Source organism: Oncorhynchus keta, chromosome 1 (assembly GCF_023373465.1).
Source record: "Oncorhynchus keta strain PuntledgeMale-10-30-2019 chromosome 1, Oket_V2, whole genome shotgun sequence".
NCBI lineage: Eukaryota > Metazoa > Chordata > Actinopteri > Salmoniformes > Salmonidae > Oncorhynchus > Oncorhynchus keta.
The window spans coordinates 85,705,397-85,777,485 of NC_068421.1; positions in this window are offsets into that span (position 1 = coordinate 85,705,397).

A 72,089-nucleotide genomic window follows, 5' to 3' on the forward strand; every position below is an offset into this window, starting at 1 on the left:
TGCCGTATGAACCTGTCTTTGGTAACAGTCCATCAGGCCAGTATGAGGTCTACCTGTGTTGATTCTAGGCTTCCTGGACCAACCGGAAGTGGTTAAAATCACCCTAAAAGTGTTTTTCCATTACCTGCCTGCAGTTTGATAGACATAGTGCATTCAACCCTGTGTAAATCAGTCAATTCTTAACGTAAGGACTTAAAACTCAGGATTCTGTAAGTTTCTATGTCAATCAAGACATGGGTTTACTTATAGCTTCCTGTGCCAACCGGAAGTGCCTTTAATGATGTCACAGTGGCAGTTTCCAAGAGTTAAAAGGTCAGATCTTTCAAACTTCATATGTGTGACTAGGTAACCCTCGTGAACTGTAAATCAGTCATTTCTCCCAACAGATGTCAAAGAAAAGCTCTCACACGCACACACAGCAAGGATGGAGTGAAAAAGTGCGGTTCTCAAAGACACAGAGAGCAGGCAATGGCATAAACATAATCTCTAGGCCGTGCCGAGTTCAACGAGATATCCCGCTTGACCGTAGCTCGCTCGGTCTGAGCGCAGCGACCATTAGAAAAGTAGGCCCAAATGAAGCCTGCCCCACAACGTCATTTGCTTTTGGGTGACAGTGAGAGAACCGTTAGGTGAGAAGCACAATTCGACCTCAGGTACGTTCTAAGGTCCTTCCGATCCGTGCAAGCCTAACGTTGACCGTGTGGCATTAACCCTTAATAGTTAAAAGAAGGTGTTTACTTCAAATAGTTTGCATTGACTTCTCTCCCCATAGGAATACATTGCCTGCACCCCTAAATTCAACCTGAAGTCTATATGGGTTATGAATGCCGTATGAACCTGTCTTTGATAACAGTCCATCAGGCCAGTATGAGGTCTACCTGTGTTGATTCTAGGCTTCCTGGACCAACCGGAAGTGGTTAAAATCACCCTAAAAGTGTTTTTCCATTACCTGCCTGCAGTTTGATAGACATAGTGCATTCAACCCTGTGTAAATCAGTCAATTCTTAACGTAAGGACTTAAAACACAGGATTCTGTAAAAGCATAGCCCAGTGAGGATATGTGTTGACTTATAGCTTCCTGTGCCAACCGGAAGTGCCTTAATTGGTGTCTCAGGGCTGTTTCGAGGGGTTAAAAAGTCAGATCTGTCCAAAACTTCATATGTGTGATTAGGCAACCCCATGAACTGTAAATCAGTCATTTTTCCCATAAAATTTCAAAGGAAAACTAAATCACACAGACACACAACTTGGAAGGAGGGACGTATTGGGGGTTGTAGAGACAGACAGTGCCTCCAATAGTTAGCTTTGTTCGAGCTAAAAAGAACCGTCAGACCTAGAGTTCCGAAACTTTAGAAACCTGTTCTAGACCTCGGGTCGATAGTGCGTGGTGAGTTAGGTGGCTCTAGAAGGTTCTCGGACCGAGAAATAGCCTCGTACATTTGCAATGATTTCAATTCATTTTGACCATTACGAAAATGGCGACATTTAGAAAAGTCTCAGAGACACAAGACTAGGTGCATTGGAACCGGCTCGGCCCATAGAGACGGACCCCAACGTTTCGGTCCGATAGCTCATTCAAGGACCCCATAGCAAGGCATGGAAAAAAAGTGGATTTTCAGCACCAATTAGGGTTTTACTCGGGCACCGAAGGACCTATCGAGCCGAAACTCGATTCGGGGTCGCCTCACATAGGCCTTCACATAATGTCTGACCTGGACCCGCAGCTAGAACGTAACTATGTGTTTTACGTTTTTATTATGTTTTAAACTAAAGGCGCTGTGAATTATGGGCCTGCTCTGACATATATGATAGTTGGCTTCTAAATGAGTTGGAAAAAGTGGGTTTGGTGTCAATTGGTATCAGTTTGGTGTCAAAATGACATCTAATTGACTGATGGACACTGACTTGCTAGTTGACTTTTGTACATTAGCAATATGTTTAAACGGAGAGGGACCATCACCAAAAGTGACATTCTGAAATCAACCCTAACGAGCCATGGAGATGAACCAGAATCACTGCCCAGCTATCCCGAGTTCATCGGGCCAGTCAATTTCACATTCCTGCAGGATTTTTATAGCATGACAAATTCGTGATGGTACCTGCCCATTGAACCATATTGCAAATGCACAGTGACTTTGCAAAAGTGAGAAAACATAAACAAATGGACATGATGAAATCAACACAACGAGTGATGGAAATGTACAACTATCACTGCTCAGCCATCCTGTGTTCATCAGACCAGTCAATTTTGCATTTTTGAGCATGTCAAATTTCATATGGTAAATGCACATTGAAACATATTGCAAATGCGCGCGCACTTGCAATATGATTCTATAGTGAAAAACATCACCTAATGGACATGATGAAATCAACACAACGAGTGATGGAAATGTACAACTATCACTGCTCGGCCATCCTGTGTCCATCAGACCAGTCAATTTTGCATTTTTGAGCATGTCAAATTTCATATGGTAAATGCACATTGAAACATATTGCAAATGCGCGCGCACTTGCAATATGATTCTATAGTGTAAAAACATCACCTAATGGACATGATGAAATCAACACAACGAGTGATGGAAATGTACAACTATCACTGCCCGGCCATCCTGTGTTCCCATAGCAGCATTAATATCAGAATGACCGGTAAATGCATTTACAACCATATTTTTATTTTTGGGTTACCAGTTGCACAACAATGCACGTGCATTTGCAATATGATTCTATAGTGAAAAAACATCACCTAATGGACATGATGAAATCAACACAACGAGTGATGGAAATGTACAACTATCACTGCTCGGCCATCCTGTGTCCATCAGACCAGTCAATTTTGCATTTTTGAGCATTTCAAATTTCATATGGTAAATGCACATTGAAACATATTGCAAATGCGCGCGCACTTGCAATATGATTCTATAGTGTAAAAACATCACCTAATGGACATGATGAAATCAACACAACGAGTGATGGAAATGTACAACTATCACTGCTCGGCCATCCTGTGTCCATCAGACCAGTCAATTTTGCATTTTTGAGCATTTCAAATTTCATATGGTAAATGCACATTGAAACATATTGCAAATGCGCGCGCACTTGCAATATGATTCTATAGTGTAAAACATCACCTAATGGACATGATGAAATCAACACAACGAGTGATGGAAATGTACAACTATCACTGCTCGGCCATCCTGTGTTCCCATAGCGGGCATTAATATCAGAATGACCGGTAAATGCATTCACAACCATATTTTCATTTTTGGGTTACCAGGTGCCTATTTTCAATCACCAGTTGCACAACATGCGTATCCATCAGAATATTTTAAACAGTCCATAAAGCACTCAGGACTGCCCCCATAGATAGAGGGCCGTAGTAGGGTACTCCCATAGCGGGCATGGATAATAGGAGTCCCGGTAAATGCATTTACAACCATATTTTAATTTTTGGGTTACCAGTTGCACAACAATGCACGTGCATTTGCAATATGATTCTATAGTGAAAAACATCACCTAATGGACATGATGAAATCAACACAACAAGTGATGGAAATGTACAACTATCACTGCTCGGCCATCCTGTGTTCATCAGACCAGTCAATTTCACATTCCTGCAGGATTTTTATAGCATGACAAATTCGTGATGGTACCTGCCCATTGAACCATATTGCAAATGCACAGTGACTTTGCAAAAGTGAGAAAACATAAACAAATGGACATGATGAAATCAACACAACAGGTGATGGAAATGTACAACTATCACTGCTCAGCCATCCTGTGTTCATCAGACCAGTCAATTTTGCATTTTTGAGCATGTCAAATTTCATATGGTAAATGCACATTGAAACATATTGCAAAATGCGCGCGCACTTGCAATATGATTCTATAGTGAAAAACATCACCTAATGGACATGATGAAATCAACACAACGAGTGATGGAAATGTACAACTATCACTGCTCGGCCATCCTGTGTCCATCAGACCAGTCAATTTTGCATTTTTGAGCATGTCAAATTTCATATGGTAAATGCACATTGAAACATATTGCAAATGCGCGCGCACTTGCAATATGATTCTATAGTGTAAAAACATCACCTAATGGACATGATGAAATCAACACAACGAGTGATGGAAATGTACAACTATCACTGCCCGGCCATCCTGTGTTCCCATAGCGAGCATTAATATCAGAATGACCGGTAAATGCATTTACAACCATATTTTTATTTTTGGGTTACCAGTTGCACAACAATGCACGTGCATTTGCAATATGATTCTATAGTGTAAAAACATCACCTAACGGAGATGATGAAATCAACACAACGAGTGATGGAAATGTACAACTATCACTGCTCGGCCATCCTGTGTTCATCAGACCAGTCAATTTTGCATTTTTGAGCAAGGTCAAATTTCATATGGTAAATGCACATTGAAACATATTGCAAATGCACGTGCACTTGCAATATGATTATATAGTGAAAAACATCACAAAATGGACATGATGAAGTCAACACAACGAGTGATGGAAAGGAACAACTATCACTGCCCGGCCATCCCGAGTTCATCAGGCCAGTCAATTTTGCATTTCTGCAGGATTTTGAGCATGTCAAATTTCTTACGTCATTTGGCCCACAAAAAAATCCTTATGCACAATTTAAAAAAATATATAAAAATATGATAATAAAATTGGACAAAAGTATATTCATACAGTTCTTACACATGTGTAATTGACAAAAAAATTGAAAGAATTTCAAAAACGGTCCAGAAAGCACTTTTTTAAGGGTGTGTGAAGTTTTTACAAAATTTTGACATTTTTGACTTTTGACTTTTGACTTCCTATGAAATCATATTGGAATTGGACAAAACATATTCCTTATGCGCATGTAAAAAAAAAAAAAAAAAAACCATGATAATAAAATTGGACAAAAGTATATTCATACAGTTCTTACACATGTGTAATTGACAAAAATCGAAAGAATTTCGAAAAACGGTCCAGAAAGCACTTTTTATGGGTGTGTGAAGTTTTTACAAAATTTTGACATTTTGACTTTTGACTTTTGACTTCCTATGAAATCATATTGGAATTGGACAAAACATATTCCTTATGCGCATGTAAAAAAAAAAAAAAATTATGATAATAAAATTGGACAAAAGTATATTCATACAGTTCTTACACATGTGTAATTGACAAAAAATCGAAAGAATTTCGAAAAACGGTCCAGAAAGCACTTTTTTATGGGTGTGTGAAGTTTTTTACAAAATTTTGACATTTTTGACTTTTGACTTCCTATGAAATCATATTGGAATTGGACAAAACATATTCCTTATGCGCATATAAAAATTTTTTAAAAAATTATGATAATAAAATTGGACAAAAGTATATTCATACAGTTCTTACACATGTGTAATTGACAAAAAAATCGAAAGAATTTCGAAAAACGGTCCAGAAAGCACTTTTTTAAGGGGTGATAAGTTTTTGAAAAAAGTTCATTTTTTCAAAATTTTACTTTTGGACATTAATTTGGGTTACATATCCAATATGAAAAACCCCGGTGGAGCGCATTTGCCCCCTGTTGAATTTTAAAGTGTTACAACTGGCAATTACCATATGGCATTTGCAATACACTTTGGATGAATCAACGCCGAATTGGGTGGTATTGGCCAATGTGTATATGGTTTGTCCGATGCCAATGACATGCCATTCATTTTTGTCCAATACAGGGGGTATTCCCTTACAATACAAACAAGAGAGAGCGCTGTAGCTGTCATAGCTGTAGTATGAATTTGGAGGTAGCTAAATCTAACAAACTAGGTTCAATGTTAGCTAGCTAACATCAGGCTATAACTATAACTAGCAATACAAATTGATTTTTGATTTGAATAATATTACTACACATATCATACATGTAGCGTTAGCTATCGAGTCAGCTAACAAACCTTTGCTAACTAACAATATGCTTAAACATGCAATAAAAACTACTAAAAATGACTAAATTAGAAACTTATATCTGAAAATGTAGCTAGTCTCTTACCCATATACATTGATGAACGCTTCATGGCAGACTGGAACCGTTTTGTTTGTAGCTACATCTTGTTTGTCCAGCATTGTGTCAAGCCACTCCAGTGCACACTGACCGTGCGTGTGCAGAAAGTAGCCCATCACTTTTACCAAGTGATCTGTCGATAGCGCCTGCTAAATTCAGGGCATCAATGTCGAAAACCAGCTACCGCACGGCAAGAGGTGCCGGAGCGCCAAGTCTAGGACCAAAAGGCTCCTTAACAGCTTTTACCCACAAGCCATGAGACTGCTGAACAATTAGTCAAATGGCCACCGGACTATTTACATTGACCCCCATTTGTTTTGAACACTGCTGCTACTCGCTGTTTAATACCTATGCATAGTCACTTCACCCCTACCTACATGTACAAATGACCTCAACGAACCTGTACCCCCCACATTGTCTCGGTACTGGTACCCCCTGTAAATAACCTCAAAGTAATGACCTACACTACCGGTCAAAAGTTTTAGAACAACTACTCGTTCAAGGGTTTTCCTATTATTTTTACTACATTGCAGATTAGTAGTGAAGACATCAACACTATGAAATAACACATATGGAATCATGTAGTAACTAAAAAAGTGTTAAAAAAATCCAAATATATTTTAGATTTCAGATTCTTCAAATTGCCACCCTTTGCCTTGATGACAGCTTTGTACACTCTTGGCATTCTCTCAACCAGCTTCATGTGGTTGCACCTGGAATGCATTTCAATTAACAGGTGTGCCTTCTTTAAAATAATTTGTGGAATTTCTTTCCTTCTTTATGCCTTTGAGCCAATCAGTGGTGTTGTGACAAGGTATACAGAAGATAGCCCTATTTGGTAAAAGAGGACAATGACCCAACACTCATCCAGGCTGTGTAAGGGCTATTTTACCAAGAAGGAGAGTGAGGGCATCAGATGACCTGGCATCCACATTCCCCCGACCTCAACTAAATTGAGATGGTTTGGGATGAGTCGGACCGCAGAGTGAAGGCAAAGCATCCAACAAGTGCTCAGCATATGTGGGAACTCCTTCATGACTGTTGGAAAAGCATTCCAGGTGAAGCTGGTTGAGAGAATGCCAAGCATGTGCAAAGCTGCCATCAAGGCAAAGGGTGGCTATATGAAGAATCTCAAATATAAAATATATTTTGATTTGTTTAACACTTTTTTAGTTACTACATGATTCCGTTCGTGTTATTTCATAGTTTTGCTAATGTCAGCTACTTACGCTAATGATATCTCCTATGGGGACAGCTGAAAACCCCTTCAAGGTTCTAGATAGCACCTTTTTTTCTAATAGTGAATGCTAATGTAGGCAGCATTCCTACAAACTTTTTACTCTTGAGCGTGTGTAGAAAGCATATAGGGTGTGTGGTGGAGGCCGTGGTGAGAGAGCGAGCAGGGAACAGTGGATTGGCTGGTGTGTTCTGTGGTGTGACCAGGGCCTCACCTCTCGGCTGACATTTAACAAGGTCTTTACTCTTGTGTGTGTGTGTGTGTGTGTGTGTGTGTGTGTGTGTGTGTGTGTGTGTGTGTGTGTGTGTGTGTGTGTGTGTGTGTGTGTGTGTGTGTGTGTGTGCGTGCGTGCGTGCGTGCATGCGTGCGTGCGTGCGTGTGTATGCGTGTGTGGCTAGTGCATTTGTCACACGGAGCAGAAGAGCGGAATTTAAATGATGCTCCTGAAAGAACCAGAGATGCACAGAGGAGGCAGTGCAGGTCAAACACTTACGCATCCACATCTCTCTCTTTATTTTCTCTCTCTCTATTCTCTCTCTCTATTCTCTCTCTATCTTTATTTTCTCTCTCTCTATTCTCTCTCTCTATTCTCTTTCTATCTTTATTTTATCTCTCTATTCTCTCTCTTTATTTTCTCTCTCTCTATTCTCTCTCTCTTTATTTTCTCTCTCTCTATTCTCTCTCTATCTTTATTTTCTCTCTCTCTATTCTCTCTCTCTTTATTTTCTCTCTCTCTATTCTCTCTATCTTTATTCTCTCTCTATCTGTATTCTCTCTCTATCTTTATTTTCTCTCTCTCTATTCTCTCTCTTTATTTTCTCTCTCTATTCTCTCTCTCTTTATTTTCTCTCTCTCTCTATTCTCTCTCTATCTTTATTTTCTCTCTCTTTATTTTCTCTCTCTCTATCTTTATTTTATCTATCTATATTCTCTCTCTCTTTATTATTCTCTCTCTCTTTATTTTCTCTCTCTCTATTCTCTCTCTATCTTTATTTTCTCTCTCTCTATTCTCTCTCTCTTTATTTTCTCTCTCTCTATTCTCTCTCTATTTTTATTCTCTCTCTATCTTTATTCTCTCTCTATCTTTATTTTCTCTCTCTCTATTCTCTCTCTTTATTTTCTCTCTCTCTATTCTCTCTCTCTTTATTTTCTCTCTCTCTATTCTCTCTCTATCTTTATTTTCCCTCTCTCTATTCTCTCTCTATTCTATCTCTCTATCTTTATTCTCTCTCTTTATTATCTCTCTATTCTATTTCTCTTTATTCTCTCTCTATTTATTCTCTCTCTCTTTATTTTCTCTCGCTCTCTCTCTTTTGCTCTCTCACACACACATTCATGTTTGGGTCTGTGGTTGAGTGTGGATCAGTAAGGGAAGCACTAAGGAAATGTGGTTGACTTCTCTTATTTCACGCATGTGTGCATTGTCTATGTGTGTAACATCCCTGATCAATGTTCTCCCTCTCTTTCTCTCGCTCAGTTGGGGGGCCAAGGGAAGCCCCAGAGGTGTGTGCTCTGCCTGACCAGGTTCCTGTGGCACTACACAGGCTGATAGAAGCTCTGGAGAGACAAGGTAAACACTTCCAGAATTTAGAGGAAATATCATGTTGGTAATTTATATTGTACACAATTCTGGAATTATCACACCACACTATTTCAGTAATTTCTGTCCCCTGCTCGTCTAGGGTTGGAGAGTGAGCCTCTGTACCGGACCACCCCAGCCTCTACCGGACCCCCAGAACTGAGACAGGTTCTAGACACAGGTACACAAACCCTACACAACCCTACATAACACAGGTACATAAACCCTATTTAACCGTATATAACACAGGTACATAACCCCTATATAACCCTATATAACACAGGTACATAATCCCTATACAACCCTACATAACACAGGTACATAAACCCTACTTAACCGTATATAACACAGGTACACAAACCCTACACAACCCTACATAACACAGGTACATAAACCCTACTTAACCGTATATAACACAGGTACATAAACCCTATATAACCCTACATAACACAGGTACATAATCCCTATACAACCCTACATAACACAGGTACATAAACCCTATATAACCCTATATAACACAGGTACCTAACCCCTATATAACCCTATATAACACAGGTACACAAACCCTACACAACCCTACATAACACAGGTACATAAACCCTACATAACCCTACATAACACAGGTACATAATCCCTACATAACCCTACATAACACAGGTACATACACCCTACATAACCCTACATAACACAGGTACATAACCCCTATATAACCCTACATAACACAGGTACATACACCCTATATAACCCTAAATAACACAGGTACATACACCCTACATAACTCTACATAACACAGGTACATAACCCCTATATAACCCTACATACCACAGGTACATACACCCTATATAACCCTACATAACACAGGTACATAACCCCTATATAACCCTACATAACACAGGTACATAACCCCTATATAACCCTACATAACACAGGTACATAACCCCTATATAACCCTACATAACACAGGTACATAAAACCTACAAAATCGTTCATAAAACAGGAACATATACCCTATATAACCCTACATAACACAGGTACATAACCCCTATATAACCCTACATAACACAGGTACATAACCCCTATATAACCCTACATAACACAGGTACATAACCCCTATATAACCCTACATAACACAGGTACATAAAACCTACAAAATCGTTCATAAAACAGGAACATATACCCTGAATAACACAGGTACATAAACCCTACTTGACTGTATATAAGAGAGGTACATAATCCCTATATAACCCTATATAACACAGGTACATAAACCCTACTTGACTGTATATAAGAGAGGTACATAATCCCTATATAACCCTATATAACACAGGTACATAAACCCTACTTGACTGTATATAAGAGAGGTACATAATCCCTATATAACCCTACATAACACAGGTACATAAACCCTACTTGACTGTATACAAGAGAGGTACATAATCCCTATATAACCCTACATAACACAGGTACATAATCCCTATATAACCCTACATAACACAGGTACATAACCCCTATATAACCCTACATAACACATGTACATAATCCCTGTATAACCCTACATAACACAAGTACATAATCCCTATACAACCCTACATAACACAGGTACATAAACCCTACTTAACCGTATATAACACAGGTACACAAACCCTACACAACCCTACATAACACAGGTACATAAACCCTACTTAACCGTATATAACACAGGTACATAAACCCTATATAACCCTACATAACACAGGTACATAATCCCTATACAACCCTACATAACACAGGTACATAAACCCTATATAACCCTATATAACACAGGTACCTAACCCCTATATAACCCTATATAACACAGGTACACAAACCCTACACAACCCTACATAACACAGGTACATAAACCCTACATAACCCTACATAACACAGGTACATAATCCCTACATAACCCTACATAACACAGGTACATACACCCTATATAACCCTACATAACACAGGTACATAACCCCTATATAACCCTACATAACACAGGTACCTAACCCCTATATAACCCTATATAACACAGGTACACAAACCCTACACAACCCTACATAACACAGGTACATAATCCCTACATAACCCTACATAACACAGGTACATAACCCCTATATAACCCTACATAACACAGGTACATACACCCTATATAACCCTACATAACACAGGTACATACACCCTACATAACTCTACATAACACAGGTACATAACCCCTATATAACCCTACATAACACAGGTACATAACCCCTATATAACCCTACATAACACAGGTACATAATCCCTGTATAACCCTACATAACACATGTACATAACCCCTATATAACCCTACATAACACAGGTACATACACCCTATATAACTCTACATAACACAGGTACATAACCCCTATATAACCCTACATAACACAGGTACATACACCCTATATAACCCTACATAACACAGGTACATAACCCCTATATAACCCTACATAACACAGGTACATAACCCCTATATAACCCTACATAACACAGGTACATAACCCCTATATAACCCTACATAACACAGGTACGTAAAACCTACAAAATCGTTCATAAAACAGGAACATATACCCTGAATAACACAGGTACATAAACCCTACTTGACTGTATATAAGAGAGGTACATAATCCCTATATAACCCTATATAACACAGGTACATAAACCCTACTTGACTGTATATAAGAGAGGTACATAATCCCTATATAACCCTATATAACACAGGTACATAAACCCTACTTGACTGTATATAAGAGAGGTACATAATCCCTATATAACCCTATATAACACAGGTACATAAACCCTACTTGACTGTATATAAGAGAGGTACATAATCCCTATATAACCCTATATAACACAGGTACATAAACCCTACTTGACTGTATATAAGAGAGGTACATAATCCCTATATAACCCTATATAACACAGGTACATAAACCCTACTTGACTGTATATAAGAGAGGTACATAATCCCTATATAACCCTACATAACACAGGTACATAAACCCTACGTGACTGTATATAAGAGAGGTACATAATCCCTATATAACCCTACATAACACAGGTACATAATCCCTATATAACCCTACATAACACAGGTACATAACCCCTATATAACCCTACATAACACATGTACATAATCCCTGTATAACCCTACATAACACATGTACATAATCCCTATATAACCCTACATAACACAGGCACATAATCCCTATACAACCCTACATAACACAGGTACATAAACACTATATAACCCTACATAACACAGGTACATAAACCCTATATAACCCTACATAACACAGGTACATAATCCCTATACAACCCTACATAACACAGGTACATAAACCCTATATAACCCTACATAACACAGGTACATAAATCCTATATAACCCTACATAACACAGGTACATAACCCCTATATAACCCTACATAACACAGTTCTGGAAACAGGTACATGAACCCTGTGTTCATGCTGTCTGTGTAACTCCAATCTGAACAGTGTTTTGTCATGTCAGGACACAACTCCAATCTGAACGGTGTTTTGTCATGTCAGGACACAACTCCAATCTGAATAGTGTTTTGTCATGTCAGGACACAACTCCAATCTGAACAGTGTTTTATCATGTCAGGACACAACTCCAATCTGAACAGTGTTTTGTCATGTCAGGACACAACTCCAATCTGAACAGTGTTTTGTCATGTCAGGACACAAGTTGAGGAGCTACGGTATTTGTAAACTGAAATTGCAGCATGTCAGCTCAACAGGTGTGAGCCTGTCAGGTCTTTACAGCCAGACTGGGCAATAATACATCTTGCATATAGAATCACTCACAACAGCTTCTCTCAGGTGTGCTAAGACTCATACAGAACTGCTGAAAGCCGGAGATCTTAGTCTATTGGGGCAGAAGGAAAGTTGGGAAAGTTTGTGTTGAAGTACAGGCTGGCTCCACAAGGGAGTGCTCTGCCTCTGCACTATTCAGCAGACAGAATAGAACCCGCCTGGGCTTCCCAAAAGCATCGAAGCACTAAGTTCATCTTAATTCTATTGAAACTAAATGGACTGAAGATGATCTTAGTGCTACGATGCTTTTGGGAAACCCCAGCCTTGAACTCTAACTGGGACTTTCTCAGTCTTGAACTCTAATTGGGACTGTCTCAGCCCTGAACTCTAACTGGGACTGTCTCAGCCTTGAACTCTAACTGGGACTGTCTCAGCCTTGAACTCTAACTGGGACTGTCTCAGCCTTGAACTCCAACTGGGACTGTCTCAGCACTGAACTCTAACTGGGACTGTCTCAGCCTTGAACTCTAACTGGGACTGTCTCAGCCTTGAACTCCAACTGGGACTGTCTCAGCCCTGAACTCTAACTGGGACTGTCTCAGCCTTGAACTCTAACTGGGACTGTCTCAGCCTTGAACTCCAACTGGGACTGTCTCAGCACTGAACTCTAACTGGGACTGTCTCAGCCTTGAACTCTAACTGGGACTGTCTCAGCCTTGAACTCCAACTGGGACTAGCTCAGCACTGAACTTTAACTGGGACTGTCTCAGCCTTGAACTCCAACTCAGACTGGCTCAGCCCTGAACTCTAACTGGGACTGTCTCAGCCCTGAACTGTAACTGGGACTGTCTCATCCTTGAACTCTAACTGGGACTGTCTCAGCCTTGAACTCTAACTGGGACTGTCTCATCCTTGAACTCTAACTGGGACTGTCTGAGCCTTGAACTCTAACTGGGACTGTCTCATCCTTGAACTCTAACTGGGACTGTCTCAGCACTGAACTCTAATTGGGACTGTCTCAGCCCTGAACTCTAACTGGGACTGTCTCAGCCTTGAACTCTAACTGGGACTGTCTCAGCCCTGAACTCTAACTGGGACTGTCTCAGCACTGAACTCTAATTGGGACTGTCTCAGCACTGAACTCTAATTGGGACTGTCTCAGCCCTGAACTCTAACTGGGACTGTCTCAGCCTTGAACTCTAACTGGGACTGGCTCAGCCCTGAACTGTCACAGCATTACACAGTATTACACAGTATAACACAGTATAAAACAGTATAACATTACACATTGTTATAACATTATTGGGGCGGCAGGGTAGCCTAGTGGTTATAGCGTTGGACTAGTATAACAGTATAACATTACACAGTTTAACACAGTATAACATAACACACAGCATTACACAGCAGGTTTTATATATATGTTTACCTCAACATTCCATGATGAACACTAAGGCATAGTTGGCAGAATAGATTGATGCAGTTCAATGCATGATTAATATAATTCACCAATACATTTCTTGTTAATCCAAAACATATTGCTATCAGGTTGTAAATCACAGCTGGCCTGGTACATTGTATGCTGCCTCCATTCAGGATGCACTGTTTCAGTTTCAATTATATTTTGGACAAAAAACGAACGAATGTAACTAAGGTTGGGAATGACATTACAATCAAACTAGCAAGGGCAATGATCACAAGTCAGTCATAACGTAGCTAATAGGCTAGCGTATCAATTTATGTAGCAAGCTAAAAACAGTTTTTAAACGTTAGCTAGATAGCTAGCTAGCTAGGAGGATCTCATGGCATGTTATTGGAAGAGTGACCAACTTTGGTGACTATACACAGCTAGAGATGCAGGTGTCATTTGGTTAGCTAGCATGAACTGGAACAACTGTTACCCAGTAAGCATATCTCTTGCGTTCGCAAATTCACTCTGGCTACTCTATCTACTCCGATGCCAGAGCACAGAATAACTGATGAATTTACGAACGCGCAACATCCTCTGAATTGACCATGTCAGTAAACGTAGGCAAAGAAAGTAATAGTTAGTCACAAACGCTCTGGATAACATGTAAACAGCCTAACCAGCTTTGCTAGAGCAAGTAAAAGGGTCAGAGTAAGCTGTTCTCTCCTTAGGGTCTGGAAGTAGCTAGCTAGCAAGCTAGCCAACTTTAGCCAATTTGCTTTGGGTGCTTGGTTGGGACAAGCATTGTTGGCAGGCAAGCTGCAGAAGGACGAGGAGGCTACATTTCCCCATCGTTTATCAGTGCAATGTTGACGGCCAACTAGCTGAAAAAGTTTGAGAGGGTTTATCTAATGTTCCTTCGTTAGATGTTAGCTCATCTTTCTCTAGCTAGCATCAGTTGTTGATCTTTTTGTTGTTGATGTGGGGGAGAGAGAGTCTACATTTTCATGGTTGTTTGATCAATAGGACTGTAAAATTACTAAATGTAAGGGAACTCCCAAGTGGTATTGGCATATTTGCAGAAATTAATTCAGGTGTATTTTGTGGCTTTTGGCGAATGCGTTCTAAGTGAATGATGGCAGGCCTGTTTGCAAATGGATTGTTTGCATAAAGGTCTACTGTAGCTCTGATTGGCAATGGCACATCCGTCAACGTAGACTCTGGTCCTGGACGAGACAGATGTTTTTATTAGGTTTTATTTACTGCAGTGTCTATTCATTGTCCAAACGCACGGCCGCTTTCCCCACTCTATTGCTTTAGAATTTCCACAAATGCCTTTTTGGAATTTATGAAAATGTGACAATGTCAGAACATGTTTTTTTAAAGGTGTAGTATTCTTCCTGGGGGTGTATATGAACAGATTTTAATAGGATGTCATGTTGCTAAAATGCTGTCAGTTCCATTCCACTTTACAGTATAACACACTGTATCTACACAGTTCCAGAGCTATATCGGTTTGATTATTTATCAATGAGCCCATATGAATCTTCCCTGAAAGAAAGTCATGTTTTTCTATTGAATTCTACTGATTATTTATGAATCCTTGAAGAACCACAATTGTTCAGCGTGTTATAGGTGCTCACACAAGCACAGACACAGACACAGACACAGACACACACTTACACAGTGGACCCTAGGACCTAGCGAATTCAACACACATGTACAGTACACATACAAATGCACACATAAACTCAGCAAAAAGAAACATCCTCTCACTTTCAACTGCGTTTCTTTTCAGCAAACTGAACTTGTGTAAATATTTGAATGAACATATCAAGATTCAACAACAGTTCAACAAAAGTAACAGTCATTATCTGGTGTGGCCACCAGCTGCATTACGTTCTGCAGTGCATCTCCTCATCATGGACTGCAACAGATTTGCCAGTTCTTGCTGTAAGATGTTACCCCACTCTTCCACCAAAGCACCTGCAAGTTCCCGGACATTTCTGGGGGGAATGGCCCTAGGCCTCACCCTCCTGACGTGCTCAATGGGATTGAGATCCGGGCTCTTCGCTGGCCAAGGCTGACCAAGAACACTGACATTCCTGTCTTGCAGAAAATCACGCACAGAACAAGCGGTATGGCTGGTGTCTTTGTCATACTGGAGGGTCATGTCAGGATGAGCCTGCAGGAAGGGCACCACGGGAGGAGGATGTCTTCCCTTAACATATAGTGTTGAGATTGCCTTCAATGACAACAAGATCTGTCCGATGAAGCTGTGACACACCACCCCAGACCATGACGGACCCTCTCCCTCCAAATTGATCCCGCTCCAGAGTAGAGGCCTCAGTGTAACACTCATTCCTTCAACGATAAACTCAAATCCGACCATCACCCCCTGTTGAGACAAAACCGCGACTTGTCAGTGAAGAACACTTTTTGCCAGTCCTGTCTGATCCAGCGACGGTGGGTTTGTGCCCATAGACAGCATTGTTGCCGGTGATGTCTGGTGAGGACCTACCTTACAACAGCCCTACAAGCCCTCAGTCCAGCCCCTCTAGAGCCTATTGCGGACAGTCGGAGCACTGATGAAGGGAATGTGCGTTCCTGGTGTAACTCGGGCAATTGTTGTTGCCATCCTGTACCTGTCCCGCAGGTGTGATGTTCGGATGTACCGATCCTGTGCAGGTGTTGTTACACATGGTCTGCCACTGCGAGGACGATCAGCTGTCCATCCTGTCTCCCTGTAGCGCAGTCTTAGGCATCTCACAGTACGGACATTGCAATTTATTGCCCTGGCCACATCTGCAGTCCTCATGCCTCCTTGCAGCATGCCTTAGGCACGTTAACGCAGATGAGCAGGGACCCTGGGCATCTTTCTTTTGGTGTTTTTCAGAGTCAGTAGAAAGGCCTCTTTAGTGTCCTAAGTTTTCATAACTGTGACCTTAATTGCCTACCGTCTGTAAGCTGTTAGTGTCTTAATGACCGTTCCACAGGTGCATGTTCATTAATTGTTTATGGTTAATTGAACAAGCATGGGAAACAGTGTTTAAACTCTTTACAATGAAGAGCTGGGAAGATATTTGGATTTTTACTAATTCTCTCTGAAAGACAGGGTCCTGAAAACAGGACGTTTCTTTTTTTGCTGAGTTTATGTACATGCAAGTAACTGCCGAAATAAAGGAAACACCAACATAAAGTCCCTTAATAGGACTTTGAGGCACCAGCTTCAATGCGCCTGGCATAGATTCTGCAAATGGAATTGGAACTCTATTGGAGGGTTGTGGCCCCATTATTCCACAAGAAATTCCATAATTTGGTGTTTTGTTGATGGTGGTGGAAAATGCTCACCGGCGCTGACTGAGATGGCCATGGCATATGATTAACATTTTCATGCTCATCAAACCATTCAGTGACCACTCGTGCCCTGTGGATGTGGGCACTGTCATCCACTCTCATCAGGGTATAAATGATTCACCATAGGTTGAAGGTGATCATTCAGAAGGGCTGTGTATTTACTGGCGTTTACCTTGCCCTCTAAGGGGTTGAGTGGACCTGAACCATGCCAGAAAAATGCACCCCACACCAGAACCCGTATTAACTCAAGTGTTTCCATTATTTTGGCAGTTACGTGTACATTACGTGCATGGAAAGAGCAAGGCGAGCTAGCATACACGGACTGGTCATATGTCCCCATAGGAGTAGACCTGGGAGAGGAAAGACATGTACAGAAATGGGTTGACACACGGCTCTTATACATGAATACATACATGGACAGTTCAGGGCTGCCTGTCACAACGCGAAGGACGCACACCTCTGATGATCCCAGTAGGGAGAGGAAGACAGAACAAATTAAACCGATAAAACATAGAGAATAGCAGAAAATAGGTGTGTGTGTGTGTGTGTGTGTGTGTGTGTGTGTGTGTGTGTGTGTGTGTGTGTGTGTGTGTGTGTGTGTGTGTGTGTGTGTGTGTGTGTGTGTGTGTGTGTGTGTGTGTGTGTGTGTGTGTGTGTGTGTGTGTGTGTGTGTGTGTGTGTGTGTGTGTGTGTGTGTGTGTGTGTGTCGGAAGGCTCACCCAGTCAAGCAGCCACAGAAACCTGTCTAGAACCATTACCTCATCGAGCAGACTGCAGATTGGTAAATGGCACGGGAGTTGCCATGGTGACAGCTAGCCTTTTTTAGCTGTTGCTTCAGTGATGCCCACACGGGTCGTTGTTTTAGCTGCACCGTACGGTAACAGCACTGGTATATGAACCACACTGATTACATGCATGATGTAGTCATCCAGCCGCCAACTTCACTGGCATAGAGTGGGAACACAGTTTTGGAGAGGATGACTCATATACACACACACACACACACACACACACACACACACACACACACACACACACACACACACACACACACACACACACACACACACACACACACACACACACACAAACATACACACACACACACATACATACACTAATCATACTTGCACACACAGCCACCTGTTGTTGTTCAGAATGAACCCAGGTACTGGGATCTGTAGTTTTACCAAATCTCCCGAACCTCCACATCTAGACCCTGCCCTGCCTGGATGATGCCTAGGAACAGAGTCACACCCTGTATGCCCAATGAAGACACAGAGAGACTGCACACTTCACCCCTTCTCCCCACCTTCTCTGCCTCTTCATCCACTCTCTCTCTCTTTTTCATTCACTCATTCATCACCATCCCTTTTCCCCTCCCTGACAAGAGCCGCTGAGATCAGCAAAGCACAAATTAAAAAACGCTCCTCTCTTCCTCTCCTTCCTCCCCTCTCATTGGCTCTGGGTGATGTCACCGTGTGCCGTATGCACTCGTCGATAACCTATTAGAGCCCAGCATTGGTTTTACAGTCAGCTGGGGAGTGCTCGCCCATGGGCTCTTCTGCTGTCTAAGCTCATTCACTGACCACTGTACCGCCATATTAACTAGCTACCTACCTAGCTAACTCTCTACCGAGCTACCTAACTAGCTACCTACCTAACTACCGGGCTAACTCTCTACCTAGCTAACTCTCTACCTAGCTACCTAACTAGCTACCTACCTAGCTAACTCTCTACCTAGCTACCTAACTAGCTACCTACCTAACTACCTAGCTAACTACCTAGCTAACTACCTAAATATCTACCTATCTACCTAGCTACCTAACTAGCTACCTACCTAACTACCTAGCTACCTAGCTACCTAACTAGCTACCTACCTAACTACCTAGCTAACTACCTAGCTAACTACCTACCTATCTACCTAGCTAACTACCTAGCTAACTACCTACCTATCTACCTGGCTAGCTAACTACTTAGCTAACAACCTACCTACCTAGCTATCTACCTACCTACCTACCTACCTAACTAGCTAGCTAACTACCTACCTAACTACCTAACTAGCTACCAACCTAGCTACCTCCCTAGATACCTATCTACCTAGCTAACAACCTAACTACCTCCCTAGATACCTATCTACCTAGCTAACAACCTAACTACCATACACCTTTGGTTTTATGACAGTCATTTAACTTAAGCTGTGTGATTAATAAACAGACAAGGGAACAGTGGTTTGTCACCAAGCGAGCTACGACTTCTTTCCTTCCTTCTAAGGAAGGAACGCCATTAAAGCCTACCCACCCCAGGAAGGGAATGATGCGATGCCTGGTCTCTCGGTGGCATTGTCGGTTTGTTTGTCTATTTGTTCAGCGGTATAATGCCTCAGTCATCCTGGACAGAGACGTGAGAGGCTCTTCTAGTCACTCCCTCTCTCCCTCAACTCCTATTAGCGCTATTACATTGTCATTAGACTGGAAAGCTGGGTTCACACTCCTAGTGCTCATCTTCGTCTCATGTGTTGCTGCCTGGTGAAACAGTGGGCGGACTAGGTACTGTACTGGGATGATATTGTATTGTATCAGTAGACTAGTACTGTACTGGGGTGATATTGTATTGTATCAGTAGACGAGTACTGTACTGGGATGATATTGTATTGTATCAGTAGACTAATACTGTACTGGGGTGATATTGTATTGTATCAGTAGACTAGTACTGTACTGGGATGATATTGTATTGTATCAGTAGACTAGTACTGTACTGGGATGATATTGTGTTGTATCAGTAGGTAGACTAATACTGTACTGGGGTGATATTTTGTCAGTAGGTAGAGTAACACTACTGGGGTGATATTGTGTCAGTAGGTAGAGTAAAGTAACACTACTGGGGTAATATTGTGTCAGTAGGTAGAGTAACACTACTGGGGTGATATTGTGTCAGTGGGTAGAGTAACACTACTGGGGTGATATTGTGTCAGTGGGTAGAGTGACACTACTGGGGTGATATTGTGTCAGGAGATAGAGTAACACGACTGGGGTGATATTGTGTCAGGAGATAGAGTAACACTACTGGGGTGATATTGTGTCAGTAGGTAGAGTAACACTACTGGGGTGATATTGTGTCAGTAGGTAGAGTAACACTACTGGGGTAATGTTGTGTCAGTAGGTAGAGTAACACTACTGGGGTGATATTGTGTCAGTAGATAGAGTAACACTACTGGGGTGATATTGTGTTGTATCAGTAGGTAGACTAATACTGTACTGGGTTGATATTGTGTCAGTAGGTAGAGTAACACTACTGGGGTGATATTGTGTCAGTGGGTAGAGTAACACTACTGGGGTGATATTGATATACACAGAAACATAAACATGCCATCAGCTCCTTGCCCTCAATGATGACATAATTATGTGCCAGGTAGACTAGTTCTTCCCCAAATCCACACTTGTCTTCGTAACGCTGTTATAATCTGTTCCATTCCAGTCTGCTGCAGTTTGTATGTTTACCCTCTGTCCCCTCCACTTCCTGTCGTCCTCTCCACCTGCTCTCTTCCACTCAGTGGAGGTAAAGCATCCCTCCCTCCCTTTCTCCAGCGATGATGTCACCTCCTAGCAGAGCAGCAGCAGTCCTGTGTTGTTGGAGTCAGGCCTCTTATGACAGAGCAGAGAAACACTCTCTCTCTATCTGCCCCTCCAGCTCCCCATGTCTCATACCCTCTGTTGCTATCTCCCTTGGTTTCTCGTTATTTCTCGCGTCTCCTTCTTTATTTCCCTCTTTATCTTCCTCCCTTTATCTCTCCATCTCCCTTCTTCCTTTCTCTCTTGCCAGTTGACACTGTGTGGCTGTCCAATGTTATTTTGGCAGTTTATTGTCCTGGTACTGGGCTGGGGTGGTACTAGGCTTGGGATGGTACTGGGCTGGTACTGGGGTTAGCTGGTACTGGGCTGGGCTGATACTGGGCTGGGGATGGTACTGGGCTGGTACTGAGATGGTGCTGGGGTGGGCTGGTACTGGGCTAGGCTGGTACTGGGCTAGAGTGGGTTGGTACTGGGCTGGGGTGGGCTAGTACTGGGCTGGTGTGGGCTGGTAATGGGCTGGTGTGGGCTGGTACTGGGCTGGGATGGACTGCTACTGGGCTGGGCTGGTAATGGGCTGGTACTGGGCAGGGCTGGTCTGTGGTGTGTTGTGTGTTCCTACCCTGTCCAGTCCTGCAATGTTCTGCTCTGTTCAGTCCTTTTCTATGCTATCCTGTCCTGCCCTGTGCTGTCCTGCCTTGTCCAGTCTTGTGCTGTCCTGCCTTGTCCAGTCTTGTGCTGTCCTGCCTTGTCCAGACTTGTGCTGTCCTGCTCTGTCCTGCCTTGTCCAGTCTTGTCCAGTCTTGCCCTGTCCAGTTCTGTGCTGTCCTGCCCAGTACTATGCTGTCCTGCCCTGTCCAGTACTGTGCTGTCCCGCCCTGTCCAGTACTGTGCTCTTCTGCCCTTTCCAGTACTGTGCTGTCCTGCCCTGTCCAGTACTGTGCTGTCCTGCCCTGTCCAGTACTGTGCTGTCCTGCCCTGTCCAGTACTATGCTCTTCTGCCCTGTCCAGTACTATGCTGTCCTGCCCTGTCCAGTACTATGCTCTTCTGCCCTGTCCAGTACTGTGCTCTTCTGCCCTGTCCAGTACTGTGCTCTTCTGCCCTGTCCAGTACTATGCTGTCCTGCCCTGTCCAGTACTATGCTGTCCTGCCCTGTCCAGTACTGTGCTGTCCTTCCCTGTCCAGTACTGTGCTCTTCTGTCCTGTCCAGTACTGTGCTGTCCCGCCCTGTCCAGTACTGTGCTCTTCTGCCCTGTCCAGTACTGTGCTGTCCTGCCCTGTCCAGTACTGTGCTGTCCTGCCCTGTCCAGTACTGTGCTGTCCTGTCCTGTCCAGTACTGTGCTGTCCTGCCCTGTCCAGTACTGTGCTGTCCCGCCCTGTCCAGTACTGTGCTGTCCTGCCCTGTCCAGTACTGTGCTCTTCTGCCCTGTCCAGTACTGTGCTGTCCTGCCCTGTTCTGTACTGTGCTGTGCTGTCTTGCCCTGTCCAGTACTGTGCTGTCCTGCCCTATTCAGTACTATGCTGTCTTGCCCTGTCCAGTACTGTGCTGTCCGGCCCTGTCCAGTACTGTGCTGTCCTGTCCTGTCCAGTACTGTGCTGTCCTGCCCTGTCCAGTACTATGCTGTCCTGCCCTGTCCAGTACTGTGATGTCCTGTCCTGTCCAGTACAGTGCTGTCCTGCCCTGTCCTGTCCAGTCCTGCCCGGTCCTGGCTCCAGTACTGTGCTGTCCTGCCCTGTCCAGTACTGTGCTGTCCTGCCCTGTCCTGTCCAGTCCTGCCCTGTCCAGTACTGTGCTGTCCTGCCCTGTCCAGTACTGTGCTGTCCTGCCCTGTCCAGTACTGTGCTGTCCTGCCCTGTCCAGTACTGTGCTGTCCTGTCCTGTCCAGTACTGTGCTGTCCTGCCCTGTCCAGTACTGTGCTGTCCTGCCCTGTCCTGTCCAGTCCTGCCCTGTCCAGTACTGTGCTGTCCTGCCCTGTCCAGTACTGTGCTGTCCTGCCCTGTCCAGTACTGTGCTGTCCTGCCCTGCCCTGTCCTGTCCAGTCCTGCCCTGTCCAGTACTGTGCTGTCCTGCCCTGTCCTGTCCAGTCCTCCCCTGTCCTGGCTCCAGTACTGTGCTGTCCTGCCCTGTCCTCCCCTGTCCTGGCTCCAGTACTGTGCTGTCCTGCCCTGTCCTCCCCTGTCCTGGCTCCAGTACTGTGCTGTCCTGCCCTGTCCTCCCCTGTCCTGGCTCCAGTACTGTGCTGTCCCTCCCTGTCCTGGCTCCAGTACTGTGCTGTCCCTCCCTGTCCTGGCTCCAGTACTGTGCTGTCCTCCCCTGTCCTGGCTCCAGTACTGTGCTGTCCTGTCCAGTCCTCCCCTGTCCTGTCTCCAGTACTGTGCTGTCCCTCCCTGTCCTGGCTCCAGTACTGTGCTGTCCTGTCCAGTCCTCCCCTGTCCTGTCTCCAGTACTGTGCTGTCCCTCCCTGTCCTGGCTCCAGTACTGTGATGTCCCTCCCTGTCCTGGCTCCAGTACTGTGCTGTCCTGCCCTGTCCTCCCTTGTCCTGGCTCCAGTACTGTGCTGTCCCTCCCTATCCTGGCTCCAGTACTGTGCTGTCCTCCCCTGTCCTGGCTCCAGTACTGTGCTGTCCTCCCCTGTCCTGGCTCCAGTACTGTGCTGTCCTCCCCTGTCCTGGCTCCAGTACTGTGTTGTCCCTCCCTGTCCTGTCCAGTCCTCCCCTGTCCTGTCTCCAGTACTGTGCTGTCCCTCCCTGTCCTGTCTCCAGTACTGTGCTGTCCCTCCCTGTCCTGGCTCCAGTACTGTGCTGTCCCTCCCTGTCCTGGCTCCAGTACTGTGCTGTCCTGTCCAGTCCTCCCCTGTCCTGGCTCCAGTACTGTGCTGTCCTGTCCAGTCCTCCCCTGTCCTGGCTCCAGTACTGTGCTGTCCTGTCCAGTCCCCCCCTGTCCTGTCTCCAGTACTGTGCTGTCCCTCCCTGTCCTGGCTCCAGTAATGTGCTGTCCTGTCCAGTCCTCCCCTGTCCTGGCTCCAGTACTGTGCTGTCCCTCCCTGTCCTCCCTGTCCTGTCCAGTCCTCCCCTGTCCTGTCTCCAGTACTGTGCTGTCCCTCCCTGTCCTGTCCAGTCTTCCCCTGTGCTGGCTCCAGTACTGTGCTGTCCCTCCCTGTCCTGTCCAGTCCTCCCCTGTCCTGGCTCCAGTACTGTGCTGTCCTGCCCTGTCCTCCCTGTCCTGTCTCCAGTACTGTGCTGTCCCTCCCTGTCCTGTCCAGTCCTGCCCTGTCCAGTACTGTGCTGTCCTGTCCAGTCCTCCCCTGTCCTGGCTCCAGTACTGTGCTGTCCTGCCCTTTCCTCCCCTGTCCTGGCTCCAGTACTGTGCTGTCCCTCCCTGTCCTGTCCAGTCCTCCCCTGTCCTGGCTCCAGTACTGTGCTGTCCCTCCCTGTCCTGGCTCCAGTTCTGTGCTGTCCTGCCCTGTCCTCCCCTGTCCTGGCTCCAGTACTGTGCTGTCCCTCCCTGTCCTGTCCAGTACTGTGCTGTCCTGTCCAGTCCTCCCCTGTCCTGGCTCCAGTACTGTGCTGTCCCTCCCTGTCCTGGCTCCAGTACTGTGCTGTCCCTCCCTGTCCTGTCTCCAGTACTGTGCTGTCCCTCCCTGTCCTGGCTCCAGTACTGTGCTGTCCTGTCCAGTCCTCCCCTGTCCTGGCTCCAGTACTGTGCTGTCCTGTCCAGTCCTCCCCTGTCCTGGCTCCAGTACTGTGCTGTCCTGTCCAGTCCCCCCCTGTCCTGTCTCCAGTACTGTGCTGTCCCTCCCTGTCCTGGCTCCAGTAATGTGCTGTCCTGTCCAGTCCTCCCCTGTCCTGGCTCCAGTACTGTGCTGTCCCTCCCTGTCCTCCCCTGTCCTGTCCAGTCCTCCCCTGTCCTGTCTCCAGTACTGTGCTGTCCCTCCCTGTCCTGTCCAGTCTTCCCCTGTCCTGGCTCCAGTACTGTGCTGTCCCTCCCTGTCCTGTCCAGTCCTCCCCTGTCCTGGCTCCAGTACTGTGCTGTCCTGCCCTGTCCTCCCCTGTCCTGTCTCCAGTACTGTGCTGTCCCTCCCTGTCCTGTCCAGTCCTCCCCTGTCCTGGCTCCAGTACTGTGCTGTCCCTCCCTGTCCTGTCCAGTCCTCCCCTGTCCTGGCTCCAGTACTGTGCTGTCCTGCCCTGTCCTCCCCTGTCCTGGCTCCAGTACTGTGCTGTCCCTCCCTGTCCTGTCCTGTCCTCCCCTGTCCTGGCTCCAGTACTGTGCTGTCCAGTCCTCCCCTGTCCAGTACTGTGCTGTCCCTCCCTGTCCTGTCCAGTACTGTCCTGTCCTCCCCTGTCCAGTACTGTGCTGTCCCTCCCTGTCCTGGCTCCAGTCCTCCTCACCCTCAGACCTCACTGGTTCCTCTAAACCTCAGCACCTCATTCCTCACACACATCATCTCTGGCCTAGTGCATGCGTGCCTGTGTGTGTCACTCATATTCACCCACTCGCACATTATCGTACTCCGCCAGGCCTATTGGCACACAGTGGTATGTCCCCATTCAACCCCAGTGTCTCAACATCACACAGAGAGAGTCATTCACAGTTTATATTATGATACGTTCAGGTTACAGTTTATACCATCTATCCCTTTGTATACTGGCTAGCTGTTCTGGCTAAGTATAAGTAGTGGAGAGATATGAGTATACTTGAGCAGCATGTCAAGGACAGATGGGTTAACACAGATGTTGATGGTCAGAGTGGTGGTGTTGATAGTACAGCTCCTTCCATGGCATCTGATTAGGACACTGGGCCATTAGGTAGGAGTGAGTGAGTTCAGCTGTACTATAGGCTTCATCTACAAGCCTAGTGGACAGAGACCCAAAGAGCTGAGCTCGGTGGCCCTGTGGTCAGGTAGGAATGAGACGTGTCTATTTTCCTCTCTGTCCGCGAGGCGAGGGCGTTGATTTACTCGAAGTGTCCTGTTTCACAGCCAACAGCCTCAGAGTGCTGCTTGGACAACATACAGTACTGTCAGTGACACTACAGTGCCGGGAACTTATGGACAGTCAATAGAAACAACAAACCGGAACCAGAGTTGTGGGGAAAAACTCAGCCAACATTATCAAGCACGGGGAATAACTGTGTTGTGTGGCTAGTTTTTTGTGAAGTGACTCAAGCACAATTAAGACAGTAAGACATACTTGAATCCTTCTACAGAACATTCAGACAGTCTCTGCCCACACCTTTAAATAACAGACAAAGGAGACCCCTGCCCACCGTGGCCTGGTGTGTTTAAGATCTGTTGAGGCCCTGGTATACAGTGATGACAGAGGAGGGAGGGGGAGTAGTACCAGCTAACGCTGACTCACTAGGTTTCTCTACCAGTGCTATTTCTAACGCTGACTAACTAATCACTAGGTATCTCTACTAGTGCTGTTTCTAACTCTGACTCACCAGGTATCTCTACTAGTGCTGTTTCTATCTCTGACTCACTAGTCACTAGGTTTCTCTACTAGTGCTGTTTCTAACGCTGACTCACTAGTCACTAGGTATCTCTCCTAGGGCTGTTCCTAATGCTGACTCACTAGGTATCTCTCCTAGGGCTGTTTCTAACTCTGACTCACCAGGTATCTCTCCTAGGGCTGTTCCTAACGCTGACTCACTAGGTATCTCTCCTAGGGCTGTTTCTAACTCTGACTCACTAGGTATCTCTACTAGTGCTGTTCCTAACGCTGACTCACTAGGTATCTCTCCTAGGGCTGTTCCTAACTCTGACTCACTAGGTATCTCTCCTAGGGCTGTTCCTAACTCTGACTCACTAGGTATCTCTACTAGGGCTGTTCCTAACGCTGACTCACTAGGTATCTCTACTAGTGCTGTTTCTAACACTGACTCACTAGGTATCTCTCCTAGGGCTGTTTCTAACTCTGACTCACTAGGTATCTCTCCTAGGGCTGTTCCTAAAGCTGACTCACTAGGTATCTCTCCTAGGGCTGTTCCTAACTCTGACTCACTAGGTATCTCTCCTTGGGCTGTTCCTAATGCTGACTCACTAGGTATCTCTCCTAGGGCTGTTCCTACTGCTGACTCACTAGGTATCTCTACTAGTGCTGTTTCTAACGCTGACTCGCTAGGTTTCTCTACTAGTGCTGTTTCTAACGCTGACTCATTAGTCACTAGGTATGTCTCCTAGGGCTGTTTCTAACGCTGACTCGCTAGGTTTCTCTACTAGTGCTGTTTCTAACGCTGACTCATTAGTCACTAGGTATGTCTCCTAGGGCTGTTCCTAACGCTGACTCGCTAGGTTTCTCGACTCGTGTTGTTTCTAATGCTGACTCACTAGGTATGTCTCCTAGGGCTGTTCCTAACGCTGACTCGCTAGGTTTCTCTACTAGTGCTGTTTCTAATGCTGACTCACTAGGTATGTCTCCTAGGGCTGTTCCTAACGCTGACTCGCTAGGTTTCTCTACTAGTGCTGTTTCTAATGCTGACTCACCAGGTATCTCTACTAGGGCTGTTCCTAACGCTGACTCACTAGGTATCTCTACTAGTGATGTTTCTAACTCTGACTCACTAGGTATCTCTACTAGGGCTGTTCCTAACGCTGACTCACAAGGTATCTACTCGTGCTGTTTCTAATGCTGACTCACTAAGTATCTATACTAGTGCTGTTTCTAACGCTGACTCGCTAGGTTTCTCTACTAGTGCTGTTTCTAATGCTGACTCACCAGGTATCTCTACTAGTGCTGTTCCTAACGCTGACTCACTAGGCATCTCTACTAGTGATGTTTCTAACTCTGACTCACTAGGTATCTCTACTAGGGCTGTTCCTAACGCTGACTCACAAGGTATCTACTCGTGCTGTTTCTAATGCTGACTCACTAAGTATCTATACTAGTGCTGTTTCTAACACTGACTCGCTAGGTTTCTCTACTAGTGCTGTTTCTAACGCTGACTCACTAGTCACTAGGTATCTCTACTAGGGCTGTTCCTAACGCTGACTCACAAGGTATCTACTCGTGCTGTTTCTAATGCTGACTCACTAAGTATCTATACTAGTGCTGTTTCTAACACTGACTCGCTAGGTTTCTCTACTAGTGCTGTTTCTAACGCTGACTCACTAGTCACTAGGTATCTCTACTAGTGCTGTTTCTAACTCTGACTCACCAGGTATCTCTACTAGTGCTGTTTCTAACGCTGACTCACCAGGTATCTCTACTAGTGCTGTTTCTAACGCTGACTCACCAGGTATCTCTACTAGTGCTGTTTCTAATGCTGACTCACTAGGTATCTCTACTAGTGCTGTTTCTAACGCTGACTCACCAGGTATCTCTACTAGGGCTGTTCCTAACGCTGACTCACCAGGTATCTCTACTAGTGCTGTTTCTAACGCTGACTCACTAGGTATCTCTACTAGTGCTGTTTCTAACGCTGACTCACCAGGTATCTCTACTAGTGCTGTTTCTAATGCTGACTCACTAGGTATCTCTACTAGTGCTGTTTCTAACGCTGACTCGCTAGGTTTCTCTACTAGTGCTGTTTCTAACGCTGACTCACCAGGTATCTCTACTTGTGCTGTTCCTAACGCTGACTAACTAGGTATCTATACTAGTGCTGTTTCTAACGCTGACTCACTAGGTATCTACTCGTGCTGTTTCTAATGCTGACTCACTAGGTATCTCTACTAGTGCTGTTCTCGCTGACTCACTAGGTATCTACTCGTGCTGTTTCTAATGCTGACTCACTAGGTATCTATACTAGTGCTGTTTCTAACGCTGACTCACCAGGTATCTCTACTTGTGCTGTTCCTAACGCTGACTCACTAGGTATCTATACTAGTGCTGTTTCTAACTCTGACTCACCAGATATCTACTAGTGCTGTTTCTAACTCTGACTCACCAGGTATCTCTACTATTGATGACTCACCAGGTATCTCTGTTTGTGGTGCCTCACCAGGTATCTTTGCTAGTGCTGACTCACCAGGTATCTCTACTATTGATGACAAATAAGGTTTCACTACTGTTGTTGACTCACCAGGTATCTCTATTGATGACTCACCAGGTATCTCTACTATTGATGACACACAGTGTTTCACTACTGTTGTTGACTCACCAGGTATCTCTACTATTGATGACTCGCCAGGTTTCTCTACTAGTGCTGACTCACCAGGTATCTCTACTATTGATGACAAATAAGGTTTCACTACTGTTGTTGACTCACCAGGTATCTCTATTGATGACTCACCAGGTATCTCTACTATTGATGACACACAGTGTTTCACTACTGTTGTTGACTCACCAGGTATCTCTACTATTGATGACTCGCCAGGTTTCTCTACTAGTGATGACTCACCAGGTATCTCTACTATTGATGACTCACAAGGTTTCTCTACTATTGATGACTCACCAGGTGTCTCTACTATTGATGACTCACCAGGTATCTCTACTATTGATGACTCACAAGGTTTCTCTACTATTGGTGACTCACCAGGTTTCTCTACTATTGATGACTCACCAGGTTTCTCTACTATTGATGACACACAAGGTTTCACTACTGTTGTTGACTCACCAGGTATCTCTACTATTGATGACTCACCAGGTATCTCTACTATTGATGACTCACCAGGTATCTCTACTATTGATGACTCATCGGGTATCTCTACTAGCGCTGCCTCACCAGGTATCTCTACTATTGATGACTCACAAGGTTTCACTACTGTTGTTGACTCACAAGATATCTCTACTGTTGGACTCACCAGGTTTGGAACCTGGTAGTGAGTGTTGTAACTGAGGACAAACGGTTTTTACACGCTACGCGTTTCAGCACTCGGCGGTCACGTTCTGTGAGCTTGTGTGGCCTACCACTTCACCGCTGAGCCGTTGTTACTCCTACACATTTCCACTTCATAATAACAGCACTTACAGTTGACAGGCGCACCACTAGCAGGGCAGAAATTTGACGAACTGGAAAGGTGGCATCCTATGATGGTGCCACGTTGAAAGTCACTGAGCTCTTCAGTAAGGCCATTCTACTGCCAATGTTTGTCTATGGAGATTGCATGGCGGTGTGCTCGATTTTATACACCCGTCAGCAACGGGTGTGGCTGAAACAGCCGGATCCACTAATTTGAAGGGGTGTCCACATGCTTTTGTGTGTAGGGAACATAGAGCAGCGAGAGGAATTCAGTTTGAGTCGTCAGGCAACATCTCCCCAGCGCCCTAGGATTGATTCAGAGCACAGATCAGCAGTGAGGAGAGGATAGGAGAGGACAGCCAAGCTGGAACAGAACAGGCAGACAGAAGGCATCCAACACTTTGATCTGCAAATGGAAAAAGGGGCAAAGCAAGCTTAAAAAATGCAAAATCCAAATCCATCTTCTGCCAAAAAGTGGGGAGAGCTGCAAATGTGTGAAATCTGCTGCGGATCTATTCCCCACTCAGTCACGCACAGTGCACACACGCAAACACACACACACACGCACGCACGCAAACACACACGCACACGCACACACACGCACACACAAATGGAGGCTCAGAGACACACATAGATGGATCCCAGGCTTTCACAGCAACACGTCCCAGCTGACTGGAACACATGATAAGGCACCATATTCCAGAAGATAAACACACGACGCTCGGCGGCTTTTGATTCATATTCCACCCAATATTCCAATATCACACCCATCTCACTGAAACAACAAGTGTGAACAAATCACACTCAACATCTGGATTCAATGTATTATGTTATTGCATACAATTCCATTTGTGCAAAAAGCTAGTAGTACATGGTAGCCTTATAAGGAAAATACAAACAAAACGTTTAAATATGGCCCATATTTATAATATGTACTGTTTCAATAGATCGTTATCTCTCTGTGTTCTATTCTGTGGGCTTATCGCGCACAGCAGGGTGTGTTGTTTGTTGTTGTCTTTGTACAGCACCGATGAAGGAACAAGACCGAAATGTATGCTTTCAAAAATAAATAATTGTTGCACCTTGCACTGTCACTTTTTGTATTCTTTTGAGCATGAATTAAATTAAATGAATAACCCTGCCTGGATTATTCATTTTCGTGGTTTGAGTACGAGTACCTTCTGAACCCTCGAAGTCAACTCTGGACCTCGAAGCCACTGCTCTTTTTCCTTGTTCCCATCTAGTCTGGGACTGATTCAGACCTGGGACACCAGGTGGGTGCAGTTCATTATCAGGTAGAACAGAAAACCAACCTTTTCTATGCGTTGACACAGAACCTAATACTTGGTTGAGATAGTTGTGGAATTGATAAATGCATCATTACTATTGCATAGTCTGTCACCTTTGATATATATTTAAAGTGTAGAAGAGGCACGACAGGCAGCATCATATAAAGCTGGAAAGAGATGGGGCGGGGAGCACCATCTACTGTGATTAGCTGAGAGAGGTTGGTTATGTCAGAAGCATACATCCCACTGCTGTCTTGCTTCTGAAGCTAAGCAGGGCTGGTCCTGTTTGCTCCTTGGATGGGAGACCAGATGCTGCTGGAAGTGGTGTTGGAGGGCCAGTAGGAGGCACTCTTTCCTCAGGTCTATTTTTTTTTATCCCAGTACCCCAGGGCTGTGATTGGGGACATTGCTCTATGTAGGGTGCTGTCTTTCAGATGGGATGTTAAATGGGTGTCCTGACTCTCTGTGTTCACTAAATATCCCATGGCACTTATTGTAACAGCAGGGATGTTAACCCTGGTGTTCTGGCTAAATTCCCAATCTGTCTCTCATGGAACCTAATCATCCCCAGCTTGGCTCATTCATCCCCCCTGTAACTATTCCCCAGGTTGTTGCTGTAAATGAGAATGTCTTCTCAGTAAAATAACAGTACTTTTTTGTTGTCTGGAATAACCCTCTCACATAACCTCCTGTCTCTCCCTCTCTGTTGAACTGTCTCTCTCTCTCTCTCTGTGGAGAACACTGGGGTGTCCTTCACCCACTGGCTCTCTGTTTAGGATACCTTATATCGCTGGTACCTTCATTCTCCATGGCTGAATCATCAGTAAGGCAGTGTTGTTGTCCTGAATCTACAGTAAGACAGTGCTGTTGCCCTGAATCTACAGTAAGACAGTGCTGTTGTCCTGAATCTACAGTAAGACATTGCTGTTGTCCTGAATCTACAGTAAGACAGTGCTGTTGCCCTGAATCTACAGTAAGACAGTGCTGTTGTCCTGAATCTACAGTAAGACATTGCTGTTGTCCTGAATCTACAGTAAGACAGTGCTGTTGCCCTGAATCTACAGTAAGACAGTGCTGTTGCCCTGAATCTACAGTAAGACAGTGCTGTTGTCCTGAATCTACAGTAAGACAGCGCTGTTGTCCTGAATCTACAGTAAGACAGTGTTGTGGTCCTGACTACAGTAAGACAGTGCTGTTGCCCTGAATCTACAGTAAGACAGTGTTGTGGTCCTGAATCTACAGTAAGACAGTGCTGTTGTCCTGAATCTACAGTAAGACATTGCTGTTGCCCTGAATCTACAGTAAGACAGTGCTGTTGCCCTGAATCTACAGTAAGACAGTGCTGTTGTCCTGAATCTACAGTAAGACAGCGCTGTTGTCCTGAATCTACAGTAAGACAGTGTTGTGGTCCTGACTACAGTAAGACAGTGCTGTTGCCCTGAATCTACAGTAAGACAGTGTTGTGGTCCTGAATCTACAGTAAGACAGTGCTGTTGCCCTGAATCTACAGTAAGACAGTGTTGTGGTCCTGAATCTACAGTAAGACAGTGCTGTTGCCCTGAATCTACAGTAAGACAGTGTTGTGGTCCTGAATCTACAGTAAGACAGTGTTGTGGTCCTGAATCTACAGTAAGACAGTGCTGTTGCCCTGAATCTACAGTAAGACAGTGTTGTGGTCCTGACTACAGTAAGACTGTGTTTTTGATCCTGGCTCTCTCTGCTTGTTGTGGTAACTATCTAGGAGGAGAAAATACAATGGTGGCTTTAGCAGTGGAAAGTATCTCTCACTATCTCTGTGTGTTTGTATGTGTATGTGTATGTGTATGTGTGCGTGTGCGTGTGTGGCATTTGCAACAGGGATAAAGATTAGCTTATTCAATAAGGCAGATAATGAAACTCTGTAGCTGATGGACTTAGAGTTAGACAATGATAAAACAACTGTCCTTCTCATCTGCTGTGTTGTCTCAGCTTGGTGAACCCTTTCAATCAGCTTCAATCAACCTTATTGGATTAGCTGGGATAATGTTTTCAATAATCAATTATTTGGTTGCACGCATCACATTTCTATTCTGTCTTTGTTTAAAATCTATCTAATCTATTTTCTATGAACTGCTTGCTCAACTCAATTAGAATGTAGTAATGCTGTGGTTGATCAACTCAATTAGAATGTAGTAATGTTGTGGTTGATCAACTCAATTAGAATGTAGTAATGCTGTGGTTGATCAACTCAATTAAAATGTAGTAATGCTGTGGTTGATCAACTCAATTAGAATGTAGGAATGCTGTGGTTGATCAACTCAATTAGAATGTAGTAATGCTGTGGTGGATCAACTCAATTAGAATGTAGTAATGCTGTGGTGGATCAACTCAATTAGAATGTAGTAATGCTGTGGTTGATCAACTCAATTAGAATATAGTAATGTTGTGGTTGATCAACTCAATTAGAATGCAGTAATGCTGTGGTTGATCAACTCAATTAGAATGAAGTAATGCTGTGGTGGATCAACTCAATTAGAATGTAGTAACTCTGTGGTTGATCAACTCAATTAGAATGTAGTAATGTTGTGGTTGATCAACTCAATTAGAATGCAGTAATGCTGTGGTTGATCAACTCAATTAGAATGTAGTAATGTTGTGGTTGATCAACTCAATTAGAATGCAGTAATGCTGTGGTTGATCAACTCAATTAGAATGTAGTAATGCTGTGGTGGATCAACTCAATTAGAATGTAGTAACTCTGTGGTTGATCAACTCAATTAGAATGTAGTAATGCTGTGGTTGATCAACTCAATTAGAATGTAGTAATGTTGTGGTTGATCAACTCAATTAGAATGCAGTAATGCTGTGGTTGATCAACTCAATTAGAATGTAGTAATGCTGTGGTTGATCAACTCAATTAGAATGTAGTAATGCTGTGGTTGATCAACTCAATTACAATGTAGTAATGCTGTGGTTGATCAACTCAATTAGAATGTAGTAATGCTGTGGTTGATCAACTCAATTAGAATGTAGTAATGCTGTGGTGGATCAACTCAATTAGAATGTAGTAATGCTGTGGTTGATCAACTCAATTAGAATGTAGTAATGTTGTGGTTGATCAACTCAATTAGAATGTAGTAATGCTGTGGTTGATCAACTCAATTAAAATGTAGTAATGCTGTCGTTGATCAACTCAATTAGAATGTAGTAATGCTGTGGTTGATCAACTCACTTAAAATGTAGTAATGCTGTGGTTGATCAACTCAATTAGAATGTAGTAATGCTGTGGTTGATCAACTCAATTAGAATGTAGTAATGCTGTGGTTGATCAACTCAATTAGAATGTAGTAATGCTGTGGTTGAAATGATCATGTAGCTTTGATAGAGTAATGGTACATTTACTGGTACTGCACTCCATATTATAAACACACAGCACTGTTGCAGTAGCCACCCTGAACATATAGTTTACCAAGCTACCAATGTCTTCAAACTGAAAGAAATGAAGCTACGCTACAGCTTTCCTTAACAAAAATATACTTTACTGAACTAAAGTTACTGTGAAAAGGTTGTCCACTACATCCAAAATGATCATACAATATGTACAATAAATCTGAAATGTCATAGATTACAAATGGCAAGAACAGGTCACTTTGAGGTCATATGTTAACAGAATGTGATTTAACCTATTAAACACAAAAACAATGTTTAAAGTGAGAATTAAGCAGGTCTGATGCTAATTATTGCCTACTTCACCCATATTTTTGTTTTTGCAGAAAAAAGTTGTGTAATTTCAGTAGTTGAAAAAGGAATGAAGTACTGAAAATGCGACCTAGATTTGAATTGAGTTCAACTACCACCAAGCTACTGCAGAATGTAGTTAACCCTTAGCCTACAATATTTGCGCCCCCTCGGAAATGTATTTACAATATTATAACATTATTCAATGCGTTTATATTAGTTAATTGTGGTAATGCCACATTTTCTATCCCAAAAACATTTTATATATAGTGCATTCGGAAAGTATCCAGACCCCTTGACATATTCCACATTTTGTTACGTTACAGCCTTCCTTATTCTAAAATGGATAAAATCATTTTTTCCCTCAACAATCCACACACCCATAACAATACCCCATAATGACGAAGCAAAAACAGGTTTTTAGACATTTTTGCAAATGTACAATAAAAAAATGTCAAAAGGAAGTATCACATTTACACAAGTATTCAGACACTTTACTCAGTACTTTGTTGAAGCATCTTATAGCCTCGAGTCTTCTTGGGTACGACGCTACAAGCTTGGCCCACCTGTATTTGGGGAGTTTCTCCCATTCTTCTCTGCAGATCCTCTCAAGTTCTGTCAGGTTTGGATGGGGAGTGTCGCTGCACAGCTATTTTCAGGCTTTCCAAAGATGTTCGATCGGGTTCAAGTCCGGGCTCTGGCTGGGCCAATCAAGGTCATTTAGAGAATTGTCCCGAAGCCACTCCTGCGTTGTCTTCGCTGTGTGCTTAGGGTTGTTGTCCTGTTGGAAGGTGAACTTTCACCCCAGTCTGAGGTCCTGAGAGCTCTGAAGATTTTCATCAAGGATCTCTCTGTACTTTGCTCTGTTCATCTTTCCCTCGAACCTGACTAGTCTCCCAGTCCCTGCCACAGAAAAACATCCCCACAGCATGATGCTGCCACCACCGTGCTTCACCTTAGGGATGGTACCAGGTTTCCTCCAGACATTACGCTTGGCATTCAGGCCAAGTAGTTCAATCTTGGTTTCATCATACAGTAGAATCTTGTTTGTCTTGGTCTGAGAGTTCTTTAGGTGCCTTTGGGCAAACTCCAAGCGCCTTTTACTGAGGAATGGCTTCCTGTCTGCAGCATCAAGCTATTTGATGCAGATGATGATCTGGGGAAGGTTACCAAAACATGTCTGCAGCATCAAGCTATTTGATGCAGATGATGATGTCTTTCTACTACTTGCACATCATCATCTGCATCAAATAATTTGATGCTGCAGACATGTTTTGGTACCCTTCGCCAGATCATCATCTGCACATCATCATCTGCATCAAATAGCTTGATGCTGCAGACATGTTTTGGTACCCTTCGCCAGATCATCATCTGCACATCATCATCTGCATCAAATAGCTTGATGCTGCAGACATGTTTTGGTACCCTTCCCCAGATCATCATCTGCACATCATCATCTGCATCAAATAGCTTGATGCTGCAGACATGTTTTGGTACCCTTCGCCAGATCATCATCTGCACATCATCATCTGCATCAAATAGCTTGATGCTGCAGACATGTTTTGGTACCCTTCGCCAGATCATCATCTGCATCAAATAGTTTGATGCTGCAGACATGTTTTGGTACCCTTCGCCAGATCATCATCTGCATCAAATAGTTTGATGCTGCAGACATGTTTTGGTACCCTTCGCCAGATCATCATCTGCATCAAATAGTTTGATGCTGCAGACATGTTTTGGTACCCTTCGCCAGATCATCATCTGCATCAAATAGTTTGATGCTGCAGACATGTTTTGGTACCCCTCGCCAGATCATCATCTGCATCAAATAGCTGGATGCTGCAGACATGTTTTGGTACCCTTGGCCAGATCATCATCTGCATCAAATAGCTTGATGCTGCAGACATGTTTTGGTACCCTTCACCAGATCATCATCTGCACATCATCATCTGCATCAAATAGCTGGATGCTGCAGACATGTTTTGGTACCCTTGGCCAGATCATCATCTGCATCAAATAGCTTGATGCTGCAGACATGTTTTGGTACCCTTCACCAGATCATCATCTGCACATCATCATCTGCATCAAATAGCTTGATGCTGCAGACATGTTTTGGTACCCTTCGCCAGATCATCATCTGCACATCATCATCTGCATCAAATAGCTTGATGCTGCAGACATGTTTTGGTACCCTTCCCCAGATCATCATCTGCACATCATCATCTGCATCAAATAGCTTGATGCTGCAGACATGTTTTGGTACCCTTCCCCAGATCTGTGCCTCAACCCAATCCTATCTCGGAGCTCTACGGACAGTTCCTTTGACCTCATGGCTCGGTTTTTGCTCTGACATGCACTGTAAACTTTGGGACCTAATATAGACAGGTGTGTGCCTTTCCAAATCATGTCCAATTAATTGAATTCACTACAGGTGAACTCCAATAAAGTTGTAGAACCATCTCAAGGATGATCAAAGGAAACACGATGCACCTGAGCTCAATTTCGAGTCTCATAGCAAAGGGTCTGAATACTTATGTAAATAAGGTATTTCTGTTTCTCTAAAAACCTGTTTTTGCTTTGTCATTATGGGGTATTGTGTTTACATTCATCAGGATTTTTTTATTTGATCCATTTTAGAATAAGGCTGAAATGTTACAAAATGTGGAAAAGGGAAGGGGTCTGAATACTTTCCTCTAGAGAATTAAATTACGGGCCTATTTATGTCATGTATATGAATTAGGAGGGCAGACATTATTAAATATTAAAGCATTAGACCACTCACTAAAGGCTTCAGTCATGCAAAACCTATACTTATATCCAAACTGGTTCACTAGCAGACGAGTAAGAATGGCTCACCCCGTGTTCAAGATTGGCCTTTCCCCTTTATTCAAATTCCAACCTCTCACTTTCGTTTTTTTGACAATGAAATCATCTCCAATCTATCGCTATTTTTAAAACAAGCCATAGAAACTTGGTTGCAATTTCAGTTTAATCCACTTGAAAATACAAGTTGACAGCTGTGCCATACAGATTGCAAAATAATTGGGAAGAGATTTTCAATGTACTGATTCCATGGCACATGGTTTATGAACTGATAAACAAAACGACACCGGATTCAAAACGTATGGCAGGATAAACCATGGCAGGATAAACCATGGCAGGATAAACCATGGCAGGATATACCATGGCAGGATAAACCATGGCAGGGTAAATGGCAGGATATACCATGGCAGGATAAACCATGGCAGGATAAACCATGGAAGAATAAACCATGGCAGGGTAAATGGCAGGATAAACCATGGCAGGGTAAATGGCTGGATAAACCATGGCAGGATAAACCATGGCAGGGTAAATGGCAGGATATACCATGGCAGGATAAACCATGGCAGGATAAACCATGGAAGAATAAACCATGGCAGGGTAAATGGCAGGATAAACCATGGCAGGGTAAATGGCTGGATAAACCATGGCTGGATAAACCATGGCAGGGTAAATGGCAGGATAAACCATGGCAGGATAAACCATGGCAGAATAAACCATGGCAGGGTAAATGGCAGGATATACCATGGCAGGATAAACCATGGCAGGATAAACCATGGCAGGGTAAATGGCTGGATAAACCATGGCAGGGTAAATGGCTGGATAAACCATGGCAGGATAAACCATGGCAGGGTAAATGGCAGGATATACCATGGCAGGATAAACCATGGCAGGGTAAATGGCAGGATAAACCATGTCAGGATAAACCATGGCAGGGTAAATGGCAGGATATACCATGGCAGGGTAAATCGCTGGATAAACCATGGCAGGATAAACCATGGCAGGATAAACTATGTCAGGATAAACCATGGCAGGGTAAATGGCAGGATATACCATGGCAGGGTAAATGGCTGGATAAACCATGGCAGGATAAACCATGGCAGGGTAAATGGCTGGATAAACCATGGCGGGATAAACCATGGCAGGGTAAATGGTAGGATAAACCATGGCAGGGTAAATGGCAGGATAAACCATGGCAGGGTAAATGGCTGGATAAACCATGGCAGGATAAACCATGGCAGGATAAACCATGTCAGGATAAACTATGTCAGGATAAACCATGGCAGGGTAAATCGCTGGATAAACCATGGCAGGGTAAATGGCTGGATAAACCATGGCAGGGTAAATCGCTGGATAAACCATGGCAGGATAAACCATGGCAGGATAAACCATGTCAGGATAAACTATGTCAGGATAAACCATGGCAGGGTAAATGGCAGGATATACCATGGCAGGGTAAATGGCTGGATAAACCATGGCAGGATAAACCATGGCAGGGTAAATGGCTGGATAAACCATGGCAGGGTAAATGGTAGGATAAACCATGGCAGGGTAAATGGCAGGATAAACCATGGCAGGGTAAATGGTAGGATAAACCATGGCAGGGTAAATGGCAGGATAAACCATGGCAGGGTAAATGGCTGGATAAACCATGGCAGGATAAACGATGGCAGGGTAAATGGCTGGATAAACCATGGCAGGATAAACCATGGCACGGTAATTGGCTGGATAAACCATGGCAGGATAAACCATGGCAGGGTAAGTGGTAGGATAAACCATGGCAGAGTAAATGGCTGGATAAACCATGGCAGGATAAACCATGGCAGGATAAACCATGGCAGGGTAAATGGCAGGATAAACCATGGCAGGATAAACCATGGCAGGATAAACCATGGCAGGGTAAACCATGGCAGGATAAACCATGGCAGGATAAACCATGGCAGGGTAAATGTCAGGATAAACCATGGCAGGATAAACCATGGCAGGATAAACCATGGCAGGGTAAATGGCTGGATAAACCATGGCAGGATAAACCATGGCAGGATATACCATGGCAGGATAAACCATGGCAGGATAAACCATGGCAGGGTAAATGTCAGGATAAACCATGGCAGGGTAAATGTCAGGATAAACCATGGCAGGATAAACCATGGCAGGGTAAACCATGGCAGGGTAAATGGCTGGATAAACCATGGCAGGATAAACCATGGCAGGATATACCATGGCAGGATAAACCATGGCAGGATAAACCATGGCAGGATATACCATGGCAGGATAAACCATGGCAGGATAAACCATGGCAGGGTAAATGTCAGGATAAACCATGGCAGGATAAACCATGGCAGGATAAACCATGGCAGGGTAAACCATGGCAGGGTAAATGGCTGGATAAACCATGGCAGGGTAAATGGCTGGATAAACCATGGCAGGATAAACCATGGCAGGGTAAATGGCTGGATAAACCATGGCAGGGTAAATGGCTGGATAAACCATGGCAGGATAAATGGCTGGATAAACCATGGCAGGGTAAATGGCTGGATAAACCATGGCAGGATAAACCATGGCAGGGTAAATGGCTGGATAAACCATGGCAGGATAAACCATGGCAGGATAAACCATGGCAGGATAAACCATGGCAGGGTAAATGGCAGGATAAACCATGGCAGGGTAAATGGCAGGATATACCATGGCAGGGTAAATGGCAGGATAAACCATGGCAGGATAAACCATGGCAGGGTAAATGGCTGGATAAACCATGGCAGGGTAAATGGCTGGATAAACCATGGCAGGATAAACCATGGCAGGGTAAATGGCAGGATATACCATGGCAGGATAAACCATGGCAGGGTAAATGGCAGGATAAACCATGTCAGGATAAACCATGGCAGGGTAAATGGCAGGATATACCATGGCAGGGTAAATCGCTGGATAAACCATGGCAGGATAAACCATGGCAGGATAAACCATGGCAGGGTAAACTATGTCAGGATAAACCATGGCAGGGTAAATGGCAGGATATACCATGGCAGGGTAAATGGCTGGATAAACCATGGCAGGATAAACCATGGCAGGGTAAATGGCTGGATAAACCATGGCGGGATAAACCATGGCAGGGTAAATGGCTAGGATAAACCATGGCAGGAAATGGCAGGAAAACCATGGCAGGGTAAATGGCTGGATAAACCATGGCAGGATAAATGGCAGGATAACCCATGGGATAAACTATGGGATAAACCATGGCAGGGTAAATATAAACCATGGCAGGGTAAATGGCTGGATAAACCATGGCAGGGTATAAAACATGGCAGGATAAACCATGTCAGGATAAACTGGTCAGGATAAACCATGGCAGGGTAAATGGCTGGATAAACCATGGCAGGATAAACCATGGCAGGGTAAATGGCTGGATAAACCATGGCAGGATAAACCATGGCAGGGTAAATGGCTGGATAAACCATGGCAGGATAAACCATGGCAGGGTAAATGGCTGGATAAACCATGGCAGGATAAACCATGGCAGGGTAAATGGCTGGATAAACCATGGCAGGATAAACCATGGCAGGATAAATGGCAGGATAAATGGCAGGAGAGAGTAGCGAGAGATGATGGAACAGAGAAACAAAGGGAGGTAACGAGAGATGATGGAACAGAGAAACAAAGGGAGGTAACGAGAGATGATGGAACAGAAAAACAAAGGGAGGTAACGAGAGATGATGGAACAGAGAAACAAAGGAAGGTAGCGAGAGATGATGGAACAGAGAAACAAAGGGAGGTAACGAGAGATGATGGAACAGAGAAACAAAGGGAGGTAACGAGAGATGATGGAACAGAGAAACAAAGGGAGGTAGCGAGAGATGATGGAACAGAGAAACAAAGGGAGGTAGCGAGAGATGATGGAACAGAGAAACAAAGGGAGGTAACGAGAGATGATGGAACAGAGAAACAAAGGGAGGTAACGAGAGATGATGGAATATAACAAGAGATGATGGACCAGAGAAACAAAGGGAGGTAACGAGATGATGGAATAGAGAAACAAAGGGAGAAACAGAGAAACAAAGGGAGGTAACGAGAGATGATGGAACAGAGAAACAAAGGGAGGTAACGAGAGATGATGGAACAGAGAAACAAAGGGAGGTAACGAGAGATGATGGAACAGAGAAACAAAGGGAGGTAGCGAGAGATGATGGAACAGAGAAACAAAGGGAGGTAGCGAGAGATGATGGAACAGAGAAACAAAGGGAGGTAACGAGAGATGATGGAACAGAGAAACAAAGGGAGGTAACGAGAGATGATGGAACAGAGAAATAAAGGGAGGTAGCGAGAGATGATGGAACAGAGAAACAAAGGGAGGTAGCGAGAGATGATGGAACAGAGAAACAAAGGTAGGTAACGAGAGATGATGGAACAGAGAAACAAAGGGAGGTAGCGAAAGATGATGGAACAGAGAAACAAAGGGAGGTAGCGAGAGATGATGGAACAGAGAAACAAAGGGAGGTAACGAGAGATGATGGAACAGAGAAACAAAGGGAGGTAACGAGAGATGATGGAACAGAGAAACAAAGGGAGGTAACGAGAGATGATGGAACAGAGAAACAAAGGGAGGTACCGAGAGATGATGGAACAGAGAAACAAAGGGAGGTAACGAGAGATGATGGAACAGAGAAACAAAGGGAGGTAGCGAGAGATGATGGAACAGAGAAACAAAGGGAGGTAGCGAGAGATGATGGAACAGAGAAACAAAGGGAGGTAACGAGAGATGATGGAACAGAGAAACAAAGGGAGGTAACGAGAGATGATGGAACAGAGAAACAAAGGGAGGTAGCGAGAGATGATGGAACAGAGAAACAAAGGGAGGTAACGAGAGATGATGGAACAGAGAAACAAAGGGAGGTAACGAGAGATGATGGAACAGAGAAACAAAGGGAGGTAACGAGAGATGATGGAACAGAGAAACAAAGGGAGGTAACGAGAGATGATGGAACAGAGAAACAAAGGGAGGTAGCGAGAGATGATGGAACAGAGAAACAAAGGGAGTTGCGAGAGATGATGGAACAGAGAAACAAAGGGAGGTAGATGATGGAACAGAGAAACATAGGGAGGTAACGAGAGATGATGGAACAGAGAAACAAAGGGAGGTAGGTGATGGAACAGAGAAACAAAGGGAGGTAACGAGAGATGATGGAACAGAGAAACAAAGGGAGGTAACGAGAGATGATGGAACAGAGAAACAAAGGGAGGTAAGAGATGATGGAACAGAGAAACAAAGGGGTAACGAGAGATGATGGAACAGAGAAACAAAGGGAGGTAGCGAGAGATGATGGAATAGAGAAACAAAGGGAGGTATAGAGATGATGGAACAGAGAAACAAAGGGGCATTAACGAGAGATGATGGAACAGAGAAATAAAGGGAGGTAACTGAGATGATGGAACAGAGAAACAAAGGGAGGTAACGCTGATGGAACAGAGAAACAAAGGGAGGTAACAAGAGATGATGGAACAGAGAAATAAAGGGAGGTAGAGATGGAACAGAGAAACAAAGGGAGGTCCTGATGGAACAGAGAAACAAAGGGAGGTAACTTTGATGGAACAGAGAAACAAAGGGAGGTAACGAGAGATGATGGAACAGAGAAACAAAGGGAGGTAACGAGAGATGATGGAACAGAGAAACAAAGGGAGGTAGCAGAGATGATGGAACAGAGAAACAAAGGGAGTAGATGGAACAGAGAAACAAAGGGAGGTAACTACTATGATGGAACAGAGAAACATAGGGAGGTACTGAGATGATGGAACAGAGAAACAAAGGGAGCCAACAGAGATGATGGAACAGAGAAACAAAGGGAGGTAACTGAGAGATGATGGAACAGAGAAACTGGGAGGTAACGAGAGATGATGGAACAGAGAAACAAAGGGAGGTACTGATGGAACAGAGAAACAAAGGGAGGTAACGAGAGTGATGGAACAGAGAAACAAAGGGAGGTAGCAGAGATGATGGAATAGGAAACAAAGGGAGGTAACTGATGGAACAGAGAAACAAAGGGAGGTAACGAGAGATGATGGAACAGAGAAACAAAGGGAGGTAACGAGAGATGATGGAACAGAGAAACAAAGGGAGGTAGCGAGAGATGATGGAATAGAGAAACAAAGGGAGGTAACGAGAGATGATGGAACAGAGAAACAAAGGGAATGAGAAAGGTATGGAATTTGTCTTCAGGCTCTCAAAGAGATAGCAGAATTATAGAGAGAGAGAGAGACAGGGGGGATTAATGTGGGCATTTCTCTGTCCCAATCCCCTGTGGTCTGACTGTGCAGTGCTGTAACGCTGCTGGCTGAGGTCCCTGTGAGAGGACTGTCCTCATCCTGACCTCGTTCCTCATCCTCTCCTCATCCTCAAACACTACTGATGCCATAGAGGACTGTCCTCAGCAAACCACACTGTGAGAGGGACTGTCCTCACAAAGCCATGAGAGGACTGTCCTGACAAACACACTGAGAGGACTGTCCTCACAAACACTTGTTAGGACTGTCCTTACAGTAGAGCCATGAGAGGACTGTCCTCACAGTAGAGCCATGAGAGGACTGTCTTCACAGTAGAGCCATGAGAGGACTGTCCTCACAGTAGAGCCTTGAGAGGACTGTCCTCACAGTAGAGCCATGAGAGGACTGTTAACACTGTTAACCCCAGCAAACACACTGTTAACCCCAGCAAACACACTGTTAACCCCATCAAACACACTGTTAACCCCAGCAAACACACTGTTAACCCCAGCAAACACACTGTTAACCCCAGCAAACACACTGTTAACTCCAGCAAACACACTGTTAACCCCGGTAAACACACTGTTAACCCCAGCAAACACACTGTTAACTCCAGCAAACACACTGTTAACCCCAGCAAACACACTGTTAACCCCAGCAAACACACTGTTAACCCCAGCAAACACACTGTTAACTCCAGCAAACACACTGTTAACTCCAGCAAACACACTGTTAACCCCAGCAAACACACTGTTAACTCCAGCAAACACACTGTTAACCCCAGCAAACACACTGTTAACTCCAGCAAACACACTGTTAACCCCAGCAAACACACTGTTAACCCCACTGTAAACACACTGTTAACCCCAGCAAACACACTGTTAACTCCAGCAAACACACTGTTAACCCCAGCAAACACACTGTTAACCCCGGTAAACACACTGTTAACCCCAGCAAACACACTGTTAACTCCAGCAAACACACTGTTAACCCCAGCAAACACACTGTTAACTCCAGCAAACACACTGTTATCCCCAGCAAAAATAAACTGTCAGACCCAGCACAGGCCCACTGTCACTAGTGTGACATGACACATGTAGGATCAAATAATATAATTCCTCTGCCCTCTGTGTGACTGAACACAGTGTAAATGATATACGTCCTCTGCCCTCTGTGTGACTGAACACAGTGTAAATGATATACTTCCTCTGCCCTCTGTGTGACTGACACAGTGTAAATGATATACTTCCTCTGCCCTCTGTGTGACTGAACACAGTGTAAATTATATACTTCCTCTGCCCTCTGTGTGACTGAACACAGTGTAAATGATATACTTCCTCTGCCCTCTGTGTGACTGAACACAGTGTAAATGATATACTTCCTCTGCCCTCTGTGTGACTGAACACAGTGTAAATGATATACTTCCTCTGCCCTCTGTGTGACTGAACACAGTGTAAATGATATACTTCCTCTGCCCTCTGTGTGACTGACACAGTGTAAATGATATACTTCCTCTGCCCTCTGTGTGACTGAACACAGTGTAAATTATATACTTCCTCTGCCCTCTGTGTGACTGAACACAGTGTAAATGATATACTTCCTCTGCCCTCTGTGTGACTGAACACAGTGTAAATGATATACTTCCTCTGCCCTCTGTGTGACTGAACACAGTGTAAATTAGTATAATTCCTCTGCCCTCTGTGTGACTGAACACAGTGTAAATTAGTATAATTCCTCTGCCCTCTGTGTGACTGAACACAGTGTAAATGAATATCATTCCTCTGCCCTCTGCGTGACTTTTCCACATGGAGGGGCCGGATCAGTGACTCCACAACACACACAGAGACGCTGCAGGACTGTACTCTAATCATGTTTGTACGGGGTCAGAAAGAGGGCACAGTGATATAAATAGACCTCTGGCTTAGTGGACCGTCATGATTGGAACGTTTATTTGACTATTAGTTATAGAAAAATCCTCTTAACAACAGATAACAGTCTAGAAGATGTCACATACATGTATTTGACTGATGAGGAGGAGGATGAGGAAGAGGGGGTGGAAGAAGGGAATGCTAGAGTCATGTCCTCTATTAATGCAATGAACCTAATCACCCAGGTCACACAGACACACACCACACACACACACCACACACACACACACACACACACACACACACACACACACACACACACACACACACACACACACACACCACACACACCACAGACACACACCACACACACACACCACACACACACACTCCACACACACACACCACACACCATACACCACACACCACACACACACACCACACACACACACACACACAAACACAATATATCTGTTTTGTTCGCATCCATTTACATTTACATTTAAGATCTGTTTCTAACTGACAATGTTCCTGTTTCCAGAGATTAAAATGCCCCTGCATTCCCTTGACAACCAGTGGAACAGCCACTTGCATCTAAATCTTGTTGGGGGTGACTCAGTTCATTGAGCTCAGGATTACTTACCCTTACTTACCCTTACAGCCTAGGTATTCCTTGAAGAGCTGGGGTTTCAGGTGTCTCCGGAAGGTGGTGATTGACTCAGTTCTTACAGCATGGCGTCGCGGTTAGGGAGTTTGTTCCACCATTGGCTCAGTTCATTACAGCATGTAGCCTAGTTTTGACTGGGCTGGTCCAGTTGAACTCAGTTCTTCAGCTCAGTGGTAGGGTTAGGCGTTGGCCACTGCATCCCTTCATATGCAGTACATGGGAAGATCTGTTTCTAACTGACAATGTTCATTTCCCCAGATTAAAATGCCCCTGAGATTCCCTTGACTCAGTTATAATATAATAATATATGCCATTTAGCAGACGTTTATCCAAAGCGACTTACAGTCATGTGTGCATACATTCTAGCGTATGGGTGGTCCAGTCGAACCCACTTGGCGTTACAGCATGCGCCTGCGGTTAGAACTGAGCTACAGAACCAGTTCATTACAGCATGTAGCCTAGCGGTTAGAGCGTTGGTCCAGTTGACTCAGTTCATTACAGCTCAGGGGCAAATGTAGCCTAGCGGTTAGAGCGTTGGTCCAGTTGACTCAGTTCATTACAGCTCAGGGGCATGTAGCCTAGCGGTTAGAGCATTGGTCCAGTTGACTCAGTTCATTACAGCATGTAGCCTAGCGGTTAGAGCGTTGGTCCAGTTGACTCAGTTCATTACAGCATGTAGCCTAGCGGTTAGAGCATTGGTCCAGTTGACTCAGTTCATTACAGCATGTAGCCTAGCGGTTAGAGCGTTGGTCCAGTTGACTCAGTTCATTACAGCATGTAGCCTAGCGGTTAGAGCGTTGGTCCAGTTGACTCAGTTCATTACAGCATGTAGTCTAGCGGTTAGAGCGTTGGTCCAGTTGACTCAGTTCATTACAGCATGTAGCCTAGCGGTTAGAGCGTTGGTCCAGTTGACTCAGTTCATTACAGCATGTAGCCTAGCGGTTAGAGCGTTGGTCCAGTTGACTCAGTTCATTACAGCATGTAGCCTAGCGGTTAGAGCGTTGGTCCAGTTGACTCAGTTCATTACAGCATGTAGCCTAGCGGTTAGAGCGTTGGTCCAGTTGACTCAGTTCATTACAGCATGTAAGAGCGTCTGCTAAATGACTTAAATGTAAATGTAAATGTAGTCTAGCGGTTAGAGCGTTGGTCCAGTTGACTCAGTTCATTACAGCATGTAGCCTAGCGGTTAGAGCGTTGGTCCAGTTGACTCAGTTCATTACAGCATGTAGCCTAGCGGTTAGAGCATTGGTCCAGTTGACTCAGTTCATTACAGCATGTAGCCTAGCGGTTAGAGCGTTGGTCCAGTTGACTCAGTTCATTACAGCATGTAGCCTAGCGGTTAGAGCGTTGGTCCAGTTGACTCAGTTCATTACAGCTCAGGGGCATGTAGCCTAGCGGTTAGAGCGTTGGTCCAGTTGACTCAGTTCATTACAGCATGTAGCCTAGCGGTTAGAGCATTGGTCCAGTTGACTCAGTTCATTACAGCATGTAGCCTAGCGGTTAGAGCGTTGGTCCAGTTGACTCAGTTCATTACAGCATGTAGCCTAGCGGTTAGAGTGTTGGTCCAGTTGACCCAGTTCATTACAGCATGTAGCCTAGCGGTTAGAGCGTTGGTCCAGTTGACTCAGTTCATTACAGCTCAGGGGCATGTAGCCTAGCGGTTAGAGCGTTGGTCCAGTTGACTCAGTTCATTACAGCATGTAGCCTAGCGGTTAGAGTGTTGGTCCAGTTGACTCAGTTCATTACAGCTCAGGGGCATGTAGCCTAGCGGTTAGAGCGTTGGTCCAGTTGACTCAGTTCATTACAGCATGTAGCCTAGCGGTTAGAGCATTGGTCCAGTTGACTCAGTTCATTACAGCTCAGGGGCATGTAGCCTAGCGGTTAGAGTGTTGGTCCAGTACAAGTCTGAAAGGTCACTAGTTCAAATCCCCAAGCAGACAAGACGAAAAATCTGTCGATGCACTCTTGAGCAAAGCACTTAACCCTAATTGTTCCAGGGCCACCGATAATAATGTCAGACCCTGGCCGTGATCCTACTCTCAGAGGGAATCTCAGGGAGAGTTTGGATATGCAAAACAATAAAGTGTATTATGAGTATAATACACATTTGTGAATTAGGACAAATAGAGGCATCTACCTAATTGAATTATAATTATAAATTGGGTGGTTCGAGCCCTCAATGCTGATTGGCTGGCAGCCGTGGTACCACGGGCATGACCACCCAAAAATATTACGTTGATAACTAGTTTATAATAACAATAATAATACATTCCAGTGTCAGACTGCTGCTGTACTAGAACGTCTCTGTCTGTCTGTCTGTCTGTCTGTCTGTCTGTCTGTCTGTCTGTCTGTCTGTCTCCTGTCTGTCTGCCTCCCTCCCTCCCTCCCTCCCTCCCTCCACTGGTACTGGTGAGAGACGAGCTGCCAAAGTCACATTTCATTAATTGTGTTCTCTTGTAAATGAAGAATATGGGATTTTGAACACGTCTGTCTCTCTCTCTCTGTCTCTACCCACTTCCTCCCTCCTTCACTCCCACCTTCCACCCCCCAACCCCTCCACACACTCCCCCCTCTCTCTCAGACCCAGCGTCAGCGGATGTGGACGAGTATGAGTTGGTGGTGTTGCCTGATAGTCTGAGGGGTTTCCTTCAGGACCTGCCCTCCCCCATCATTCCAGCCGTGGTCTACAGTGAACTGATCTACACCGCCCAAGGTACAGTAACAGTACTCACATTGGTCATCAAACATCACAGTCAGCCAGGCCATATCTAGAGACGGTTTGCACAGACTTCTTGGGGCTAGCCAATCACAGAGTTCTGCTGTCACTTGTATGAAATGAGTTATTTCATACAAGTTATTTAAAATGTTAACCCAGGGTTAAGGATAGGAAAATGCAGTATGAAAAGCCATGTTAAATATAGTTGCTAAGCGTAGTTGCTGAACATCAGTCAGATCCAGCCAACCCTCTAGCTAGCTCCTGCCCCCAGGGTCATGGATGGGACACCCTGCTTTAACCTCTGGGACTAAAGTGCAGTATATATCCCATGGCTAAACTTCAGTGTCACCGCTTACCACTCTGCCAGCCTGCCTGACCCTTCAACCCATGAGAGAGAGAGAGAGAGAGAGAGAGAGAGAGAGAGAGAGAGAGAGAGAGAGAGAGAGAGAGAGAGAGAGAGATGTTCCTTCTCTGAGCTCAGTTGTCTGTTGGCCCAGCTCCAGGTTAATATATCTTATCCCTCTCTCCAACGTCTGCACTGTCCTCACATCTCTCTCTTTTACAGACACGCTGTAGCACCTGATCTATTTTTCATGACCCTTTCCCTTGAACATAAGGAGAGTCGTGCTTTCTGTGGGCGGTGTGTGTGTAGGTGTTTGCATTGGTGTGTGTGTGTGTGAAAACTTTTGTGTATGCGAGTGTGTGTGTGGGAACACCTTAGGGTAGACTGGGGCCGTGGCAACCCTCGGGCCGAGTTCACACTCTCTCCCCCCTGACCTCCCCCCAAATTATTCAGCCTCTCCCTTCCTCCTCCAACAACAGCAGCTTCAGTCAATGATGTAAGTGCTTGTCTCTCCCACCTCCTACCTGTTTCATCACACTCCCAGCACAAGCTTCTCTCTTTTATTTATGGGAACATTTTAAGTCAGGATAAATCACTTGAAAAGACGCATGGTGGAAATTTGAGGGTTCTGTGAGGTTAAGCTGACTAAAATGGAACTTGTTTTTGACTTTGGACAGTGGTCTGCTGTAAAACAGTAATACATCAAATCAAATCAAATACAACAACCTTATAGTGAAATGCTTAATGTACTTACAAGCCCTTAACCAACAATGCTTTAAAAAGTTTTAAGAAAAATAAGTGTCAAGTAAAAAATGTGATAAATAAAAAATAGATAAGTAAAAAATTAGATAAGTAAAAAATAGATAAGTAAAAAATAGAAAATAAAAGTAAATAATAATTAAACGGCAGCACAGTGTTCTTCAGCTTGCAAGCCTCCCCCTTTTTCCTCCAATCATAACGATGGTCATTATGGCCAAACAGTTCTATTTTTGTTTCATCAGACCAGAGGACATTTCTCCAAAAAGTACGATCTTTGTCCCCATGTGCAGTTGCAAACCGTAGTCTGGCTTTTTATGGCTGTTTTGGAGCAGTGGCTTCTTCCTTGCTGAGCGGCCTTTCAGGTTATGTCGACATAGGACTTGTTTTACTGTGGATATAGATACTTTTGTACCTGTTTCCTTCAGCATCTTCACACGGTCCTTTGCTGTTGTTCTGGGATTGATTTGCACTTTTCACACCAAAGTACGTTCATCTCTAGGAGACAGAACGCGTCTCCTCCCTGAGCGGTATGACGGCTATGTGGTCCCATGGTGTTTATACTTGCGTACTATTGTTTGTACAGATGAATGTGGTACCTTCAGGCATTTGGAAATTGCTCCCAATGATGAACCAGACTTGTGGAGGTCTACAATTGTTTTCCTGAGGTCGTGGCTGATTTCTTTTGATTTTCCCATGATGTCAAGCAAAGAGGCCTTGAAATACATCCACAGGTACACCTCTAATTGACTCAAATGATGTCAATTATCTTATCAGAAGCTTTTAAAGCCATGACATAATTTTGGGGATTTTCCAAGCTGTTTAAAGGCACAGTCAACTTAGTATATGTAAACTTCAGATCCACTGGAATTGTGATACACAGTGAATGACTTGTGTCATACACAAAGTAGATGTCCTAACCGACTTGTCAAAACTAAAGTCTGTTAACAAGACATTTGTGGAGTGGTTGAAAACGAGTTTTAATGACTCCAACCTATGTGTATGTAAACGAGTTTTAATGACTCCAACCTATGTGTATGTAAACTAGTTTTAATGACTCCAACCTATGTGTATGTAAACTTCCGACATCAACTGTATTTAAACGCTACTCTCCAGGAGTGAGACAGACCAACCGACCGTCCGGTGCTCAAGGTCACGGTCAGGCTGACCGACCATGCGACTGGCAGTGTAACAGCAATCCCAGCAGACTTCGTCCAGGTGTCTCAGTCCCATCTCTTTGTGTCTGTCTCAGACAATAGAAGTGGTCAGTCATCCTATTGGCCTAATCCAGACTCAGAGTGACATCTCTAAGAACCCAGGGTACGGGGCAAGCTTTACAGCCAGACCATGCCCATCTGGACCGGACAAAGGGGGCACCCCAGCTCTAACCCTCCCTTACTACCACCTCCCTAGTCAGCCCAGCTCTAACCCTCCCTTACTCTCTCCTCCCTAGTCAGCCCAGCTCTAACCCTCCCTTACTTCCTCCTCCCTAGGCTGTCCAGTGTCCTTATGGACAGATGGAAATCCAGTCAACCGGTTAGTGGCACCAAAAGTTCTACCCCCCTTCCTCCCTGTCCAGTTCTAGTCTCAGTGTCCAGTAGATCCTCAGGGACAGATGGACAGGTCAAGTTCCCAGCCTTGGCCTCTATTGAGCCAGGATCAGACCGTATTGATAAGGTTCTGGGGGGGTGATAACACCTCCAGACGGGATGTGGGTGGGAGGGCAGGGGGTCTGGGGGGGGTCTAGAGTGGGTAGCGGTCATTGGCTGTGTCTGTGGTCCAAGGAGGCGAGACAAGAGGAGGTCAACACAGCTGCCCTCTATCAGACCAGACAGATTGTCAACTATATATCATCCAACAACTCTGACCGACACACACCCAACCACCCACACATATACACACACTCCCCCTCAACACACACAACCTCCTCCCTCCCCAAGCCCTCCTAACCCTCTCACAATGTGTCCCTAACCTCTAACCCCTGACCCTAAGACACTTATCTCATATAATCACCCCGGGCCAGCCTTAACCAGGCCATCCCTATTGGCCCCAGGCGTGGGTGGAAGTCATTAAGAGAAAAGCCTGTCTCAGCCATGCTACTATAGCAGCTAACAGGAGAGTAGTCCTCCTCATCAGCAGACATGAGGCTCTCCACGAATGAGCACTTCTGCAGCTAACATACAATCACACTCACACACATACACACAATCACACACATACACACAAACACACACACACACTCACACTCAAACACACACACACACACACACACACTCACACATACACATACACATAATCACACACACTCACATATTCACACACATACACACAAGCACACACACACACACACACACACACACACACACACACACACACACACACACACACACACACACACACACACACACACACACACACACACACACACACACACACACACACACACACACACACACACACACACACACACACACACACACACACTAAGGCTCAACACAAACACTCTTCCACTCTTAGCTTCAGAACACACCATTAGTCAGGATTGACAGATTTACTGAGACTATCCTCCTGCTGGTTGTTTAAGTCCAGCGCACTTTGACTTAGGATCGATCACAAACACGGGTAAAAAAATAAAATACAAAATCTTTGCAAAGTCCAAATGCACCACTATAATAGGTCAATATGGATCACATTCTGCTTCTTTCGTGTACAGTATGTGAATGAAGAAACTAGCTGCATTATATTTTAGTACCTATACTAAATATAAAAAGGCCATTTCCAATAGAAGACAGGGTTGCTTCTCCTTAGTAGCAGAATCAAATCAAAGGCTGGACACAAAACACAGTACACTCTGTACACTACAGTACACTTCAGTACACTCAGTACACTACAGTACAGCACATTCACTCCAGTACACTGCAGTACACTACAGTGCACTCAGTACAGTACACTCACTCTAGTACACTCCAGGGCACTACAGTACAGTACACTCCAGTACACTACAGTACACTCCAGTACACTCCAGGGCACTACAGTACAGTACACTCCAGTACACTCCAGTATACTCATCGTTAAGCAGAGTGCAGAAGTGCATGAGCAATACGTAGTGGCTATGTGATCTTCCACAGAGAGAACCCCCAGCTGCCTAGACAGCAGAGTATTGCAGAGGTACATATGTCTGGTCTTTTGGTGAGAGCATCATTATGCCTTCTCCTCTCTAAACAACAACATCGTCTGAGCTGTGAGAACACACATCTGATCCCATCCAGAGACACAGAGACACAGCTTTATAACTGTTATCCCATATATGTGCTGTCCCATCAAAGCTAACAGCATGGATGGGTGACTACAACAGATTGCCATTCGAGACAGCAGTGCTGCTGTTAGGGAGGCTATAATTCTGAATTCAAATCTCCCTGTATATCTGTCAAATATTCAAATGACTGATTAGACCTTCAGAAAGTGTTTACACCCCTTGACTTCTTCCACATTTTGTTGTGTTAGAGCCTGAATCGAAAATGTATTAAATTTAGATGTTGTGTCACTGGCCTCCACACAATACCCAATCATTTTTTACAAATTAATAAAAAATGTAATGCTGAAATGTCTTGAGTCAATAATTATTCAATCCCTTTGTTATAGCAAACCTAAATAAGTTCAGGAGTAAAAATGTGTTCAACCAAGTCACATAATAAGTTGCATGGACATTTCCAAAAGCCTGTTTTCATTTTGTCATTATGGGGTATTGGGTATAGATTGATGAGGACTTTTATTTATTTCATCCATTTTAGAAAAAGGCTGTAACGTAACAAAATGTGGAAAAGGGGAAGGGGTCTGAAAAGTTTCCAAATGCCGTGTATATGTAAGGTCCCTCAGTCGAGCAGTGAATTTCAAACACAGATTCAACAACAATGACCAGGGAGGTTTCCTAATGACTCACAAAGAAGGACACCTATTGGTAGATAGGGTAAAAAAAAGCAGACATTGAGTATCCCTTTGAGCCTGGTGAAGTTATTAATTACACTTTGGATGGTGTATCAATACAGCCAGTCACTACAAAGATACAGGTGTCCATCTTAACTCAGTAGCCGGAGAGGAAGGAAACCACTCAGGGATTTCATCATGAGGCCAATGGTGCCTTTAAAACAGTTACAGAATTGAATGGCCGTGATAGGAGAAAACTGAGGATGGAGCAACAACATTGCAGTTATTCCACAATACTCACCTTAATGACAGAGTGGAAAGAAGTACAGAATACAAATATTCCAAAACATGAATCCTGTTTGCAGTAAGCCACTAAAGTAGAACTGCAAAAACTGTGGGAAAGAAATTAACTTTATTTCCTGAAAACAAAGTGTTGTGTTAGAATCACTGATACTTACATTCGGAAATTATTCAGACCCCTTGACTTTTTCCACATTTTGTTACATTACAACCTTATTTTAAAATGGATTAAAAAATATATTAGTCTCATCAATATACATAAAATACCCCATAATGACAAACCGTAAACAGCTTTTCAGAATTACAGCTAATTTATATTAAAAATAAAAAACAAAAATACCTTATTTAAATAGTATTCAGACCCTTTGCTCTGGGACTTGAAATTTAGCTCATGTGCATTCTGTTTCCATTGATCGTCCTTGAGATGTTTCCACAACTTGATTGGAATCCAACTGTGGTAAATCCATTTGATTGGACATGATTTGGAAAGGCACACACCTGTCTATATAAGGTTCCACAGTTGACAGTGCATGTCAGAGCAAAAACCAAGTCGTGAGCTTGACGGAATTGTCGGGTACCAAAAAATGTCTGCAGCATTGAAGGTCCCCAACAGAGTGGCCTCAATCATTCTTAAATGGAAGAAGTTTGGAACCACCAAGACTCTTCCTAGAGCTGGCCGCCCAGCCAAACTGAGCAGTCTGAGTGCTCAAGACCTCAGACTGGGATGAAGGTTCACCTTCCAACAGGATAACGACCCTAAGCACACAGCCAAGACAAAGCAGGAGTGGCTTCGGGACAAGTCTCTGAATGTCCTTGAGTGACCCTGCAGAGTAGAATGGGACAAACTCCCCAAATACAGGTGTGCCAAACTTGTAGTGTCCCAAGAAGACTTGAGGCTGTAATCGCTGATGCTTCAACAACGTTTACTGAGTAAAGGGTCTGAATAATTGTGTAATTGTGATATTTCAGTTTTTCTGTTTTTTAAATTTATACATTTGCAAAAAAACAAAAAAAAATGATGTTTTCTTCGTCATTATTGACATTGTGTTGAGATCAATGAGGGCTGAAATACAGCAGTAACGTAACAAAATGTGGAAAAAGTCAAGGGGTCTGAATATTTTCCAAATGCACTCTATGTAAATTAGATATTTCTGTATTTCATTTTCAATACATTTGCAAATGTCGTAAAACATGTTTCCACTTTATGGGTTATTGTGTGTAGATGGGTGAGAAAATACATGTATTTAATCCATTTTGAATTCAGACTGTAACACAACATATGGAGAAAGTCAAGGAGTGTGAAAACCTTCTGAAGGTACTGTAGGTGTGTTCTGTTATTAGTGCCTGGCTTTGTGTCCCAGCGCACACACACACACACACACACACACACACACACACACACACACACACACACACACACACACACACACACACACACACACACACACACACACACACACACACACACACACACACTCACACACACACACACACACAAATACAATTCACACTTGTACTCATTCCCCCTCTCTCTGTCTTGCTATTCCAGAGACTCAGAGCGTGGAGGAGTGTGGCGAGAAGCTGAAGAAGATCCTAGAGTCCCCCAGTGTCCCCCAGGCCAACCACCAGCTCCTGGTGCACCTCACCAGACACTTGGTCAGGGTGGCCCAGAGTGGGGCTCAGAACCAGGCCAGCCCCAGGCTTCTAGGCCAGACCTTCAGTGAGGCCATCTTCAAACACTCCCACTTCTGGTAAGACTGATTGGTGCATTGGTGAAGTGGTTTGGTGCTGGAAAAAAGGTGCTATCAAGAACCTAAAAGGGTTATTCGGCTGTCCCCATAGGAGAACCCTTTTAAAATCTTTTTTGGGTTCCAGGTATATCCAACAGGTATAGGAAACATATCAAGCATGGGTCTTATGCATGCTATATTCTCAGATATATACTGTGTACTGACAATCTCAGACATACTGTATACTGACATTCACAAATATATATACTGACATTCTCAGAAATATACTGACATTCACAGATATATATACTGACATTCTCAGATATATATACTGACATTCTCAGAAATATACTGACATTCACAGATATATATACTGGCATTCTCAGATATATATTGACATTCTCAGATATATATACTGACATTCTCAGATATATACTGACATTCTCAGATATATATACTGGCATTCTCAGATATATATTGACATTCTCAGATATATATACTGACATTCTCAGATATATACTGACATTCTCAGATATATATACTGACATTCTCAGATATATACTGACATTCTCAGATATATATACTGACATTCTCAGATATATATACTGACATTCTCAGATATATATAATGATATTCTCAGATATATATACTGACATTCTCAGATATATATACAGTGGGGAGTACAAGTATTTGAAACACTGTCGAGGTAACGAGTTCAAACAGGTGCAGTTAATACAGGTAATGAGTGGAGAACAGGACGGCTTCTTAAAGAAAAACTAACAGGTCTGTGAGAGCCGGAATTCTTACTGGTTGGTAGGTGATCAAATACTTATGTCATGCAATAAAAGGCAAATTAATTATTTAAAATCATACAATGTGATTTTCTGGATTTTTGTTTTAGATTCCGTCTCTCACAGTTGAAGTGAACAAATGATAAAAATTACAGACCTCTACATGCTTTGTAAGTGGGAAAGTAGTGTATCAAATACTGGTTCTCCCCACTGTATACTGACATTCTCAGAAACGTTTAGTTTGGATTTACATTTGATTGAGTTGTCAACTAAAGTTAATTCAACTTGAAATCAACAAAAAATGTCACCATGTCTTTTGATTTAGGTTAAAAGTTGGGTGAAAAAAAGACTAAATTACTTTTTTCCACGTTGATTCAACGTCATCACGCATATTGTTTTGGTTGTAATGATGTGGAAACAACGTTAATTCAAAGTGTTTTTTTTCCAGTGGGAAAGCATTAGCATGTTGAGTATGCTGTTTGGTCACACACTGCCAAAGCTCACCGGGAGAATTGCTCTGTATCACGCAGGAATGTCCGTTTCTGGCTTCTGTTTACAAAGAAATCTGGAATAGGAGATTACAGTCAATGAGTCAGAACTCGTGATATTTGCGTAGCCTCTTCCACTCGCTCTGTCGCTCGCCTCTGACGTCACCAGAAGGAGTGAGCGTGCTGGGCTGTCCCAGAATGCATTGCTCATTCTGGCCCGTCGCTCTGTCAGGTTTTTTATGAAAACTTGACCCATGGTGCTCCAGCCCCCCAGCCATAACCACCAGAGAAACAGATGGAGGGAGGCCAACCTGAGTCTGGTTGTCTGACCTTTCTAACATAGGATGTAACCCAAATGGCACAATAATCCCTATGTAGTGCACTACTTTTTACCAGGGCCCATAGGACTCAAAAGTAATGCACTACGTACTCTCATTTGGGACTCAGACGTAAGCTCAGTGGATTAGACCAAAGAGAGAAACGGCAGGGCAGGGAGAAGGGTCTTCTTAACCATTTAGCGCCATGCCAGGCAGGGAACTCTGCCAAGTACTTCCAAAACCAAACAACGCAGATCATGGAGTGTATAGTAGTGTATCATATAGTAATAGATCACATACTAATAGTAGATCATATAGTACTATATCATAGAGTAGTAGATCATAAAGTAGATCATATAGTAGTAGATCATAAAGTAGTAGATCATATAGTAGATCATATCTACTACTAGATCATATAGTAGTAGATCATATACTAATAGTATATCATATAGTAGTAGATCATAAAGTAGATCATATAGTAGTAGATCATATAGTAGTAGATCATATAGTACTAGATCATATAGTAGTAGATCATATAGTAGTAGATCATATAGTAGTAGATCATAAAGTAGATCATATAGTACTAGATCATATAGTAGTAGATCATATAGTAGTAGATAATATAGTAGTAGATCATAAAGTAGATCATATCTACTACTAGATCATTTAGTAGTAGATCATATACTATAGTATATCATATAGTAGTAGATCATAAAGTAGATCATATAGTAGTAGATCATATAGTAGTAGATCATATAGTAGTAGATCATAAAGTAGATCATATAGTACTAGATCATATAGTAGTAGATCATATAGTAGTAGATAATATAGTAGTAGATCATAAAGTAGATCATAAAGTAGTAGATCGTATAGTAGTAGATCATATAGTAGTAGATCATATAGTAGTAGATCATATAGTAGTAGATCATAAAGTAGATCATATAGTAGTAGATCATAAAGTAGTAGATCATATAGTAGTAGATCATATAGTACTAGATCATAAAGTAGTAGATCATATAGTAGTAGATCATATAGTAGTAGATCATAAAGTAGATCATATAGTAGTAGATCATATAGTAGTAGATCATATAGTAGTAGATCATATAGTAGTAGATCATAAAGTAGATCATATAGTAGTAGATCATATATTAGTAGAACATATATTAGTAGATCATAAAGTATTAGATCATATAGTAGTAGATCAAAAAGTAGTAGATCATATAGTAGTAGATCATATAGTAGTAGATCATATAGTAGATCATATAGTAGTAGATCATATAGTAGTAGATCATAAAGTAGTAGATCATATAGTAGTAGATCATATAGTAGTAGATCATAAAGTAGATCATATAGTAGTAGATCATAAAGTAGTAGATCATATAGTAGATCATATCTACTACTAGATCATATAGTAGTAGATCATATACTAATAGTATATCATATAGTAGTAGATCATAAAGTAGATCATATAGTACTAGATCATATAGTAGTAGATCATATAGTAGTAGATCATAAAGTAGATCATAAAGTAGTAGATCATATAGTAGTAGATCATATAGTAGTAGATCATATAGTAGTAGATCATATAGTAGTAGATCATAAAGTAGATCATATAGTAGTAGATCATAAAGTAGTAGATCATATAGTAGTAGATCATATAGTACTAGATCATAAAGTAGTAGATCATATAGTAGTAGATCATATAGTAGTAGATCATAAAGTAGATCATATAGTACTAGATCATATAGTAGTAGATCATATAGTAGTAGATCATAAGTAGTAGATCATATAGTAGTAGATCATAAAGTAGATCATATAGTAGTAGATCATATAGTAGTAGATCATATAGTAGTAGATCATATAGTAGTAGATCATAAAGTAGATCATATAGTAGTAGATCATATATTAGTAGAACATATATTAGTAGATCATAAAGTATTAGATCATATAGTAGTAGATCAAAAAGTAGTAGATCATATAGTAGTAGATCATATAGTAGTAGATCATAAAGTAGTAGATCATATAGTAGTAGATCATATAGTAGTAGATCATATAGTATTAGATCATATAGTAATAGATCATATAGTAGGAGATCATAAAGTAGATCATATTGTAGTAGATCATAAAGTAGTAGATCATAAAGTAGTAGATCATATAGTAGTAGATCATATAGTAGTAGATCATATAGTAGTAGATCATAAAGTAGATCATATTGTAGTAGATCATAAAGTAGTAGTCATAAAGTAGTAGATCATATAGTAGTAGATCATATAGTAGTAGATCATAAAGTAGTAGATCATATAGTAGTAGAGAGAAACGGCAGGGCAGGGAGAAGGGTCTTCTTAACCATTTAGCGCCATGCCAGGCAGGGAACTCTGCCAAGTACTTCCAAAACCAAACAACGCAGATCATGGAGTGTATAGTAGTGTATCATATAGTAATAGATCACATACTAATAGTAGATCATATAGTAGTATATCATAGAGTAGTAGATCATAAAGTAGATCATATAGTAGTAGATCATATAGTAGTAGATCATATAGTAGATCATATAGAAGTAGATCATATAGTAGTAGATCATAAAGTAGATCATATAGTAGTAGATCATAAAGTAGTAGATCATATAGTAGTAGATCATATCGTAGTAGTTCATGAAGTAGATCATATAGTACTAGATCATATAGTAGTAGATCATAAAGTAGTAGATCATATAGTAGTAGATCATAAAGTAGATCATATAGTACTAGATCATAAAGTAGATCATATAGTACTAGATCATATAGTAGTAGATCATATAGTAGTAGATCATATATTAGTAGATCATAAAGTAGATCATATAGTAGTAGATCATAAAGTAGATCATATAGTAGTAGATCATATAGTAGTACAGATCATAAAGTAGATCATATAGTAGTAGATCATATAGTAGTAGATCATAAAGTAGATCATAATATATATTAGTAGATCATAAAGTAGATCATATAGTAGTAGATCATAAAGTAGATCATATAGTAGTAGATCTAGATCATATAGTAGTAGATCATATAGTACTAGATCATATAGTAGTAGATCATAAAGTAGATCATAAAGTAGTAGATCATATAGTAGTAGAACATACAGTAGATATAGTAGTCATATAGTCATATAGATCAGTAGATCATATAGTAGTAGATCATATAGTAGTAGATCATATAGTAGTAGATCATATGGTAGTAGATCATAAAGTAGATCATATAGTAGTAGATCATATAGTAGTAGATCATATAGTAGTAGATCATAAAGTAGTAGATCATATAGTAGGAGATCATAAAGTAGATCATATTGTAGTAGATCATAAAGTAGTAGATCATATAGTAGTAGATCATATAGTATTAGATCATATAGTAATAGATCATATAGTAGGAGATCATAAAGTAGATCATATTGTAGTAGATCATAAAGTAGTAGATCATAAAGTAGATCATATAGTAGTAGATCATATAGTAGTAGAACATATAGTAGTAGATCATATAGTAGTAGATCATATAGTAGTAGATCATATAGTAGTAGATCATAAAGTAGATCATATAGTAGTAGATCATATAGTAGTAGAACATATAGTAGTAGATCATAAAGTAGATCATATAGTAGTAGATCATATAGTAGATCATAAAGTAGTAGATCATATAGTAGTAGATCATATAGTACTAGATCATATAGTAGTAGATCATATAGTAGTAGATCATATAGTACTAGATCATATAGTAGTAGATCATATAGTAGTAGATCATATAGTAGATCATATAGTACTAGATCATATAGTAGTAGATCATATAGTAGTAGATCATATAGTAGTAGATCATAAGTAGTAGATCATATAGTAGTAGATCATATAGTAGTAGATCATATAGTAGTAGATCATATAGTAGTAGATAGATCATAAAGTAGATCATATAGTAGTAGATCATATAGTAGTAGAACATATAGTAGGAGATCATAAAGTAGATCATATTGTAGATCATAAAGTAGATCATAAAGTAGTAGATCATATAGTAGTAGATCATATAGTACTAGATCATATAGTAGTAGATCATATAGTACTAGATCATATAGTAGTAGATCATAAAGTAGTAGATCATATAGTAGTAGAACATATAGTAGTAGATCATATAGTAATAGATCATATAGTAGGAGATCATAAAGTAGATCATATTGTAGTAGATCATATAGTAGATCATAAAGTAGATCATAAAGTAGTAGATCATATAGTAATAGATCATATAGTAGGAGATCATAAAGTAGATCATATTGTAGTAGATCATATAGTAGATCATAAAGTAGATCATAAAGTAGTAGATCATACAGTTCACTAATTGAATGTTCAGCAATTATTTACAGCATGTTCATTGATTGTTTATGGTTCATTGAACAAGCATGTGAATCAGTGTTAAAACCCTTTACAATGAAGATCGGTGAAGTTATTTGGATTTTTACGAATGATCTTTGAAAGACAGTTTCTTTATATACTTTATTCTACACCATCTACTGCATCTTGCCTATGCCTCTCGGTCATCGCTCATCCATATATCTATATGTATATATTCTTATTCCATCCCTTTTCTTAGATTTGTGTGTATAAGGTAGTTGTTGTGAAATTGTTATATTACTTGTTAGATATTACTGCACTGTCGGAACTAGAAGCACAAGCATTTCGCTATACTCACAATAACATCTGCTAACCATGTGTATGTGACCAATACCATTTGATTTGATTTGATTTGAAAGTGTATCATGCCTCAAAAAGTAATTTTGTTTAGTCATCTTCCTCTGAGAGAGGTCCGTCACACAGCCACCACAGGACTTGAATTATAGGGAAAAAGTACCTAAGTTAATCAACAGTTTCTCTGACCCAGCAGCAGGCAAAATTCAATAGAGGAGAGCGGAAGGGAGGGAAGGAGGGAACGGGTTCATACCCCAGAAACTATCACTAGAACTTGTACTAGTTTTACAATACCTTCAAAGAAGCCATTTTGTTTAATGTTCTAATGCAGTTCAACCATACAAATAGCTTGTGTTGTGATCTGATGGATAGCATGCTCTCTCTCTTTTTCACCCCTCCCCTCTTTCTCGCTCTGTTCAAGTGACGTTGTAACTCTTGACTCCCCAACCACACGATGTTATGTTTATGTCAATATTTACATCAATGAATTCTTGACCTCTCTGTCCCTTCCTTTGACCTCTGACCTATCTCCCTGCCTGTCCATCTGCCTGCAGTGCGGACGTAAACCCAGAACACCACGTGAAGATCATGGAGGCCCTGATTGCAGCCGGGGGACTGGTGGAGATACAGGCAGCCCCAGGTAGGACACTCCCCCTTTGGATCCGACCTGCAGCACATCCCCCCCTCTCTCTGTGCCAACATGGTGGAGGGTCATGGACTTATACAAGTACTGTGTCACAAATGGGTTCAGATGTTCTACACAGTGCACTGCTTCTGAACAGGGTCCACAGGAAGGCCTTGGTCTTTACTTCAATAGAGAATACAGAGGTCCTCATTTTGGTTCCTGGATTTACTATTATTCGATGTGTCTCACAATTCAGCTTCATCATGTTTCATAATATGACAGACACACCTACATATGACTGTGCAGTTTGTTGTTCCACTACGACAACAGACCTGCCTGAGGAGGACTCTGTGGGGAGAGGGAGGAAGGGGTGATGAGTGGAGAGGAAGGGTGAGAAGGGGAGAGCAAGGGTGAGGTAGTGGTGATGAGGGGAGAGGAAAGGTGAGAAGGAATCTGTGGGGATGAGGGGAGAGGAAGGGTGAGGTGAGGAGAGGAGAGGTGGGGAGGGTTGAGAAGGACTCTGGGGAGGAGGGGAGAGGGGAGAGGGGGGAGGAGAGAGGATGGGGAGGAGGGGTAAGGAGGGGAGGGGAGAGGAGGAGTGAAGGATGAGGTCATGCAGAACTAAATATAGACGAGTCACTTTGTGGTCACCACTGTTTTATCAGTACGATGTCTGTCAGTACGATGTCTGTCTGTCAGTACGATGTCTGTCTGTCAGTACGATGTCTGTCAGTACGATGTCTGTCTGTCAGTACGATGTCTGTCTGTCAGTACGATGTCTGTCAGTACGATGTCTGTCTGTCATTACGATGTCTGTCTGTCAGTACGATGTCTGTCTGTCAGTACGATGTCTGTCTATCAGTACGATGTCTGTCTGTCAGTACGATGTCTGTCTATCAGTACGATGTCTGTCTGTCAGTACGATGTCTGTCTATCAGTACGATGTCTGTCTGTCAGTACGATGTCTGTCTGTCAGTACGATGTCTTTCTGTCAGTACGATGTGTGTGGGTCATGGGAAGAAGGCTCTGTTTGTGTGTGCTTGCTTCGGTGCATGCATGCGTGTGCGCTCGTGTGTGTATGAGTGCGTGCTTGCGTGTGTGTGTGCTTGCGTGGGTGCGAGTTTGTGTGGCATACAGAGCGACCCAGGCCCAGCGAGAGGTCACATTTTATCTGCAGTGGCAGGATGTCTGTAGAATGGGATAGTGGTAATACTATCCAAGGACAGGCTGGTTCTAGAAGGCTCGGCAGGGTTCTGGCAGAGAGTGGACTTTCTGTATTCTGTCCTTCCTGTAAGAATCAGCCCACTGCCAGCTTGGGGTTTGTTATATCTGGTGGTTTTAATGAAAATAATTGAGCAGCTGCCCAAAGCTGGGCCATGTAGTTTATTTAACTTATGTATTTCTCACAGTGGGAAAACGACTTGGAATCCCTCTCTACCACAACCTCCAGTGGAAAAGAGCAGTTTGGTTTATGAAATGTCCTGAGCTACTGTTACAAATAGTGCGTATAGCATAAAATAATACCATACATCTTCCTCCATTTGTTTGCTTTGCCACGAAAGCTGCGATAACTTAACGGCATCTGTGCATTTTCTCTGGCTGGTTCTCCGGGTGTTTATGTAGCAGAAACAATGCCTGGAGGGTCAGCCAACCTCAGGGTAACACTGTCAGAGAAGATCATTAGACCTAAAGAGGTTGTTAGGATTATCTTGTAACCTCTGTATAAGTTTGTGTGTGTGTGTTTTTGTGTGTGCTTGCGTGCGTGTGCATTTGCATTTGTGTGAAAGGGTCTTTGTTAGCCAGCCAGCCAGCCAGCCAGCCAGACAGACAGATAGACAGATAGGCAGGCAGGCAGGCAGGCAGGCAGGCAGGCAGGCAGGCAGGCAGGACAGGCAGGCAGGCAGACAGACAGACAGACAGACAGACAGACAGACAGACAGACAGACAGACAGACAGACAGACAGACAGGCTGAATGAGGTGTTAAGGGTCAGACAGCAGGTGTGTGTTGATTATGAGGGGTGGGATTTTGGTTAAGATTATGGGGTCAGGCGGCGGGGGTGTGTGGGGGCTTGTGTTGGGGTTAAGATTATGGGGTCAGGCGGCGGGGGTGTATGGGGGCTTGTATTGGGGTTAAGGTTAAGGTTATGGGATCAGGCGGGTGTGTGTGGGGGCTTGTGTTGGGGTTAATGTTATGGGGTCAGTGGATATCGAGCCAGGTTATGGATCGATATCCAGAGTACCACTTGGGGCGGAAGGTAACCTTGTGGTTAGAGCGCTGGGCCAGTAACTGAAAGGTTGCTAGATCGAATCCCTGAGCTGACAAGGTAAAAATGTGTCGTTCTGCCCCTAAACAAGGCAGTTAACCGACTGTTCCTAGGCCGTCATTGTAAATAAGAATTTGTTCTTAACTAACCAGCCTAGTTAAATACATTTGTATAAACATGGTTGCTATAGGGATGGGGTTGGGAAAGGGGAAGGGGAAGGGGTTATGGGTAATGTTGTGGTTGATGACAGGGGTGGAACAACAGAATATGCCAGTACATCTCAGATTGGCTTTAACTTTAACACGGCCATCTCTACTCCCCTCCCTTCAGACCAATGTTATGGTTGTAAACATGAATGCCCTGTCCTATATTAACCCTTGGACTTCTTGACCGTGGCCAGAACAAAGGCACCACAACTCAGAGCCGATCATCACACTCAGCATGCTTGGAACAGAGAGTGGTTTATGGGGTAAGCGTTCACCGCCCTGAGGGTCAGAGCCAGGGTGCGTGATGGGGGGGACAAGACATGGGGTTAGGTGTTTAGGGGGTTAGGGGGACATCATTTAGGGTATTTTTAGGGAATTTGAGGGGCGGAGGCAGCAATGAAAGTGGAAACCTGTTTGGGGTAGTTGCTGCTCAACACTGATACCACTAGGCCTTTACATTACAGCAGCTCTTATACCCGTGTGTTTATGCTCTAAGTACTATAGTTACAGTGCCTTGTTAACAGTTGTAATTTGGTGTAATTGCCTAGCAATTACATAGCAATGGAGGTGACGGTTTTGGGCATTAATAAGAAAGTGGAGTGGGGAACGCTATAATGTATTCAGCCTCCAGACAGACATTGTGGTGAAGTCCCAGTGCTGCTTTAAGTGTGTGGATTGGCAGGGTTACATCACACCAACAACGACTGCTGTCTATTTGTGATGTCTCTGACATGCAGCTCGTTTTATAACCTGTCTGACACAACCCACTAGACAAGCTCTCTGAGTGGATGGATGGAATCTCTTCAAGATCATCTTGACATTTTGCGATTGCTTGAATGACTGTCCAGTATAGCATACCGTATCTCTATATATTGTGGGTTGGCAAGGAGCCTAGTGTTATTTCTTACATTAGTACCCCAGGTCATCTTAGGTTTCATTACATACAGTCGAGAAGAACTACTGAATATAAGATCAGCGTCAACTCACCATCAGTATGACCAAGAATATGATTTTTGCGACGCGGATCCTGTGTTCTGCCTTTCAACCAGGACAACGGAATGGATCGCATGCGGCGACCCAAAAAAACGCCTCCGTAAAAGAGGGAAACGAGGCGGTCTTCTGGTCAGACTCCGGAGACGGGCGCATCGTGCACCACTCCCTAGCATTCTTCTCGCCAATGTCCAGTCTCTTGACAACAAGGTTGATGAAATCCGAGCAAGGGTAGCATTCCAGAGGGACATCAGAGACTGCAACGTTCTTTGCTTCACGGAAACATGGCTCACTGGAGAGACGCTATCGGAGGCGGTGCAGCCAGCGGGTTTCTCCACGCATCGCGCCGACAGAAACAAACATCTTTCTGGTAAGAAGAGGGGCGGGGGCGTATGCCTTATGGCTAACAAGACATGGTGTGATGAAAGAAACATACAGGAACTCAAATCCTTCTGTTCACCTGATTTAGAATTCCTCACAATCAAATGTCGACCGCATTATCTACCAAGAGAATTGTCTTCGATTATAATCACAGCCTTATATATTCCCCCCCAAGCAGACATATCGATGGCTCTGAACAAACTTTATTTGACTCTTTGCAAACTGGAATCCATTTATCCGGAGGCTGCATTCATTGTAGCTGGGGATTTTAACAAGGCTAATCTGAAAACAAGACTCCCTAAATTTTATCAGCATATCGATTGAGCGCAACCAGGGGTGGAAAAACCTTGGATCATTGTTACTCTAACTTCCGCGACGCATATAAGGCCCTGCCCCGCCCTCCTTTCGGAAAAGCTGACCACGACTCCATTTTCCCTGCCTACAAACAGAAACTAAAACAAGAAGCTCCCACGCTGAGGTCTGTCCAACGCTGGTCCGACCAAGCTGACTCCACACTCCAAGACTGCTTCCATCACGTGGACTGGGATATGTTTCGTATTGCGTTAGATAACAACATTGACGAATACGCTGATTCGGTGTGCGAGTTCATTAGAACGTGCGTTGAAGATGTCGTTCCCATAGCAACGATTCCCTAACCAGAAACCGTGGATTGATGGCAGCATTCGCGTGAAACTGAAAGCGCGAACCACTGCTTTTAATCAGGGCAAGGTGACTGGTAACATGACCGAATACAAACAGTGCAGCTATTCCCTCCGCAAGGCTATCAAACAAGCTAAGTGTCAGTATAGAGACAAAGTAGAATCTCAATTCAACGGCTCAGACACAAGAGGTATGTGGCAGGGTCTACAGTCAATCACGGACTACAAGAAGAAAACAAGCCCAGTCATGGACCAAGATGTCTTGCTCCCAGGCAGACTAAATAACTTTTTTGCCCGCTTTGAGGACAATACAGTGCCACTGACACGGCCTGCAACGAAAACATGCGGACTCTCCTTCACTGCAGCCGAGGTGAGTAAGACATTTAAACGTGTTAACCCTCGCAAGGCTGCAGGCCCAGACGGCATCCCCAGCCGCGCCTCAGAGCATGCGCAGACCAGCTGGCAGGTGTGTTTACGGACATATTAAATCAATCCCTATACCAGTCTGCTGTTCCCACATGCTTCAAGAGGGCCACCATTGTTCCTGTTCCCAAGAAAGCTAAGGTAACTGAGCTAAACGACTACTGCCCCGTAGCACTCACTTCCGTCATCATGAAGTGCTTTGAGAGACTAGTCAAGGACCATATCACCTCCACCCTACCTGACACCCTAGACCCACTCCAATTTGCTTACCGCCCAAATAGGTCCACAGACGATGCAATCTCAACCACACTCCACACTGCCCTAACCCATCTGGACAAGAGGAATACCTATGTGAGAATGCTGTTCATCGACTACAGCTCGGCATTCAACACCATAGTACCCTCCAAGCTCGTCATCAAGCTCGAGACCCTGGGTCTTGACCCCGCCCTGTGCAACTGGGTACTGGACTTCCTGACGGCCCCCCCCCAGGTGGTGAGGGTAGGCAACAACATCTCCACCCCGCTGATCCTCAACACTGGGGCCCCACAAGGGTGCGTTCTGAGCCCTCTCCTGTACTCCCTGTTCACCCACGACTGCATGGCCACGCACGCCTCCAACTCAATCATCAAGTTTGCGGACGACACAACAGTGGTAGGCTTGATTACCAACAATGACGAGACGGCCTACAGGGAGGAGGTGAGGGCCCTCGGAGTGTGGTGTCAGGAAAATAACCTCACACTCAACGTCAACAAAACTAAGGAGATGATTGTGGACTTCAGGAAACAGCAGAGGGAACACCCCCCTATCCACATCGATGGAACAGTAGTGGAGAGGGTAGTAAGTTTTAAGTTCCTCGGCATACACATCACAGACAAACTGAATTGGTCCACTCACACAGACAGCATCGTGAAGAAGGTGCAGCAGCGCCTCTTCAACCTCAGGAGGCTGAAGAAATTCGGCTTGTCACCAAAAGCACTCACAAACTTCTACAGATGCACAATCGAGAGCATCCTGGCGGGCTGTATCACCGCCTTGTACGGCAACTGCTCCGCCCACAACCGTAAGGCTCTCCAGAGGGTAGTGAGGTCTGCACAACGCATCACCGGGGGCAAACCACCTGCCCTCCAGGACACCTACACCACCCGATGTTACAGGAAGGCCATAAAGATCGTCAAGGACAACAACCACCCGAGCCACTGCCTGTTCACCCCGCTATCATCCAGAAGGCGAGGTCAGTACAGGTGCATCAAAGCTGGGAACGAGAGACTGAAAAACAGCTTCTATCTCAAGGCCATCAGACTGTTAAACAGCCACCACTAACATTGAGTGGCTGCTGCCAACACACTGACACTGACTCAACTCCAGCCACTTTAATAATGGGAATTGATGGGAAATTATGTAAAATATATCACTAGCCACTTTAAACAATGCTACCTAATATAATGTTACATACCCTACATTATTCATCTCATATGCATACGTATATACTGTACTCTATATCATCTACTGCATCCTTACGTAATACATGTATCACTAGCCACTTTAACTATGCCACTTTGTTTACATACTCATCTCATATGTATATACTGTACTCGATACCATCTACTGTATCTTGCCTATGCTGCTCTGTACCATCACTCATTCATATATCCTTATGTACATATTCTTTATCCCCTTACACTGTGTATAAGACAGTAGTTTTGGAATTGTTAGTTAGATTACTTGTTGGTTATTACTGCATTGTCGGAACTAGAAGCACAAGCATTTCGCTACACTCGCATTAACATCTGCTAACCATGTGTATGTGACAAATAAAATTTGATTTGATTTGATTTGGTTAGAGCGTTGGACTAGTAACCGCAAAGTTGCAAGATCGAATCCCCGAGCTGACAAGGTAAAAAAATATGTCATTCTTCTCCTGAACAAGGCAGTTAACCCACTGTTCCCCGGTAGGCTGTCATTGAAAATAAGATTTTGTTCTTAACGGTCTTGCCTAGTAAAATAAATATTATATCGCTAGCTATGATCGTCTCAATTCTGGCAACTCAAGACAAATCATTTTAATATTTTATGTTCCCCTGCTTGTCTAGTCGCAGAAGTCAAGTCCACAGATCCTCATTTGTCAGAGTGAATATCTGTCTTTGAAAGAGGCAGAGTAACCACATAGTGTGGACAGATGCAGCTACTGTTGTCATATCTTGTCGCAGACTATTTTCCTGTGCAGCAGGAAATGCAAATTGTAGTCTATTCAATGTTTTAAAAGGCTTCTAAAGTTTGTAATTTGCATTTTAAAATGTCAGACTTGATTTATTCTAACAAAAAAATTAGCAACCCCTGCAAAAATGGCAATTAATCCACATAATAATTAACATTTCCTGTTGCTGCGGGATTATTTTCCTGCTGTGAGAAACTGGTAAAATGTTGTTTGTGGAGAGCACTTCACGGCTGTGGGGAGAAAGAGGGAGGTCAGGTTCAAGTCGTTACGGGGCCAGTGGTGGAGAGCACTTCACGGCTGTGGGGAGAAAGAGAGAGTTCAGGTTCATGTGTGAACAATTTTCTCCCCAACTGGCCCCATAATGAGCATCCCGCCGAGCTCCAGAGTCTACATTAGCCCAGGTCAAAGGTTAGACTAGCTCCCATGGGTGCACCGTTAACCCCTGAATAGGCCCAACCAAGCCTACTGCAAATGGAGTCTTAAAATCTTACAATTCCAACCTGATACGGTCTTTACCTGAGTGGTCAATCCTTTGTGTGTGTACATCTATGTATTTGATGGAGCAGGATTTTTAGGCCTCAGTGGAACCCAGCTCAACCAGTCAATCTGTCAGGCATTACCATCACGCCATAATAGCGTTACCAACCAAGAAAAAATACAAACTAAGAAAACAAACTCATTCACACACAGCCTTTTTGACTCTGTTATGACTTATTTTCCCCTGCCGAAGGCACGCAACCCCTGCCCACAGCCTAGCGAATGGAACAGACAACCCCCCTCCCCCTACACATACACACAAACACACCCAACCATCCTAACCATCCCCCCTCCTCCCGGCCCCAGGCCATTTATTTGGGTCTTAATGTGTTCCAGGCAGGGAAAGTTTGTTGGTAAAACATTGCGTTTAAAGATAGATCTTGTGGGCTTGTGTTTGACTTCCCTCGTCTTGGATGACTGGGCCTGTCAGATACTGATGGATTCATTGTGGCTGTGAGCGTGTTGCTCTGAAAATAAAAAGAGCAAGAGAGAGGGTAAGAGAGAGAGAGAGAGAGGGAGAGAGAGATGGTAAGAAAGGGTAAGAGAGAGAGAGAGAAAGAGGGGGAGTAAGAGAGAAGGAGAGAGAGAGAGGGTAAGAGAGAAGGTAAGAGAGAGAGGGAGAGAGAGAGGGTAAGAGAGAGAGGGGGGGTAAGAGAGAAGGTAAGAGAGAGAGAGAAGGAGAGAGAGAGGGTAAGAGAGAAGGTAAGAGAGAGAGAGAGAGAGGAGGTAAGAGAGAGAGTGAGAGAGAGGGTAAGCGAGAGAGGAGAGAGAGAGAGAAGGAGAAAGAGAGAGAAGGAGAGAGAGAGGGTAAGAGGGAGAGAGGGGGAGAGGGTAGGAGGGGGGTAAGAGAGAGAGAACGAGAGAAGGAAAGAGAGCGAGAGGGTAAGAGAGAGTGAGAGAGATAGGGTAAGAGAGAGAGAGAGGGGGGGTAAGAGAGAAGGTAAGAGAGAGAGAGAGGGTAAGCGAGAGAGGAGAGAGAGAGAAGGAGAGAGAGAGAGAGAGAAGGAGAGAGAGGGTAAGGGGGAGATAGAGGGGGAGAGGGTAGGAGGAGGAGTAAGAGAGAGAGAAAGAGACAAGGAAATAGAGAGAGAGGGAGAGAGAGAGGGTAAGAGAGGGTAAGAGAGAGGGGGGGTAAGAGAGAAGGTAAGAGAGAGAGAGGGGGGTAAGAGAGAAGGTAAGAGAGAGAGAGAGGGTGAGAGAGACGGTAAGA